The 72,089-nt window shown below is 45.4% G+C and overlaps 3 protein-coding genes across 13 annotated transcripts in view; 2 read left to right on the top strand and 1 right to left on the bottom strand.

Moving 5' to 3' along the window:
• Positions 1-18,652: 18,652 nt before the first annotated feature.
• Positions 18,653-26,530, top strand: LOC125518536 (TOM1-like protein 9). The gene is made up of 10 exons (XM_048683351.1): positions 18,653-18,898; positions 20,312-20,390; positions 21,038-21,136; positions 21,219-21,332; positions 21,521-21,684; positions 22,226-22,307; positions 22,585-22,670; positions 24,443-24,622; positions 24,799-25,295; positions 25,705-26,530. The coding sequence occupies exons 1-10, from the start codon at positions 18,795-18,797 to the stop codon at positions 26,343-26,345; spliced, it is 2,046 nt and encodes a 681-aa protein (XP_048539308.1). The 5' UTR covers positions 18,653-18,794; the 3' UTR covers positions 26,346-26,530.
• Positions 26,531-29,680: 3,150 nt separating this feature from the next.
• Positions 29,681-38,048, top strand: LOC125523694. 10 transcript variants are annotated; one of them, XM_048688760.1, is made up of 7 exons: positions 29,684-30,348; positions 30,480-30,791; positions 30,943-31,076; positions 31,152-31,344; positions 32,834-32,912; positions 33,014-33,066; positions 34,039-38,048. In XM_048688760.1, the coding sequence occupies exon 7, from the start codon at positions 34,289-34,291 to the stop codon at positions 35,192-35,194; it is 906 nt and encodes a 301-aa protein (XP_048544717.1). In that variant the 5' UTR covers positions 29,684-30,348; positions 30,480-30,791; positions 30,943-31,076; positions 31,152-31,344; positions 32,834-32,912; positions 33,014-33,066; positions 34,039-34,288; the 3' UTR covers positions 35,195-38,048. The 10 variants fall into 10 exon arrangements, with proteins under 10 accessions (XP_048544718.1, XP_048544717.1, XP_048544716.1 ...); XM_048688756.1 differs by lacking the exon at positions 33,014-33,066 and having other exon boundaries at positions 29,688-30,348; positions 30,480-30,563; positions 30,717-30,791; XM_048688761.1 differs by lacking the exon at positions 33,014-33,066 and having other exon boundaries at positions 29,681-30,348; positions 32,825-32,959.
• Positions 38,049-70,924: 32,876 nt separating this feature from the next.
• The window catches only part of LOC125518489, a 5,062-nt gene continuing 3,897 nt past the window's right edge, over positions 70,925-72,089 (bottom strand). Inside the window, exons 2-3 of one of the 2 annotated variants that reach the window (XR_007288020.1) lie at positions 71,154-72,089; positions 70,925-71,072 (exon numbers count right to left, since the gene is read on the bottom strand). The exon at positions 71,154-72,089 is cut by the window's right edge and continues 748 nt beyond it. Coding sequence is in view for 1 of the 2 variants with exons in the window: in XM_048683317.1 (XP_048539274.1) it covers positions 71,919-72,089 (171 nt within the window). In the remaining variant the exon portion in view is untranslated. The other variant, XM_048683317.1, reaches the window with a different exon arrangement.

Raw genomic sequence — 72,089 nt, 5'->3', positions numbered from 1 at the left:
TCTGACAAAAGACCCCATATTGCCTTGTCTTCTCCTGTTTATTGAATGCTTGCAGATTCCAGCTTAGTCCAATGCACGTGCACTATTATTATTATCCACATCATTCGGTCGTGCAAGTGAAAGGCAATTATGATGATATATGATGGACTAACTGAGATGAGAAAAGCTGGTATGAACTCGACCTCTTTTGTTTTTGTAAATATGATTAGTTCATCGTTCCTGATTCAGCCTATTATGAACAAACATGATTGCAATGACAACTAGAGATCATAGTTTCTTGTGTCGTGCTTGATTAGCTATGAGTTATAATGGTTTACCTTGCGTGCCAACATGCTATTAAAATGGTTATGATGTGGTATGATAGGGTGCTATCCTCCTCTGAATGATTTAAGTGACTTGACTTGGCACATGTTTACGCATGTAGTTGAAACAAAATCAACATAGCCTTCATGATATTTATGTTCATGGTGGATTATATCCTACTCATGCTTGCATTCGGTGTTGATTAATTTTAATGCATGTTCATGACTGTTGTCGCTCTCTAGCTGGTCGCTTCCTAGTCTTTTACTAGCCTTCACTTGTACTAAGCGGGAATACTGCTTGTGCATCCAACTCCATAAACCCCAAAGTTATTCCAAATGAGTCCACTATACCTACCTACATACGGTATCTACCTGCCGTTCCAAGTAAATTTGTATGTGCCAAACTCTAAACCTTCAAATAAATATCTTGTTTTGTATGCTCGACTAGCTCATGTATCAACTAGGGTTGTCCGTATCTTCCATGTTAGGCGGGTTATTCTCAAGAGGAGTGGACTCCGCTCCTCACTCACGAGATAAATGGCTGGTCACCGGGATGCCCAGTCCCATGCTTTATGCAAACTAAATCAAAATAATTGCAAACAAAACTCCCCCTGGGACTCTTGTTAGTTGGAGGCACTTGTCATTTCGAGCAAGCCATGGATTGATGCTTGTTGGTGGAAGGGGGAGTATAAACTTTACCATTCTGTTTGGGAACCGCCTATAATGTGTGTATCATGGAAGATATTGCCATCTCTTGGTTGTTATGTTGACAATGAAAGTATACCGCTCAAAATATTATTCACCTCTGTTTCAAAATCAAGCTCTGGCACCTCTACAAATACCTGCTCCCCTCTGCGAAGGGCCTATCTATTTACTTTTATGATGAGTCATCATCCTCTTATTAAAAAGCACCGGTTGGAGAGCACCGCTGTCATTTGCATTCATTACTGTTAGTTTACATTGAGTATGACTTGACTGGATCTCTTTTACCATGAATTACAATGTCTAGCCAGTCCTTGATCTTTAAAGGTGCTCTGCATTTATGTTTTGCGGTCTCAGAAAGGGCTAGCGAGATACCATCTTGTTATATCATATTATGATTGTTTTGAGAAAGTTTTGTCATCCAAGATTTATTATTATGGCTCGCTAGTTGATTATGCCATTGATATGAGTAAACTTGAGACCTATGTGTTATTGTGAATGTGGTTAGTTATAATCTTTGCTGAAAACCTGAATGCTGGCTTTACATATTTACAACAACAAGAGCAAACAGAGTTTGTAAAAGTTTTTCTTTATCACTTTCAGTTTGTCAACTGAATTGCTTGAGGACAAGCAAGGGTTTAAGCTTGGGGGAGTTGATACGTCTCCGTCGTATCTACTTTTCCAAACACTTTTGCCCTTGTTTTGGACTCTAACTTGCATGATTTGAATGGAACTAATCCGGACTGACGTTGTTTTCAACAGAATTACCATGGTGTTATTTATGTGCAGAAACAAACGTTCTCGGAATGACCTGAAACTTCACGGAGCAACTTTTTGGAAAATATAAAAAATACCTGCAAAAGATGAAGGCCAAGGGGCCCATCACCTGTCCACGAGGGTGGGGGGCGCGCCCCCCTACCTCGTGGCCCCCCTAGTGCTCCTCAGACTCCAACTCCAACTCTATATATTGTGTTTCGGGGAGAAAAAAATTAGAAAGAATGATTCATCGCGTTTTACGATACGGAGCCGCCGCCAAGCCCTAAAACCTCTCGGGAGGGCTGATCTGGAGTCCGTTCGGGGCTCCGGAGAGGGGAATCCATCACCATCGTCATCATCAACCATCTTCCATCACTAATTTCATGATGCTCACCGCCGTGCGTGAGTAATTCCATCGTAGGCTTGCTGGACGGTGATGGGTTGGATGAGATTTATCATGTAATCGAGTTAGTTTTGTTAGGGTTTGATCCCTAGTATCCACTTGAAGGAAATATGCCCTAGAGGCAATAATAATGTTATTATTTTATTTCCTTATATCATGATAAATGTTTATTATTCATGCTAGAATTGTATTATCCGGAAACATAATACTTGTGTGAATACATAGACAAACCAAACGTCACTAGTATGCCTCTACTTGACTAGCTCGTTAATCGAAGATGGTTATGTTTCCTAACCATAGACATGTGTTGTCATTTGATTAATGGGATCACATCATTAGGAGAATGATGTGATTGACATGACCAATTCCATTAGCTTAGCACCCGATCGTTTAGTATGTTGCTATTGCTTTCTTCATGACTTATACATGTTCCTATGACTATGAGATTATGCAACTCCCGTTTACCGGAGGAACACTTTGTGTGCTACCAAACTTCACAACGTAATTGGGTGATTATAAAGGAGCTCTACAGGTGTCTCCAAAGGTGAATGTTGGGTTGGCGTATTTCGAGATTAGGATTTGTCTCTCCGATTGTCGGAGAGGTATCTCTAGGCCCTCTCGGTAATGCACATCACATAAGCCTTGCAAGCATTACAACTAATGAGTTAGTTGCGAGATGATGTATTACTAAACGAGTAAAGAGACTTTCCGGGTAACGAGATTGAACTAGGTATTGAGATACTGACGATCGAATCTCGGGCAAGTAACATACCGATGACAAAGGGAACAACGTATGTTGTTATGCGGTCTGACCAATAAAGATCTTCGTAGAATATGTAGGAGCCAATATGAGCATCCAGGTTCCGCTATTGGTTATTGACCGGAGACGTGTCTCGGTCATGTCTACATTGTTCTCGAACCCGTAGGGTCCGCACGCTTAAGGTTTCGATGACAGTTATATTATGAGTTTATGAGTTTTGATGTACCAAAGTTAGTTCGGAGTCCCAGATGTGATCACGGACATGACGAGGAGTCTCGAAATGGTCGAGACATAAAGATTGATATATTGGACGGCTATATTCGGACACCAGAAGTGTTCTGGGTGGTTTCGGAGAAAACTGGAGAGCCGAAGGGTTACCGGAACCCCCCCGAGAGAAGTAATGGGCCATATGGGCCTTAGTGGAGAGAGAGAGAGGGGCAGCCAAAGGTGGGCCGCGCGCCTCCTCCCCCCTGGTCCGAATTGGACTAGGAGAGGGGGGGTGGCGCCCCCCTTTCCTTCTCCCTCCCCACTTCTTTCCCCCTCCTAGTAGGAGTCCTACTCCTACTAGGAGGAGGACTCCTCCTTGGCGCGCCATAGAGGCCGGCCGGCCTCCTCCCCTTGATCCTTTATATACGGGGGCAGGGGGCACCCCTAGACACACAAGTTGATCCACGTGATCATATTCTTAGCCGTGTGCGGTGCCCCCTTCCACCATAATCCTCGATAATATTGTAGCGGTGCTTAGGCGAAGCCCTGCGACGGTAGTACATCAAGATCGTCACCACGCCATCGTGCTAACGGAACTCTTCCCCGACACTTTGTTGGATCGGAGTCCGGGGATCGTCATCGAGCTGAACGTGTGCTAGAACTCGGAGGTGCCGTAGTTTCGGTGCTTGATCGGTCGGGCCGTGAAGACGTACGACTACATCAACCGCGTTATGCTAACGCTTCCGCTGTCGGTCTACAAGGGTACGTAGATCACACTCTCCCCTCTCATTGCTATGCATCACCATGATCTTGCGTGTGCGTAGGATTTTTTTTGAAATTACTACGTTCCCCAACAGTGGCATCCGAGCCTAGGTTTTATGTGTTGATGTTATATGCACGAGTAGAACACAAGTGAGTTGTGGGCGATATAAGTCATACTGCTTACCAGCATGTCATACTTTGGTTCGACGGTATTGTTGGACGAAGCGGCCCGGACCGACATTACGCGTACGCTTACGCGAGACCGGTTCTCCCGATGTGCTTTGCACAAAGGTGGCTAGCGGGTGACAGTTTCTCCAACTTTAGTTGAACCGAGTGTGGCTACGCCCGGTCCTTGCGAAGGTTAAAACAGCACCAACTTGACAAACTATCGTTGTGGTTTTGATGCGTAGGTAAGATTGGTTCTTGCTTAAGCCCGTAGCAGCCATGTAAAACTTGCAACAACAAAGTAGAGGACGTCTAACTTGTTTTTGCAGGGCATGTTGTGATGTGATATGGTCAAGACATGATGCTAAATTTTATTGTATGAGATGATCATGTTTTGTAACCAAGTTATCGGCAACTGGCAGGAGCCATATGGTTGTCGCTTTATTGTATGCAATGCAATTGCGCTGTAATGCTTTACTTTATCACTAAGCGGTAGCGATAGTCGTGGAAGCATAAGATTGGCGAGACGACAACGATGCTACGATGGTGATCAAGGTGTCGCGCCGGTGATGATGGTGATCACGACGGTGCTTCGAAGATGGAGATCACAAGCACAAGATGATGATGACCATATCATATCACTTATATTGATTGCATGTGATGTCTATCTTTTATGCATCTTATCTTGCTTTGATTGGCGGTAGCATTTTAAGATGATCTCTCACTAATTATCAAGAAGTGTTCTCCCTGAGTATGCACCATTGCGAAAGTTCTTCGTGCTGAGACACCACGTGATGATCGGGTGTGATAGGCTCTACGTTCAAATACAACGGGTGCAAAACAGTTGCACATGCAGAATACTCAGGTTATACTTGACGAGCCAAGCATATACAGATATGTCCTCGGAACACAGAGACCGAAAGGTTGAGCGTGAACCATATAGTAGATATGATCAACATAACGATGTTCACCAATGAAACTACCCCATCTCACGTGATGATCGGACATGGTTTAGTTGATTTGGATCACGTAATCACTTAGAGGATTAGAGGGATGTCTATCTAAGTGGGAGTTCTTTAGTAATGTGATTAATTGAACCTAAATTTATCATGAACTTAGTACATGATAGTATCTTGCTTGTTTATGTTTGATTGTAGATAGATGGCCCGTGCTGTTGTTTCTTTGATTTTTAATGCGTTCCTTGAGAAAGCAAAGTTGAAAGATGATGGTAGCAATTACACGGACTGGGTCCGTAACTTGAGGATTATCCTCATTGCTGCATAGAGAATTACGTCCTGGAAGCACCGCTGGGTGCCAGGCCTGCTGCTGGAGCAACACCAGATGTTATGAATGTCTGGCAGAGCAAAGCTGATGACTACTCGATAGTTCAGTGCGCCATGCTTTACGGCTTAGAATCGGGACTTCAACGACGTTTTGAACGTCATGGAGCATATGAGATGTTCCAGGAGTTGAAGTTAATATTTCAAGCAAATGCCCGGATTGAGAGATATGAAGTCTCTAATAAATTCTATAGCTGCAAGATGGAGGAGAACAGTTCTGTCAGTGAGCATATACTCAAAATGTCTGGGTATAATAATCACTTGATTCAATTGGGAGTTAATCTTCCAGATGATTGTGTCATTGACAGAATTCTCCAATCACTGCCACCAAGCTACAAGAGCTTCGTGATGAACTATAATATGCAAGGGATGAATAAGACTATTCCCGAGCTCTTCGCAATGCTGAAAGCTGCGGAGGTAGAAATCAAGAAGGAGCATCAAGTGTTGATGGTCAACAAGACCACTAGTTTTAAGAAAAAGGGCAAAGGGAAGAAGAAGGGGAACTTCAAAAAGAACAGCAAGCAAGTTGCTACTCAAGAGAAGAAACCCAAACCTGGACCTAAGCCTGAAACTGAGTGCTTCTACTGCAAGCAGACTGGTCACTGGAAGCGGAACTGCCCCAAGTATTTGGCGGATAAGAAGGATGGCAAGGTGAACAAAGGTATATGTGATATACATGTTATTGATGTGTACCTTACTAATGCTCACAGTAGCACCTGGGTATTTGATACTGGTTCTGTTGCTAATATTTGCAACTCGAAACAGGGACTACGGATGAAGCGAAGATTGGCTAAGGACGAGGTGACGATGCGCGTGGGAAATGGTTCCAAAGTCGATGTGATCGCAGTCGGCACGCTACCTCTACATCTACCTTCGGGATTAGTATTAGACCTAAATAATAGTTATTTGGTGCTAGCGTTAAGCATGAACATTATATCTGGATCTTGTTTGATGCGAGACGGTTATTCATTTAAATCAGAGAATAATGGTTGTTCTATTTATATGAGTAATATCTTTTATGGTCATGCACCCTTAAATAGTGGTCTATTCTTATGAAATCTCGATAGTAGTGACACACATATTCATAATGTTGAAGCCAAAAGATGCAGAGTTGATAATGATAGTGCAACTTATTTGTGGCACTGCCGTTTGGGTCATATCGGTATAAAGCGCATGAAGAAACTCCATACTGATGGGCTTTTGGAACCACTTGATTATGAATCACTTGGTACTTGCGAACCGTGCCTTATGGGTAAGATGACAAAAACACCGTTCTTCGGTACTATGGAGAGAGCAACAGATTTGTTGGAAATCATACATACGGATGTATGTGGTCCGATGGATGTTGAGGCTCGTGGCGGATATCGTTATTTTCTCACCTTCACAGATGACTTAAGCAGATATGGGTATATCTACTTAATGAAACATAAGTCTGAAACGTTTGAAAAGTTCAAAGAATTTCAGAGTGAAGTTGAAAATCATCGTAACAAGAAAATAAAATTCCTACGATCTGATCGTGGAGGAGAATATTTGAGTTACGAGTTTGGTGTACATTTGAAACAATGTGGAATAGTTTCGCAACTCACGCCACCCGGAACACCACAGCGTAATGGTGTGTCCGAACGTCGTAATCGTACTTTACTAGATATGGTGCGATCTATGATGTCTCTTACCGATTTACCACTATCGTTTTGGGGATATGCTCTAGAGACGGCCGCATTCACATTAAATAGGGCACCATCAAAATCCATTGAGACGACGCCTTATGAACAATGGTTTGGCAAGAAACCAAAGTTGTCATTTCTGAAAGTTTGGGGCTGCGATGCTTATGTGAAAAAGCTTCAACCTGATAAGCTCGAACCCAAATCGGAGAAATGTGTCTTCATAGGATATCCAAAGGAAACTATTGGATACACCTTCTATCACAGATCCGAAGGCAAGACTTTTATTGCTAAATTCGAAAACTTTCTAGAGAAGGAGTTTCTCTCGAAAGAAGTGAGTGGGAGGAAAGTAGAACTTGACGAGGTAACTGTACCTGCTCCCTTATTGGAAAGTAGTACATCATAGAAACCAGTTTCTGTGACACCTACACCAATTAGTGAGGAAGCTAATGATAATGATCATGAAACTTCAGAACAAGATACTACTGAACCTCGTAGATCAACCAGAGTAAGATCCGCGCCAGAGTGGTACGCTAATCCTGTTTTGGAAGTCATGCTACTAGATCATGATGAACCTACGAACTATGAAGAAGCGATGGTGAGCCCAGATTCCGCAAAATGGCTTGAAGCCATGAAATCTGAGATGGGATCCATGTATGAGAACAAAGTATGGACTTTGCTTGACTTGCCCAATGATCGGCAAGCAATTGAGAATAAATGGATCTTCAAGAAGAAGACTGACGCTGACGATAATGTTACTGTCTACAAAGCTCGACTTGTCGCAAAAGGTTTTCGGCAAGTTCAAGGGATTGACTACGATGAGACCTTCTCACCCGTAGCGATGCTTAAGTCTGTCCGAATCATGTTAGCAATTGCCGCATTTTATGATTATGAAATTTGGCAAATGGATGTCAAAATTGCATTCCTGAATGGATTTCTGCAAGAAGAGTTGTATATGATGCAGCCGGAAGGTTTTGTCAATCCAAAGGGAGCTAACAAAGTGTGCAAGCTCCAACGATCCATTTATGGACTGGTGCAAGCCTCTCGGAGTTGGAATAAACGCTTTGATAGTGTGATCAAAGCATTTGGTTTTATACAGACTTTTGGAGAAGCCTGTATTTACAAGAAAGTGAGTGGGAGCTCTGTAGCATTTCTGATATTATATGTAGATGACATATTACTAATCGGAAATGATATAGAATTTCTGGATAGCATAAAGGGATACTTGAATAAGAGTTTTTCAATGAAAGACCTCGGTGAAGCTGCTTACATATTGGGCATTAAGATCTATAGAGACAGATCAAGACGCTTAATTGGACTTTCACAAAGCACATACCTTGACAAAGTTTTGAAAAAGTTCAAAATGGATCAAGCAAAGAAAGGATTCTTGCCTGTGTTACAAGGTGTGAAATTGAGTAAGACTCAAAGTCCGACCAATGCAGAAGATAGAGAGAAAATGAAAGATGTTCCCTATGCTTCAGCCATAGACTCTATCATGTATGCAATGCTGTGTACCAGACCTGATGTGTGTCTTGCTATAAGTCTAGCAGGGAGGTACCAAAGTAATCCAGGAGTGGATCACTGGACAGCGGTCAAGAACATCCTGAAATACCTGAAAAGGACTAAGAATATGTTTCTCATATATGGAGGTGACAAAGAGCTCATCGTAAATGGTTACGTTGATGCAAGCTTTGACACTGATCCGGACGATTCTAAATCGCAAACCGAATACGTGTTTACATTAAACGGTGGAGATGTTAGTTGGTGCAGTTCTAAAGCGTTGTGGTGGGATCTACATGTGAAGCGGGGTACATAGCTGCTTCGGAAGCAGCAAACGAAGGAGTTTGGATGAAGGAGTTCATATCCGATCTAGGTGTCATACCTAGTGCATCGGGTCCAATGAAAATCTTTTGTGACAATACTGGTGCAATTGCATTGGCAAAGGAATCCAGATTTCACAAGAGAACCAAGCACATCAAGAGACGCTTCAATTCCATCCGGGATCTAGTCCAGGTGGGAGACATAGAGATTTGCAAGATACATACGGATCTGAATGTAGCAGACCCGTTGACTAAGCCTTTTCCACGAGCAAAACATGATCAGCACCAAAGCTCCATGGGTGTTAGAATCATTACTGTGTAATCTAGATTATTGACTCTAGTGCAAGTGGGAGACTGAAGGAAATATGCCCTAGAGGCAATAATAATGTTATTATTTTATTTCCTTATATCATGATAAATGTTTATTATTCATGCTACAATTGTATTATCCGGAAACATAATACTTGTGTGAATACATAGACAAACCAAACGTCACTAGTATGCCTCTACTTGACTAGCTCGTTAATCGAAGATGGTTATGTTTCCTAACCATAGACATGTGTTGTCATTTGATTAATGGGATGACATCATTAGGAGAATGATGTGATTGACATGACCCATTCCATTAGCTTAGCACCCGATCGTTTAGTATGTTGCTATTGCTTTCTTCATGACTTATACATGTTCCTATGACTATGAGATTATGCAACTCCCGTTTACCGGAGGAACACTTTGTGTGCTACCAAACGTCACAACGTAACTGGGTGATTATAAAGGAGCTCTACAGGTGTCTCCAAGGGTGAATGTTGGGTTGGCGTATTTCGAGATTAGGATTTGTCACTCCGATTGTCGGAGAGGTATCTCTGGGCCCTCTCGGTAATGCACATCACATAAGCCTTGCAAGCATTACAACTAATGAGTTAGTTGCGAGATGATGTATTACTAAACGAGTAAAGAGACTTTCCGGTAACGAGATTGAACTAGGTATTGAGATACTGACGATCGAATCTCGGGCAAGTAACATACCGATGACAAAGGGAACAACGTATGTTGTTATGCGGTCTGACCAATAAAGATCTTCGTAGAATATGTAGGAGCCAATATGAGCATCCAGGTTCCGCTATTGGTTATTGACCGGAGACGTGTCTCGGTCATGTCTACATTGTTCTCGAACCCATAGGGTCCGCACGCTTAAGGTTTCGATGACAGTTATATTATGAGTTTATGAGTTTTGATGTACCAAAGTTAGTTCGGAGTCCCAGATGTGATCACGGACATGACGAGGAGTCTCGAAATGGTCGAGACATAAAGATTGAAATATTGGACGGCTATATTCGGACACCAGAAGTGTTCTGGGTGGTTTCGGAGAAAACTGGAGAGCCGAAGGGTTACCGGAACCCCCCCGAGAGAAGTAATGGGCCATATGGGCCTTAGTGGAGAGAGAGAGAGGGGCAGCCAAAGGTGGGCCGCGCGCCTCCTCCCCCCTGGTCCGAATTGGACTAGGAGAGGGGGGGTGGCGCCCCCCTTTCCTTCTCCCTCCCCACTTCTTTCCCCCTCCTAGTAGGAGTCCTACTCCTACTAGGAGGAGGACTCCTCCTTGGCGCGCCATAGAGGCCGGCCGGCCTCCTCCCCTTGATCCTTTATATACGGGGGCAGGGGGCACCCCTAGACACACAAGTTGATCCACGTGATCATATTCTTAGCCGTGTGCGGTGCCCCCTTCCACCATAATCCTCGATAATATTGTAGCGGTGCTTAGGCGAAGCCCTGCGACGGTAGTACATCAAGATCGTCACCACGCCATCGTGCTGGCGGAACTCTTCCCCGACACTTTGTTGGATCGGAGTCCGGGGATCGTCATCGAGCTGAACGTGTGCTAGAACTCGGAGGTGCCGTAGTTTCGGTGCTTGATCGGTCGGGCCGTGAAGACGTACGACTACATCAACCGCGTTATGCTAACGCTTCCGCTGTCGGTCTACAAGGGTACGTAGATCGCACTCTCCCCTCTCATTGCTATGCATCACCATGATCTTGCGTGTGCGTAGGAATTTTTTTGAAATTACTACGTTCCCCAACAGTGGCATCCGAGCCTAGGTTTTATGTGTTGATGTTATATGCACGAGTAGAACACAAGTGAGTTGTGCACGAGTAGAACACAGTAGGGTCCGCACGCTTAAGGTTTCAATGACAGTTATATTATGAGTTTATGAGTTTTGATGTACCGAAGTCAGTTCGGAGTCCCGGATGTGATCACGGACATGACGAGGAGTCTCGAAATGGTCGAGACATAAAGATTGATATATTGGACGGCTATATTCAGACACCGGAAGTGTTCCGGGTGGTTTCGGAGAAAATTGGAGAGCCGAAGGGTTACCGGACCCCCCCCCCCCCGAGAGAAGTAATGGGCCATATGGGCCATAGTGGAGAGAGAGAGAGGGGCAGCCAAAGGTGGGCCGCGCGCCTCCTCCCCCCTGGTCCGAATTGGACGAGGAGAGGGGGGGGGCGGCGCCCCCCTTTCCTTCTCCCTCCCCACTTCTTTCCCCCTCCTAGTAGGAGTCCTACTCCTAGTAGGAGTCCTACTCCTACTAGGAGGAGGACTCCTCCTTGGCGCGCCATAGAGGTCGGCCGGCCTCCTCCCCTTGATCCTTTATATACGGGGGCAGGGGGCATGCCTAGACACACAAGTTGATCCACGTGATCATATTCTTAGCCGTGTGCGGTGCCCCCTTCCACCATAATCCTCGATAATATTGTAGCGGTGCTTAGGCGAAGCCCTGCGACGGTAGTACATCAAGATCGTCACCACGCCGTCGTGCTGACAGAACTCTTCCCCGACACTTTGCTGGATCGGAGTCCGGGGATCGTCATCGAGCTGAACGTGTGCTAGAACTCAGAGGTGTCGTAGTTTCGGTGCTTGATCGGTCGGACCGTGAAGACGTACGACTACATCAACCGCGTTGTGCTAACGCTTCCGCTGTCGGTCTACAAGGGTACGTAGATCACACTCTCCCCTCTCGTTGCTATGAATCACCATGATCTTGCGTGTGCGTAGGATTTTTTTTGAAATCACTACGTTCCCCAACACCACTATGTTCTGAGATTGATGTTGCTATGACTTTGCTATGCTTAATGCTTGTCACTAGGGCCCGAGTGCCATGATTTCAGATCTGAACCTATTATGTTTTCATCAATATATGAGAGTTCTTGATCCTATCTTGCAAGTCTATAGTCACCTATTATGTGTTATGATCCGTTTAACCCCGAAGTGACAATAATCGGGATACTTATCGGTCATGACCGTAGTTTGAGGAGTTCATGTATTCACTATGTGTTACTGCTTTGTTCCGGTACTCTATTAAAAGGAGGCCTTAATATCCCTTAGTTTCCGTAAGGACCCCGCTGCCACGAGAGGGTAGGACAAAAGATGTCATGCAAGTTCTTTTCCATAAGCACGTATGACTATATTCGGAATACATGCCTACATTACATTGATGAACTGGAGCTAGTTCTGTGTCACCCTAGGTTATGACTGTTACATGATGAACCGCATCCGGCATAATTCTCTATCACCGATCCATTGCCTACGAGCTTTCCATATATTGTTCTTCGCTTATTTACTTTTTCGTTACTATTGCTATCATCACTACAAAATACCAAAAACATTACTTTTACTACTGAGACCTTTTGCTACCGTTACCACTACTATCATATTACTTTGCTACAGATATTAAGTTTCCAGGTGTGGTTGAATTGACAACTCAGCTGCTAATACTTGAGAATATTCTTTGGCTCCCCTTGTGTCGAATCAATAAATTTGGGTTGAATACTATACCCTCGAAAACTGTTGCGATCCCCTATACTTGTGGGTTATCAGTGATTTGATCGACCTGACTTCGGACCGCCAGATGGGAGCGGTGGTTTGACTTTTCGTTGACCGCCCTTCACATATGGAAGCAATTGCCATCGTCATCGTCGAGATTTCTTTTTTCCATCAGCTTACAACTTGACGGATCGCCAAAGGCTGCCACAACCAAAATTTTTGTCTCGGACTCGGCGGATCTCCATGGCGCTCGCAGCGACCGCTTAGCCCGCAACCCTAAAATCTTCTGAATCTAATTTTCGTATGCGCTATTCCGACTGCTGGTTGACAATGTATATCCTTCTGAAACCGACTTTCTTCATCCGGAAAATCATGAACTTCTCAATCCTAAGAAAAGATCCCTCCAAGAACTCATCACCACCGTGCGCAGGCCTCACGGTGGGCGCCAACTGTCGTGGAATTGTCACGGCAGATGTCCTAGTGTGAGGACTTAGTCGTGAGGCCAACGCATCTTTGTAGTAGCTTGAGAAGGGTTGAGCGGAATCGAGAGACGCAACACAAGACAAGGATTTAGACAGCTTCGGGCCCCGGGAAACCTCATCCGGTAATAGCCCTATATGTTGTTTGTGGCTAGATCTCATTATGCTCGTGAGAGAGCCGCCGCATAAGCCGGCTCCCCCTTTGTGTCTAGCCCTAGAGATTGTTTCTTCTTGCTTCCCCCTCTTGGGGAGCCCTGCCCCTCCTTATATATGTTAGAGGGGCGGGTTACATGTGGAGCCCTATTAGGATTAGGACTAGTCTACCTTCTAATACAAACCGGATACAAGTCCGGGTCTTGACTCCTTGTAAGGGAAATATTCCTCACGCCTTTTCTCTTAACCGGCCCACCATTAACATAAATCGGCCTTCTGGGCCTTGGGCCTAGTCCTTTACCTGACCCACCGTTGGGGTCATTCGTGAGTCGCCAGGCTCGTGAATCGTCAGATCAGTGAACCGCCAAACCCATAAGTCGTCGGCGGGTTATGATGAAGCGCCAAGTCCGGCCGGGTCATACCGCGGGGTATATCCCCGACAGTGTTGTTCTTACTTGAACAAACGTCCTACTTATGATTAACCCTCCCACAAGCATCCGCAACTACGAGAAAAGTATTAAGAATAAATTCTAACCATATCATTAAACTTTTGGATCCAATCGGCCCCTTACGGAATAGCGCATAAACTGGGGTTTAAGCTTTTGTCACTCTCGCAACCCATCATCTAATTGCTACTCCACAATGCATTCCCTTAGGCCCAAATATGGTGAAGCGTCATATAGTCGACGTTCACATGACACTACTAAGGGAATCACAGCATACATACTGTCAAAATATCGAACACATATCAATTTCAGATGATTACTTGCAACATGATTTCTCCCGTGACCTCAAGAACAAAAGTAACTACTCACAAATGATAATCATGCTCAAGATCAGAGGGCTATTAAATAGCATATTGGATCTAAACATATAATCTTCCACCAAATAAACCATACAGTAATCAACTACAACATAATCAACACTCTTAGTCACCCACAAGCACCAATCTATAGTTCCGGTAACAAGATTGAACACAAGAGTGAACTAGGGTTTGAGATGAGATGGTGCTATTGAAGATGTTGATGGAGATTGCCCTTCCCAAGATGGGAGAGTTGTTGGTGATGATAATGACGATGATTTCCCCCTCCGGGAGGGAAGTTCTCCTGGCGGAATCGCTCCGTCAGAGGGCAAAAGTGCTCCTGCCCAAGTTCTGCCTCGAGACGGCGGCGCTCCGTCCCGAAAGTCCTCTCCTTATTTTTTCTAGGTTAAAATGACTTATATACCAGAAGATGGGCACCGGAGGTGGGCCTGGGTGAGCACATCCCACCAGGGAGCGCCTGGGCTCCCTGGTGCGCCCTGGTGGGTTGTGCCCACCTGGTGGGCCCCCTCTGGTAGTTATTTGCTCCAATATTCCTCATATATTTGATACGTCTCCAACGTATCTATATTTTTTGATTGCTCCATGCTATATTATCTATTGTTTTGGACATTATTGGGCTTTATTATCCACTTTTATTTTATTTTTGGGACTAACCAATTAACCGGAGGCCCAGCCCAGAATTGTTGTTTTTTGCCTGTTTTAGGGTTTCGAAGAAAAGGAATATCAAACGGAGTCCAAACGGAATGAAACCTTCGGGAACGTGATTTTCTCAACGAACGAGACCCGGGAGACTTGGACCCTACGTCAAGAAAGAAAAGAGGAGGCCACGAGGTAGGGGGTGCGCCTACCCCCCCGGGCGCGCCCTCCACCCTCGTGGGCCCCCTGTTGCTCCACTGACATACTCCTTCCTCCTATATATACGTACGTACCCCCAAACGATCAGATACGGAGCCAAAACCCTAATTCCACCGCCGCAACTTTCTGTATCCACGAGATCCCATCTTGGGGCCTGTTCCGGAGCTCCGCCGGAGGGGGCATCGATCACGGAGGGCTTTTACATCAACACCATAGCCCCTCCAATGAAGTGTGAGTAGTTTACCTCAGACCTAGGGGTCCATAGTTAATAGCTATATGGCTTCTTCTCTCTTTTTGGATCTCAATACAATGTTCTCCCCCTCTCTTGTGGAGATTTATTCGATGTAATCTTCTTTTTGCGGTGTGTTTGTTGAGACCGATGAATTGTGGGTTTATGATCAAGTCTATCTATGAATAATATTTGAATCTTCTCTGAATTCTTTTATGTATGATTGGTTATCTTTGCAAGTCTCTTCGAATTATCAGTTTGGTTTGGCCTACTAGATTGATCTTTCTTGCAACGGGAGAAGTGCTTAGCTTTGGGTTCAATCTTGCGGTGTCCTTTCCCAGTGACAGTAGGGGCAGCAAGGCACGTATTGTATTGTTGCCATCGAGGATAACAAGATGGGGTTTTCTTCATATTGCATGAGTCTATCCCTCTACATCATGTCATCTTGCTTAAGGCGTTACTCTATTTTTAACTTAATACTCTAGATGCATGCTGGATAGCGGTCGATGAGTGGAGTAATAGTAGTAGATGCAGGCAGGAGTCGGTCTACTTGTCTCGGACGTGATGCCTATATACATGATCATACCTAGATATTCTCATAACTATGCTCAATTCTGTCAATTGCTCAACAGTAATTTGTTCACCCACCATAGAATACTTATGCTCTCGAGAGAAGCCACTAGTGAAACCTATGGCCCCCGGGTCTATCTTCATCATATTAATCTCCTACTACTTAGTTATTTCCTTTGCTATTTACTTTGCCTTTATTTTACTTTGCATCTTTATCACAAAAATACCAAAAATATTATCTTATCATATCTATCAAATCTCACTCTCGTAAGTGGCCTTATAGGGATTGACAACCCCTATTTGCGTTGGTTGCGAGGATTTATTTATTTTGTGCAGGTACGAGGGACTCGCGCATAGCCTCCTACTGGATTGATACCTTGGTTCTCAAAAACTGAGGGAAATACTTACGCTACTTTGCTGCATCATCCCTTCCTCTTCGGGGAAAACCAACGCAATGCTCAAGAGGTAGCAATATTTGATAAAAAATCTCCGTGAAGTTTCAGCTTGTTTGGAGTTGTGCAGAATAGGTGGCCTGACGAAGCTTTTCCAGGTCCAGATTTCCAGCTGCCGAAGTTTTCCCTCTTTGTGTGTACCTTGCATATTATGAGAGAAAAGGCATTAGAATTACTCCAAAAACATTATTATGGATAAAAACATCATAAATAACAGTAAGGAAACATGATGCAAAATGGACGTATCATTTACCTTAATTCTTTTTTCGTAGTTGCAGATGCTTGCGAGAGGGGTTAATCATAAGTGGGAGGCTTGTCCAAGGAAGTACAACACCCAAGCACCGGTCCACCCACATATCAAATTATCAAAGTAACGAACGCGAATCATATGAGCATGATGAAAACTAACTAGACAACAATTCCCATGAGTCCTCAGGAGCGCTTTACTTTATATAAGAGTTCGTCCAGGCTTGTCCTTTGCTACAAAAAGGATTGGGCCACCTTACTGCACCTTAGTTATTTTGTTTACTTGTGACCCGTTACGATATTTCTTATCATAAAACTATCTGTTACTGATAATTTCAGTGCTTGCAGAGAATACCTTGCTGAAAACCACTTGTCATTTTCTTCTGCTCCTGTTGGGTTCGACACTCTTACTTATCGAAAGGACTATGATAAATCCCCTATACTTGTGGGTCATCAGGCGGCCGCAATACCGGAAAGCTCTGTTCACCGGAGAGGGCGTCTCGTAGGGCTTTGGAGTTCGAGGCCATGGCGGGTGTGGTGCACAGTGGAGGAGATCGAGATCGGTAGCGAAGGTGTTGATGCGTTTGTTGCCAAGCGGTGAGATGTTTAATGCTGGTGGGTAGGCGGACGGACGTGTGGCTTGCATGCAGACGTGGGAGTAGGTTCCTCAACAAACACACTAGTTCAATGGTGGGGCGATGCTCTCGGCCGCCACACATCTTCAATGTCGACTCTAGTGAGAGGTCGCGTCCACTCTGGCCGGCATGAATGCGGCGCTGACCGCTTCGAGCAGAAAATGGCGCGAGTGAGGGAAAGGGTTTTGGGTGGGTCAGGGTTGTCGGACACGTGGGTGGCAGCAGTATGTACGCCCGCAAAGCCCCCCTCCCCCCTAGTTCATGGGAAAAAGGACGTCTGGACCGATCAACTGACGGATGCAGGACTACATGTCCAGACTGCGCAGTCCGAACGGATGCGGGCGGTTCGAGGGTCCGTATTGTAGTGAGTCAATGACACTCGTTGGACGCCCCTTTTAAGAGCATCTAAAGTCAGACTTAGCAAATCCCCCCCTATACGTCTGCAGACGCGCCCGTGCCCATCGCGGACAGTGACTGGTCACACATGAAATTTTCCTTCACACAACCGGACACCTCAATTAGCAAACTTCAAATCCATACAAAACACATGCAACGTATGTAAACAATGCAACACACATCGCCTGACTACTACATGAGGACATGCCATCAGACTACCAAAATATGGCATGTTCTACCTACATATTAGCTATGGAGAAGCTCATCCACAGCTACCCTTGCCCTTCCCGGCACCTTTGCCACCTTTCTCGCGGAAGTAGCGCTCGAAAACGCAAAATGGATCCAGCCGGACATGCTCATCTCCGAAGCCGTTCGACCCGTCGATGTCCTCCTTCTCCTCTTTGAGGGGCAGTCTAACCATGGCACGAACAACCCAATTTTGCTATCGGGCGAGGGCACGCGTGCTCCTCTGTCGTTGCTTCTTTATGATGCGGGCACGGATGGCTTCCTCCTCTGCAGCAGCGCGTGTCGCCGCATCCATCGCCTCCGCCGCCATGTCGGCAGTGAGGCGGGCCTCGACCACCCTTGTCGTCTCCTTCCCATGGTGGATGCGCCACTCCATGTAGCACTCTATATACTACGGCGTGAGGCTACTGGATCGTGATGATCCAGCCTGGCGGATTCGAGCGCCCTTTGCGCCAACGCAATGGATTCACATCGGACATATCCCCATGTTGGTCAGGAGCAATCCTCCCGGGAGTGACGGAGGGCAATGCGGCGCTGCTCCCCATGCCAAAGAAGGCCGGAGATCGCCAGACGGAGCTTTGGTGGCAGAGTGGACTAAAGGGGAGTGGCTAGGATTTGGTCCGAGAAGCGGACGAGAATGGATATATGTGGGCCCGATCGTGCCCGGTCCACTCCGGTTGTAGATACTCTAGGTATGTTCCAAATTACTCCTACTAGTTTAGAAAAAAAAAGTACCACTACTAGTATGTTCCAAGTTTACAAGTCCAAAAAATCTCGTGAGAAAATAATAAGGCTGACAATGTACTGGCCGAACCAGATCAAAATCAAATTCCGATTCCCAATAGGGAATTTAATTAAAGAGAGAGAATTTTTCTTCCTTTCGTCGTCCGACCGACGGGACATAGAGGGGCCAAGCAAACGCGAAGATACGGAAACAGCGAGGCTCGCCGACTAGGGTTTGCGCCGCTCCTCTCTCCCGTCCCCGTCGACGCCGACCAGGCGCCCCGCCTCGATGCCGCAGTCCGTCCTGGTCGATCGCGCGACCAGCGAGTCGCTCATCGGGCCCGACTGGTCCCTCAATCTCGAGATCTGCGACATCCTCAACCACGACCCCTCGTGAGCCCTTCTTCGCCCTCCCCTTTGCTATCCACATGTTTGTCTTGATCGTTAACGGCGTCGTCGGAGTGGAGTGGTGCTCGTGGTCGTGGCGAGGGGCACCGTGCTTAATTGGGACGGGGTCTGGTCTGTCCCGCTGCTATTCTGTGGCAGTCTCCCCATGATTTTGTAGGATGGAGGTCGGGGTGACGCTTGTGGTAAACATGGGGTGATGGCTCGGACTGGAATGATTGATCGATCCTTGTTGTCCTGCGAAATTCAACTGAGGTTCAATCTATTTTTGTGGTACAAAGTAGACATGGAGTGCATGCGATTTTTTTCACTAATCACTATTCACTAATATAAGTAAAGAAACTGAAATTAAGGAATCCATGCCCTGTCCTGGTCAATTAAATCTACAGTTGAGATGCCAGTTTAGTGTGAATTTTGTTTGGAGATGCAATACACCCGAGTTATCTGCACTCCTGGCTTGCGTGCTGGTGCCAGAAGATCTCCCATCTTCTTGCCACAGGATAGCATATACCATGCCTAGACAAGCAATGACGAAGATTGGGGTCGTGATGGGAAAATGTGACATGGTCAGCTCTTTCCAATCATCACTATACCAATGTTATAGCTGATATATTGTCCTGTGACCTGTAAAAGTGAATATGAACAAGCTGTTCAGTAGCAGCTAGTAATGGTACTGGAAAAGGATAAGAAAACTAGCATGGAGTGGTACAAACAAATATTCGATAACCGGGATTTTAGTGGAGCCCATGCCCGCGAATTTTGAGGACTCCTTGTTACTTTTTGACTTCGTATAAACGATGAATGTAGGGCCCGTTTGGTTTACAGCCTAAGGTTGCCACGCCTAACCTTAGTCATGCCACAACATCTTAGGCATGTGTTTGGTTTGTTGCCACACTTTTCTAGCAACATGGTCCACATGTCATAGGCTCAAATTTTTGCCAAATCTTGCCACACTTGTGGTGGCCATTTTGTTAGCCACACTTTGCCTAAGCTTAGTTGTGGCAAAGTTAGTCATGAACCAAACAGGCCTGTAATAATCTTGACCTGTTGAGCTGTTCATGAAGCTTGTGCAGTAAGTGCATGTTCCATCAAAATAGATAATCACCAGGTACGAGTAGTATCGATGTTTCGAAGCCATAGGGGCTTTGAAGAAACCACGAGGATTTTGGTCTGAGGCTTAAATCCCTCCATCCCAAAATAAGTGTCTCAACTTTGTACTAACTCTAGTACAAAGTTGTACTAAAGTTGAGACACTTATTTTGGGACGGAGGGAGTATTAGACAGTCTCGGACCAAATGTTATTTTAGCTCGTGCGCTAGTTATTTGCTATATTATTGCATGGTATGCTGTATTTAACATTTTCACTACTAGTATATTCTCTCATACTTTATTTGCACGTAGGCAAGCTAAAGATGTAGTCAAGTCTATCAAGAAGCGGATTGGACACAAGAACTCAAAGATCCAGCTCCTTGCACTAACAGTAAGCATCATTTTGTGCACCCGTATCTTTATCTCCATGATAATGCAAAGTTCTGTACATCTTTCAGTATTACTTGCATATGAAGTGATTAGTGACTATATATTTGGTGCGTCATGTTATGGCTTGGTGGTAATTTCGGAATGATAAGTTGGCTAGAAGCTAAACTAGGATGAAACTAGCGTGATGAGCTACTGATTGCTTGTTCGAAAGTTGATGGTAGCCATAATAATGTGAAGCGGAGAATCTCATGTAATGATCAATGATTGACAGTTAGCCAGAGCCAAAAAGACATTGAAGAGGCTCCAGTCAGCACTTCAACATCATTGTATGGTAAATGATTCATGGTTGAATAGCATCTTAAAGATGGGTTGATGGTGAATACAAGTTTGTTTGGATTGCGGATATTAGGAGTGGTGTGACAGATTCACAAGAATTTATGAGGGAGAACATAATAGGCTATGTAACGTAGCCTTGTCACTTGTTAGTTTCCTTAACCTATGCTGAGCAGTATCTTGTATCTCTGTATATCTGCTGTGCATAGTGCTAGTTGGAAGTCATACTTTGTGGTTTATTTGTTCTGTAATCTAATTTCAAGTAAGCTAAGCAAGCCTGTACTGAAGTACTTCATTTTATTTCCCCCTTTTTAGCTGCTGGAGACGCTGATTAAAAATTGTGGAGATTTTGTTCACATGCATGTTGCTGAGAGAGATATACTCCATGAAATGGTGAAGATTGTTAAGAAAAAGGTCTGCCTGCAAATTAGTGTTCTGTCTCACAATATAATATTAAGAACAAGATTTCAGTTTTGATTTCCCTTTTGTTTTGTAGCCTGATTATCATGTAAAAGAGAAGATACTCATTTTGATTGACACCTGGCAAGAAGCTTTTGGAGGTGCTCGTGCAAGATATCCACAATATTATGCGGCATATCAAGAACTGCTGGTATTATTCACTTTAAGTATGCTGACATTTGGTTCATCTTCCTTTACTAGATCAGATTAAATCAGTTGTACAATTTTTTTGAGCATTTCTTAAGCCAACATTCAGTGCTCTAGTGTACATCATACATTTGCTCTTTGATATATGAAACTTCCTTCAACTTATCATAATGTCGCACTCTGATATACCAGCGTGCTGGAGCCGTATTTCCTCAAAGGTCAGAGAGTTCTGTGCCAATCTATACTCCACCACAAACTCAACCTCTACAGAACTACCCTCCTCCTGCTTTACGTAATACTGATTATCGGCAAGAGGCACCCGAATCATCTTCAGTGCCAGAAGTATCTACACTAAGGTACATTATCTTCAAGAACCTAGTGACCATGCAGGCACGGATAAATGATGCTCAGAAACTAATGTGAACTATGTCCATTATCTCGTGTGCATTTAATTATGACAGAATTGATTGCTGACATACAGCTAATCCCTTGCCCATTAATATACTATGCAATTTGCCTCCAAAATTTATGTAATTGATATGATGACAGTATGTGTACATTATTATTTCCGATAAGATCATTTTCTAGAGAAGTGTTAAGGCATAACCTAACCAGAACCCTAAGATATTACTATGTATGTATTAATTTAAGATGAGGCACAAATATATGAGACCTTAAATACTGAAATGCTTCCTCTTTCCAGAGCTTGAATGTGTGCCTTTTACTGTACAGTAATTTTCTAGTTATATCCGCTATTTGGATCTGTAATTGCTTTTAGTTTCCTTTCCAATTCTGTAACCACAGTGTCATCATCACTATGGTTAGCAGTGTACTACTTTGAAGCCTTCAAGTTCCCTTTTATAATAATGTTTCAAATTTGCAAAACTTTTTCTCCAGTGTGACAGAAATTCAGAATGCAAGTGGCATCATGGATGTTCTCTCAGAGATGTTAAATGCTATCGATCCTGGTAACAGAGAGGTATTTCACTGCTCATTGCCTACTCACATGCTGTAACAATATGTGGTTCATAAAATGATCCAACGACCAGTTTTGTTGCGGAAAGTTAATGCAGGAAAAAATAACACCATCCTACATGGCTGTGTTGAATTTTCTTAAAGTTGGATATGTATACTGCCATGTTTCAGAGTCTAAAAATTCTTAACACCGGACTCTATAAACCATAGTATTTCTAGTTATATGATTTAGATGTCAGGTCAGTATATTGCTTAACTGTAAATCTGTAATGAACATGCAGGGTCTAAGGCAGGAGGTCATTGTGGACCTTGTGGACCAATGTCGTTCTTACAAGCAGAGAGTGGTTCAGCTCGTTAACACGACCTCGTAAGTTTCTTCTGTGGTGTCCGGCTATTTAAGCAGCATATGAATGGAATCGGGTAGTGGAAATGTAGGATATGCATTTTTCTGACCTAATTAATAGTTGTGATAACCCACTAACTGCCTCTGCTACCAAATTCATTTTGATGTCCTCTTGATAAAACTGAGGGAAAGAAGGACGCACAATGCTGTGAATACCTATGCCAAATGCTATCCAATTATACACCTTTGAAGTTTCTTGACAAAATTTCTGGAATCTCTCAAGTTCTCTATTCTTCTTTGCTACATAGAAGTTAGAACACCATGTACAAGGACCTTTGGCCAACTACTACTAACACACGCAGCTCAATATACAACACCACCACCCCTCAAGATGGGACTTCAAGGTTGTTCCCTTATAAATCCGCTCTTTGGTGAGAAAATATATATCACCGTCCAGTCATGAACTGGATTATTTGCAATATTCATCGTTGTTGTTGCCACACAAAAGCTTCAACTGCCATTTGGCCACCAGCCTGAACTCTGGTAGAAGACCCCTCATCCATAATATCTTGAAACACACTGGCATGACTCCATATTCTGCTCTGGAGGTAGATCAGGACACCACCAAGATAGTGAGTAACCTCGAACAAAGACACACAATACTGATGTTGATCTCCTATCTGGCCCAATCAGCATCAAAATAGCAAGCGATGTCCAGGTGATAATTTCTTCCTTCCACTTTGAGTGATCCAAGCCCCACATACTCTTCTTCTCAAGGACTGCCAACTCTTCCAACATAGCCTGATACAACTAGGAATCTGCTTTGCTGTTCTCCAATCAGTTGGGACTACTATAGACTTAGTAAAGCGATGAAAGCTTTGTACTCTGGTGACAGTGATTCATATGACACATAGTCGGCTACATCATTCTCAAAGCCATATCTGGAACCCTAGCCACTGTCCTTGTACTGTGGCTCATCACTCTCGCCACACTGACCACTGCAAGCTCACTTCCCCAGGAACTCTTTCCAGCTGCTGATCCATGTGCAGCTGGCGTCAGCAGACAAATCACTGCCTGGAGTTTGGTTGACAAGGCTGCTGCATTCAACTGGAGTCACCGCTTTCCTATTGGACTCTCTTGGTCCTAACTTGTACCGTGGCGGCGAGACACATGCCTCCTCGGTTGGTTCAAGTGCCGCTGGCACAGTGAGCTCTGATACTCTTCTCCGCTACTACTAACACACAGTGCTCAATATACGCCAGTTTTGATGCAGTAATTTAAATAAGCTTGCATTCACTCCCTAAGTACTCCTAAAACTGCTATTTATTCTAATTAATTCCTGAATATATTATTGGTGTGTTCAGATCAGTAATATATAGAGAAATTGTGGTGGTAGTACCACCAATCCACCATTTGTCTAATTAAACAGAAATACACAACAGAAAGAAAATGTATTAGCTAGTTCAGCCCTGTAGGTAGTCATATTACTAGTTTACTATATACATCTTTTATGCGGGGATACTATATGCATACTTCAGTTATGTTCTAGTCCAAAATTTATGTCTGATACTGTATTACTGTGTTATGTTTGAGATACATCCATTTATGTACATGACTGTATTATTTGCTGAAAATTGGGCGACTGAACTCATGTTTGCTGGTTGCTTTTTCTGTAATTAGATTTCACAATGTGGCTTTGTATTACTGATTGAATTTCTGTAGAGTCTGTTGTGTTCGTATGAGTACGTATTATGATATGGTTCTCTTAACTATTTCCATGCATTAAATTGTCACAGCGATGAAGAGCTGCTAAGCCAGGGCCTTTCATTGAATGATGATTTGCAGCGTGTTCTAGCAAAACATGATGCAATTGCTGCAGGCATAGCTGTTCGGGTAGAAAAGCCAAAACCACCACAGGCCCCTGCGAATAGTTCCCCACCAGCAAAGCCAGAGGGGCCAAAAGAGCCAACTCAAAGGTTGTGTTATCTTATACCAAACATCCTGTTTTAATCAACTCATGTTACTCTCTTGAAATGATGCATGCGTAATGCGGGTTCAGAACTCTCGAAACAGTATTGGAATAATTAAAATAGTAGAGTACTGCATTATGCTCTGACTGACTTCTTCATTATATATCATCTGAACTTGTCAGGTCTTCTGAAGCTGCCGGTAAGGTTTCTCCATTTGAGCAATTAGCACTTCCTGCTCCTCCATCATCCAGCACCTCAAAGCCCCCTGGAGAAGCATCTGTTGGCCCTAGTATTGACCTACTCAGTGGAGATGATTATTTCAAGCCAGAACCTGTGAATTCCCAAGCCCTTGTTCCTGTTGGCAATTCCCCTGCAGCTTCTGCTTCAGGCCACAATACCTTAGATCTTGTAGACATGTTTTCGCAAAGCGATGCTAGCAATAACAATCACAACCCTGTTATATCGTCCCCAATATTGAACTCAAATCCTAATCTCTCGGCACCACAAGCATATCCTGCTCCACAGCATCCTGTTCCACCACAGCTGTCTTCATTTTCCAATGGGTTGACTTCCAATACAATCCCAACTTATGGTCAAGGTTCTGACCTGAACTCAGCAAGTTCGTGGAATGGGCAGCTTGCTCAAGGAATGAATCAACCACAGCAGGCACCAAATTATGGTAAATAACACTATCTTCTATAGTTACAATATGACCTTCTAATATGTTATTTAGTACTCCCTCTGTCCCACAATATGTTATTACAACCAGTACGCGAGTATATCGGTTGTAATAACATCTTATATTATGGGATGGAGGGAGCAGTATACATGTTTGGTATCTACTCCATCCGTATCAAAATATAAGACATTTTTGACACCATGGCTGTAAAAAAACGTCTTATATTTTGATACAGAGGGAGTAGTTCTTACTAGATTTGTTTTGTAAATGCTATTTATGCACTACAAGATTTTTGAGAGAGTAGTGTAGACTCTTGTTTTTGTTTGTCCGCCGAATATTTCTGTAGCTTTGCCTCTGTTTACGGCATGTACAAGGTTGTCCTCAGCTGTAGGCACTTTGTGATTGACAGGTCAAGATGATCAAAGCAGCGACCTCCCACCACCACCCTGGGAAACTCAGCCTGCAGAAAGCGATCAGTTCCAAGGTGGTCAACCTGACAGGTTGGCAATGCCACCAGGACAATTTGGAGGCGTTCCACCCCAATCTGTTCAAGTTGGTCAGCCTGGGCAAGTTTCACTGTCGCAACCATTGCTGACTGGGCAACCAGGCAGGATGCAGTTTCCACCAGGATATGTGGAGCAGCCTGGGGCTCAACATCCGCAATCAATGCCAAACACGCAATATGGGGGCATGTATCCTTCAATGCAAGGCAACCAAGCAGGCGGCATGTATCCCCAACAGATGGCAGGAGATATCTACCAACAACAGATGTATGGTGGGCAGATGGCGGCCGGCTATGGCTACGGTCAGCAGCCTGGAGGCTACTATGTCCCAAATGCTGGTTATGGGTATCCCAGTGCGAACGAGCTTTCTCAGAGAATGAACGGACTTGCCATGCAAAACAACGGCTTGTATGGCACACCCGCGTCTTCTTCCCTTCAGCAAGCTAATAGGCCAGCAAGACCCGAAGATTCACTCTTTGGTGATCTGGTCAGCATTGCCAAAACAAAGCCCAGCAAAACTGCAGCTAATAAGGCTGGTGGCTTGTAAAGATGAATGGAATCCTTGTTAGTACCATTTCTGTCACAGCGATAGCTTCTGCTCATAGTACATAAGTTCTTTGGAAAGTCCCCCTATTGGGGAGTAGTAGGCGAGTTATAGATTTTGAAATTCATAGCAAGTGTGGTTCAGTATAATTCTATTTTGTTTACTCGGAAGCAATTATATTTTGTTCACTTGTTGCAAGCGCAGAGTTCGGAAGCAATTATATTTTGTTCACTTGTTGCAAAAACGCAGAGTTCTCCTGAATCATCAGAAGTTCTTTTGTACATACAGTCGGCTTCTTTTGTGTACCTTCTTTTGGTCTTTGGCAGCATTTGTGGAGTAATTATTGTGTTTGTGATGCAAGATGAGTAGCTTACAGTTGTGGAATTATGCTAACTGTGGGTACTTGGTAAGCTGGCCAAAAGGCCTTCAACTGTTAGTAGTTCAGTCTTCAGTACTAGTGCTCATTCTCTGACGATTGAGTTGCCCAGCCTAGACATATATTAATGGGCTCATCCAATTTTGTATTTCGTAACCGATTACAACAGAGGTTTGGCATTGGAGGAAAGCCCCAGAGAGCATTGGTTTATCATGGCTGGAACTTTACAAATTTGAGTGTAGATGTTCCTATGTTAAGTTTGGAGCCTTCGGCTTACGACATTTAAGTTATGATTTTTATTACAAAAACATGTTTTGACATTAGTTTCCCAGTCTCACATGTTTCGACACTCTGTTGTTCCTTGGGTTTACCAGTTAGCTCTGTTGAGCTGCCTTTTCCCTAAAAGAAGTTGCCACCAAACTTCCAAGTATTAAGCATTATGGTTGACTTTGCATCGAGGAAGTTTGATGATGAAGCCACTTTATGCAGCAAGGTTCCATGAGTTAGGCATAAACTCAATATCATCAATTCTGTACACATGGGCTCGACTAGGGTAAATGCTTGGCTGCTCTAGGCGGAAGTACACGCAGGACAAGAATTTCTCAGGTTCAGGTCATCGCGGTGAGGTGGAGGATGCCCAAATTTGCTTTATTTATTCTTTTGTTCAGAAGCCGCAAATCAGATGATAACATTTGAAACAAGTGATCTCTAGTGGTGAAAGAAACCTTAGCAATGGTTGTCCCAGGCAGTGATCTGGGAAGGTGTATGATCACCACGTACTAACTGTAGCCATCTTATGACATTCATTAAATTTACTTGTCTAAGGTATATTTTCATTTCCGTCGCGAGAGCTGCGACTTGGTTGTGCGACCCTTGTTTGTATCAGGTTGTTAAACTGTACTCGTTTCAGAGCTGTTTTATATATAAGTTGTAGTTTCTATCTTAGAGTTACGTTGTGTTACCTGTTGTTCCACACACACACGTATGTTGCATGTATGGATGTAACATGCACGTTGTGTGCAGGGGCTTAAAATCTTTGTTGTGTTACCTGTTGTTCCACACACACATATGTATGTTGCATGTAGGGATATAACATGCACGTGGTGTATAGAGGCTTCAAATCTTTGTTGTATTACCTGTTGTTCCACACACACACGCGCGCACACACACATGTTGCATGTATGGATATAACATGCACCTTGTGTGCAGGGGCTCAAAATCTTTCTTGTGTTACCTGTTGTTCCACACACTACATGTATGAATATAACATGCACGTTGTGTGTAGAGGCTTAAAATCTTTGATATGCATTGTTAGTGGAACGCCAGATTTGCATATCTCTAATCCCGAGCCCTGGCAAAGGGAGTGTTGGCTTCCTCTAGAGTGGGGTTGGGTCAATGCAACACAGATGGCACCGACTCGAAGACTAGAGGATGTGGTGTATGCGGGGCAGATCATCATGGCAGGTTCTAGGTTGGGACATGTTGATTTTTCCCGAACACCACGGACCTGGAACATGCATAGACAGTGCCACGGTGCTTAGCAAGCTCATTAACAAGTAAAGATACTTTATCCATCTTCAGACAATTAGTTGAGGAAGTTAAATGACTTCTTCAATTCTAAGATGGATTTCTTCACTACTGGAGTATTAAACAAGCGAGTTCCGATGGCGTACATTACTCCAATGACGTTGTATCAATTAAAGCAGCATAATTAGCATTCCACAAAATAAACATGGTATCAATCAATCGAATCACCAATTAGCATTCCAGATAATAAACATGGTATCAACAATCAAATCACCGTAATTAGCATTCCAAAAAATAAACACCATATCAATCAATCAAAGCACTGTAATTAAAATGTTCTTGATCTGTAGGCTTTACTTCTAAAATTTTGAGGCAAGTATAAAAAGATATCTCAATTATGCATCATTGTTTTTCTCCCCTTCATTTTTTAATACTTTTTTCTATATTGTGCACAACGCTAGCATCATGCACTTATCGATTTATATACCTTTGCGAGTAATACATTTTTGTTGTTTTCAGCTCATTTCTTAGTGACTCATGGCATTTGAATTTTGCATTTTTATGTTGTAGGAAACTTATGCATAAATCCGAACAATGATCAAGAGGAACATAAAGGGGATAGCTGAATAAATGAAGTGTTGATATATTGATATTCACCGCCACTATTCACTACTACATTGCACGTACATAATTGGTAGTAGGGTTAAATAGGTGAGTTGAACAATGTTTGGCTAAGAAGAAGGGGTATATGGGACCGATCTTTCTAAAAGTCCCCCACCCCCCAAAAAACACCCACATCCATACACATTGCTGATTGTATTTCGAAAGCTGTAAGCTCCGAGTTAGCCCATGAACTTGAATAAAGATGCATAAAATTCAACTCATTTTTATTATTTCTGGTGTTCGTTGTACTGCCATGATTGAGAATGAATAGACTGGGAGTCTTCTCGCAAAAAAAAAAGATACACAAAATTCAAGTCATTTTTGAAGAAAAAAAATCCAAGTTCTTGGATCAATTAAATTTTCGTTGGTTCCCGGTTGGCTGTGGTTTCGTGTTAGTATTCATGCAGGGGAGCTTGCCGGGATATGTTCCGTTGAGATTCTTTTTACGCTACACTCGCGTTCTTTCTCTGAGTTGTGAATTCCTTTTATTTTCTCGAATATGCAGAAGTGTGCATATATCATACGGAGTAGTATAGTATTAGAAGGAAGCGGGGAAGACACCCGTCAACCACCGAGTTGTGAATCCTCATGGACTCCCTGTCCGAGTAGTACACTGCGTTTAATCAACAATCTAGTATGTTCTCTTAGTAATATTCTTCTGTAAATATACGACAGAAGAAAAAACATTTTTTTTACAATGGCAGATTAAAACCATTCAGCTGTGCATAAGGGCGAGCGCTTGCGATGTCCACGTCGGCAAGCTGTCCTGTTCAGTCGCGCGCACGCGTATTGGCTTCGTTCTCGGATACGGCCGCCCCCTCTCTGTCTCCTCACCTTTCATCTTCCTCTCCTCGCACACGCAACCTTTGCCTCCTCTCCTCTCCCTTTCCTCTTCCCCTTCTTCTCCTCGACACGAAAGCAAGCTTGGCGATTGGGATTCAAGCGCCAGCGCTCCAAATCCGGCGGAGGGGTGGCGCGCGCCGGCGGCGGCGATTTCGATTTGTGGTAGTCCTCACTGCTGGAGGCGGCTGCCCGATCCAGCCACCGGTGAACAAACTCCCGACCATCCCTCCTTGCCCGCGTCTCTAGCCCGTACTCGTTTTCGCCACCATCCTCGACGCGTCTGGCGTAGGAGGCTGGGGGTGGTCGTGGTGGCGGCACAGATCCGAGGAAGGAGCGAGTGGGAGGAGAAGGCAGCGGTGGAGGTTTTGATCTATCGACATGGGAGGCGGAGCGATCTGGACGAGATGACTGGTGCAGGTTTCCTCACCATGCTGCGACCAGCACCTACGCAGGTGATTGGTGTTGTTGTCCTTTTCGACAGCGGCAGCGGACGGCGCTGGGCGGCAAGCCCATCAGTGCCCGTGTGCCCCGACCGGTGCGGACTGCTTGCGTAGGGCCACAACAGCTGCTTGCTCAAGCCTGCGTGTGGACTGCCCGGTAAGCTCTATGAATCCACTCTGAATCTGTTTGTTCTTGCAATCTTGCTCCATCCAGTTTGGGGCTCGCTATCAGGGTCGCGTCCAACCCACTGCCAGTGAAATTTATTCTTCTGAATTGATGTGTTGCAGTGATCGGCTGCCCCGCTGCCTAAAATATACGTGCCCTTAAGGCTTGGTGTCCATGGGGATAGAAAACTGAGTTGATTTCAAGTGGTACCTGAACGTCTACACAAGATTTGACTAAAACTTCCTCCTACTAGATTTCACAAGAGAGCCTTCTATTCTCCTTTTTAGAACTGAATATATTTGATGTGCCGTTCAATAGCAATGTAGATACACTGACTCTGCTTTTTCACTATCAAACAGTCCCAACAATAGGACTCTCTGCAAAATCAATTCTGGTGTCTTGTACTCTTGTTTAATTGTTTTATTTGATGCGAGGTAATATTTTATTTTAGTGTTTAGCATGTTTTGCCTTTTCATTTTTGTTTGACGAAAGATGTTTTTCTTTCTGAAGAAAATATTATTTCGTAAATAGAACAATAGTCACCATACAAGATCTTCCACCAAAACGAAATTTGTGTGTGTGCAGCTAAGATTGATTTCCAGCTCATCTCCATGGGTTCCCCGAGGTGAGCGCGATGCTGAGGAGAGATGGCGTCGAGGACGACATCCGAGGACATCATCACGCTCATGGCTTCGCCGCCATCGTCATCGAGTTTTTTGGTACGCACGTGCTACCGTCCGATCACCCTTCCCCTCCACCACTCTCTTGTGTTTGATCGAGTGATTCGGTGGCAGGTTTCACAGCAAACAGGTGTGCGATGGGCCGGCAACCAGTGGCGCCATCTCTATCCCCGACACTAGATAATAGCGTGGCTAATGGCCTGCACGCGGTGCGCCTGTCTGTGCCCGTGCGCTCAGGCCGGTGCGGACTGCGACTACGCGTAGGGCCGCCGCAGCTGCTTGCTCAAGGCGGCGTGCGGACTGCCTGGTAAGCTCCATCAATCCACTCCGAATCTCCTTGTTTTGCAGTCTTGCTCTATCTAGGTTGGGGCCTTGTACAACACTGCTTCAAATATATGTGCCCTTAAGGCATAGTGTTCATGGGGATAAAAAAACTATGTTGGGTTTCAAGTGGTACCTGAACGTCTATACCTTGAATAAAGTTTCCCTTAAGATTCCACAAGAGAGTCTTCTATTCTCATTTTAGAACAGAATATATTTGATATATTGTTCAATACCAATGTGGACACATGGACAATGCTTTTTCACTATCAAACTATGGTGTAATCTTTATTTTGTTTCGTCCCACATGAATGAAACGGCTCGCTACTTATTTCCTTTGTTTATTACCACATGCATGTTAAGCACACCAACCATTCACCAAAAAAAAGCACACCAACCATTAGACATGTATTTCCATTACTAATAGTAAGATCCAAAAGAATAATATCTGCACTCAGTTATTCAGTGAATTGCTCTGCGATTAAATTGTGCCTCACCAACATTTCTATGAGTATACTATTTATACGCCCATACACAGAGTAATTGCTATTTATTTTTTAATTTATTACCACATTCCTGCTAACGAGTACCAACTTTCAAAAGCACAAATACATGAACTATTTGATTTCATTGTCGCTGAGTTGGAAAGATTTGTTGAGACGGAAGGAGATGATGTCCACTTGCCTGTGGGCAGGCATAGGGAACTGGGTTTCACCTTTCCTTTCGTACTACACCAAACCTTGATATCGTTAGGCACCCTCGTTAAGTGGAAAAAGGGATTTTGCATCAATGGAATGGTAAAAATCAAATGATCGCAGTACATACTTGGCTGACAGAATGATATACTAATAACAGTAAATTTAGGATTCTTTTAGTATCCAAAAAATGGTGGTTCTTATCCTTTCTTGTCACTTCACGTGTCATTGATTTATTCTCCCATTGTCCAGAGAAACACTGACTTTGTTATCCAATACCAGTGGTTATGCTCTTGGGTCAATATTCAGGATAATCACCATTTATTTAGCAACTACACCTACAATAATGTCATCCGGTGGAATCACGTGTTGTTGCTAATCAGGTCTTCTCCTTGCTTTCTTTTGCGGAAACTCTGTATTGACAACACTGCCTTACATTTGGCAGTCTGTGATTAGTGCCTATGTTAATCCATGAGCAATTTTCTAAGATCAGTCTTGCTGTTTTTTTATGAAAACCATTGGGGGCATGTGAGATCTCTTGGAGCATTTTTTGTATCATTCTTACTGTGAGTATTTAATCTTCTGGTCTGTTGCTTTTTAATAGATGATGGACATTTAAGGCATGCTGAGATAATTTCTCTTTGTATTGTTCTAGCCCGTGAGTGTATCTAACGTTGTAGTTTATTGCTTCTAAGTTTTTGACTGGTTGTTTTGACGATGTCTTCGACCTATGTGTCCAGATTAAATTTCAGCCCCTCACAACGCAGTTAGTATTTGCAGGATCTAAGACGACACATATCCCACTTCTGCCCGTCATGCTAATTTGGGTGCTTTTTTGGAGGTGTGGGATTGGGCAGTGGTGAGCTTGGCTCTCATATCATTTTTCTCGTCTACATTTATCTTGATGTATGCAAGAATTTTTTATCTTAGTGATATCAATCTATTACTATGTCCATGCAGCTATAGCTCTGTTATTTTCCTTATCTATGTGGTTTCTTTGTACTATTTCATAGGTGAGTTAACTATCTTGCTGAAAGGGCAGTAAGTCAGTGACAGTTTCTCGCAGTTTCCTTCTCTACATTAGGAGTTTCAGTTCTGCAATCGTTTCTCTCTGTTTTCATAAAGTTGTGTATTTTCTAAATATATGATTGCTGGTTTCAGCAATATATCATGTCTCTACCACAACCCAGCATGCAAGGGCTTATCTCTTTTATTTGTTGCATCATAAACATCATCTATGTTTAGTTGGCACATATTATGCTGGTACCTTCAACGACGTGGTATATCTCCTACCCCATCAGCTCTTTCCTATAAGGATCCCAAAACATGGATCAGTGGTATGCAGCTGAAGGAGTTACTCCCAGATCAGCTGTTGAAGGAAAACCATACATTATTGTTACGCATTTCACCTGTGTTCATGAATAGAAACTAAAATGTGCATATAATGTAGTCTTATAATTGTTTTCCTGCCATCTAGATTGTACCAAATATAGTAATAACCAAATATGCAATTTTGGGTAAGGTCTAAATGCTATTAGAAAATACTCCCTCTGTAAACTAATATAAGAGCGTTTAGATTACTAAAATAGTGACCTAAACGCTCTTATATTAGTTTACGGAGGGAGTAGAAATGGTATGATGCATACTATTTAAACTTATAAATGAAGTAGCAGATCTGCTTCATTTTCATTTATTTTCCTTCTCCAGTTCTGCCATTGTTCTGCACTTGTAGCCAGAAATTGATGATGTTACATGAAATAACCTTGAAATTTTTAGACTACCTGCTTCAATACAGAACTTCGGGTCAACGCTCGGATAGTTCTTTTATTTATGCAGGGAAAATTACAATGCATGTCAGTTTTTTTGTTGCCTGGAATTGTTTTGTTTTATGATGTGGATTTCTGTGTATTTTATCTCATCCAATATCAAACTCATATTGGTGAACATCTTATCTAAACTCGTCGTACTTCTCTTTCTTGCTTCAGGTTGGGAAGCAGTCAATGGGTGATTATCGAATGTGTCGGAACTTCCAAGCAAATGTCTCTCTGTGGCTAAAATAAATCTTATTTCCCCTCAAGTCACTAAACTGCAATGGGTAGTTGGTCGGTCGCTGTCAATTGAATGTGGGAATTGAAATGTCTTGCCGTTTTACAATTCTTGTTTTGCTTCACAATATTCTCTGTTAAATAGACCTGTTAGTATCTATGAAACTACTACGCTTGCTTTGCTTTATGAATGAACACTTGTCTCCTGCAGTTTTTACCGTGTCTTATATTCGAACCACTACGCTCATCTGGTCTGCCTCTTTTTTCTTTTGCTGAATTATACATGTTGTCATGCAAAGACATTAACAAATATGAAAGCTTCGAGAGTGCGCGCAATTTTGCCTCTCAAGAGGCGCCACCTGGTGGCGCCCCAGCCACTAGTAATTTTGCAAGTAGCGGCGGCTGGACGGACCTCCCAAGCGATCTCCTTGGCCGCATCTTGCAACTCCTTGAGCTCCTCGAAGCTCTCGCTGCCGCAGCCGTTTGCACTTCATGGTGCTCAGCCGCAGCGGCCGCCGGCGTCCCTCGTGGCCTCACGCCGTGGCTCATTAGCTGGAAACCCGACAACTGCCGGAGCAGCGAGTTCCGGAACCTCATCGGCACCCGCGAGACCCACAAGGTTAGCTTGCCCACCGGGCGGCGCAACCCCGAGTTGTGTGGAGCCTCGCATGGATGGCTCGTCGCGTCGGACGAGCTCTCCAAGAGTGAATTGCAAAAAACATTGACACTTCAGGCTGGTTTGCAGAAACCACACATATACAAAATTATGCCAAAAAGCATTAATTTTTTTCATAATTTTTTGCAAAAAACACTAGTTGCTCATTTGGACCGTTTTAAGTGCGTTTATGACAGGGGGCCGCATCCGTCGACGTGGCATCACTGTTCACACGGCAACGCCGTTAGGCGGCGTTACACGCCGTCGGCGCACCGGTTCGAGCCGGGCGGGTCAAACACCCCGAAGCGGTGCAGGCCCACCCCCAGCCCTCACTCTCTCCTGTCCTTCTCCCTCTCTTTGCTCCCGCTCGTTCGCCGCTGCTGTCCCCTCCCACATCTCCGACCGCCGTCGCCGTCGCGTCGCCATGGTGTCCTGGTCTGATGACGACAGCAGCGAGAACTCTCACAAGTACGCCGACTCAGCTTCAGACGAGGGCATCATCAAGGTGAGTTGCTTGAGCTCAAGCTAGGGTTAGGGCTGCGATTTGGGGATTTTTCTGTTGAGCTTGATCTGAAGTTTTGTTGTCTTTCCTTTGCACCTCCAAATCCCTAAGACCATGGATGACTCCGATTTCGAGGGCACTAAACCTGATGCTTTGTGCAATGAACTCCCTGCCAGCAGAGAGGCGTGTTGCTTTCCAGGGCATCCATACTGGCAGGAGGTTCCTTGCTTGTGCTGTGAAGGTATATGCCAAATCTATGCTAATCTGGTCACTGTTTAGTGCTGATTTTATAGTTAGCAGATCTGGTGTGCTAGTTGCTCAGTGAGGTCATTGTTTATATGTGAGCATGTGCAGAGTATTGTTAGCAGATCTGGCATGTTAGTTAGGTTGCTAATTAGTTATGTATTTTTTGTGATAGTGGTGGGTTAGTGAGGTCATTGTTTATATGCCAGTATGTGCATAGGGTTGGGAGCACTGATTGAGACTTCTTACTTTATAGCATATGGATTAGTGAGCACTGTAATTGTTTAACTCATTGTGTCATATAGCTAGCTCATACCTGTTTGTTTAACTCATTCTGTTACTTTATACCTGTTTGTTACTTTATAGCATGTGGATTAGTGGGCACTTTACACCATTTGTTACTTTATAGCATTGTGTTACTTTATACCTGTTTAACACTAATATTATAGGAGGGAAGAAACCGTGGGCTAGTTGAATGGGTTGATCCATTTTGGCCAGCTACAATGGAGAATGCATTGACCAAGTTGTGGGATAAGTATGAAGAGTGCAGGAGGAGCAAGATTGAGGACAATATGGAAAGCTCATTTGCTGTTCACAATCTGACACAACAGAAGATCAAGCTGCAGGCAAGTTATGAGAGGTTGGTTGAAGATGTCAACGGTCTTTTGGATGCACAGGAGCAGAGGGCTCAGATGGAGAGAGGTAAGATGCAAAACAACCTTAAGAGAGCAAGCTGCAGGAGAAGTATGACATGCTCAAGAACCTGACAGTTGCTCAAGCCAATGTCATCAGGAACATGAAGTTGAAGCTTGCTGAAGAGAAGATTAAGTTGCAGGCCCACATTGATGAGCTTGAGAAGGTTGTGGAGCAGACCAAGCTAAAGCTGAATGGGATCAAGGCCATCTTAGATGAATGTGCAGTATAATGTAATATGCTGCTTATTAGTACCACCAGCATGGTTATGGGATGATGAGTACTATAATTATGGTTATGTAATGACTACTATTAGATGAATGATCTAGTAATATCTGAATTATGGTTATGTAATGTACCTATTCAGCATTAAGCAGTATCGTGTAATATGGTACTCATTAGTTATGATTATGTATGAATCTTCCAGTTATGCTGAATCTCATGATGTTGGTTGGTTTTGTCAATGCCGAGAGACCCTAGACTCACTTGCTAGTTTAGTCGACGCCGAGTGACCCTAGACTCACTTGGTTGGTTTTGTCGATGACGAGAGACCCTAGACTCACTTGCTAGTTTTGTCGACGCCGAGTGACCCTAGACTCACTTGGTTGGTTTTGTCGATGACGAGAGACCCTAGACTCACTTTGGTGGGTTTCTCGACGCCGATAGACCCTAGACTCACTTTGGTGGGTTTTTCGACGCAGAGTGACCCTAGACACACTTTGGTGGGTTTTTCGACACCGAGTGACCCTAGACTCACTTTGGTAGGTTTTTCGATGCCGAGTGACCCTAGACCCACTTTGGTGGGTTTTTCGACGCCGAGTGACCCTAGACTCACTTTGGTGGGTTTTTCGACGCCGAGTGACCCTAGACTCACTTTGGTGGGTTTTTCGACGCCGATAGACCCTAGACCCATTTTGGTGGGTTTTTTGACGGCGAGTGACCCTAGACTCACTTTGGTGGGTTTTTCAACGCCGAGTGACCCTAGACCCACTTTGGTGGGTTTTTCCACGCCGAGTGACCCTAAACTCACTTTGGTGGGGTTTTCGATGCCGAGTGACCCTAGACTCACTTTGGTGGGTTTTTCGACGCCGAGTGACCTTAGACTCACTTTGGTGGGTTTTTCGACGCCGAGTGACCCTAGACTCACTTTGGTGGGTTCTTCGATGCCGAGTGACCCTAGACTCACTTTGATGGGTTTTTGACGCCGAGTGACCCTAGACTCACTTTGGTGGGTTTTTCGACGCCGAGTGACCCTAGAATCATAGTAAGCATCATCGCCACCAGAATCACCAGCATCACAACCAACAAACTCAGCATCTAGTCTATCCAAAGGCAACATATAACATAAACATCCAAGACAACCAACATTGCCAGGTTCTCACATCCATCCAAGCCAACATTTAAGATAAACATCCAAGTTCTCACAACCAACAATGGTTCAAAGCCAACATAGGCATCATATGTTCTGAAAGCCAACAAAGGCATAATCTAGTTGAAAGCCAACAATGACATCGTAGGTTCTGAAAGCCAACAAAGGCATAATCTAGTTCACAGCCAACACAAAGCCATCACATGCCAACAAAGACAAAGGCATCTAGTTCCCAGAAGCATAGAAGTACTCTTTCAACTTGTATGAAGAAGTCCTTTTTCTTCCACTCTGTCTTGGAGCTTGAAAAGTTGACATGTTTCCTGCAGTAGAGGTAGAGGCTATGCCAGCATTGGTAGCTTTCTTCCTGGGAGACCTCCTTGGAGGAGTAGCAGGTGTAGTGGCAGCAGGTGTAGCTTTCTTCCCAGGAGACCTCCTTGGAGGAGCAACATGTGTAGTGGCAGCAGGTGTAGGAGCAGCAGTTGATGGAGATGGCCTCTTCCTTGGTGGTGCAACAGCTGTAGGGGCAGTAGTAGATGAAGATGGCCTCTTCCTTGGTGGTGCAGCAGCTGTAGATGCATTTGTTGTTGAAGTACAAGCCTGTGACCTGTTTGGCTGCATTTCAAAAACAGTTAAGGCTTGTGAGTTACAATGGAGACAAAATAAAGAGAATTGAGATGCTACTATAACCAACTTGATGCTGGTTCATTCTCATAGCAAGAGCTGGCTTGAGGGGCTTGGAGCAAACATTGTATCTATGCCCTACAAGTTTGCAGTTGCTGCAAGTAATAGATGCCATCCTAGATGTATCTCTTGGTGTTGGCTTCTCAAATTGGTTTTTCCTCCTCTTTGTTTGTTGCTTCCCAACCTTGTCTTTGAATACTGGAGGCTCTATGTCCTGAGTTCTTGTCCTTGGCCACAGGTTTGGACCAGGCACAGGAAATATGATATGTGCAAATGCTTTTTTATACATTTTCTTTTTGAAGAAATCAGCAACAAAGTCCTCTGGCTGCAACTTAGCTTTCACTATTGCAGAAACTGCATGATGGCAAGGCATAGAAGTCATATCCCATTTCCTACATCCACATGTTCTGTCCAGCAAGTTCACTGAGTAGGTGTTTTCTCCACTAGTCACTTGGTAGATGTTAGGACCAGCCATCAAAGTCTGGCACCACCTTGAGTTGTACTTTGTCTCCTCTAACATTTTAGCATAGGTAGGGAAAATCTCCCAATTTGCTGTCTCTGTCTTTGTTCTATTCTTGTTAAATTTGACCATCAATTTTGTCCTAATTCCTTCTATCATGGTCACTATTGGCTTGCCTCTAACATCTAATATCATTTTATTAAACACCTCACTACTGTTGTTCACTACTAGGTCAGTTTTGCAATTAAAATCCATAGCATGCCTAGCCCAAGTATGAACAGGTATTTTGTGAAGCCATGTCCAAGCAGCATTACACTCTCTTTTCAAAGCATTCATTGCATCAAGGTGTTCATTCTCAGTATAAGAGTAGCTAGCTGCATCCATGTGTTTCTTTAATTCATCACCTCTAAAACCGGCAGTTTGGAAATTCTGATAGATATGTCTAAGGCAGAATCTTTGTGGACAATTGGGGAAAACATGGTTTATTGCATTTAAAAACCCCTGTTTGAAACAATGGGAAATAAAGCTAAGCATTGGTCCTATAAACAATGAAATAATGAAGCTATAGCAATGTGCATATGAAACCATGAAACCTAGTGCAATATTGTATGAGAAGAGAAGTTTACCTTCTGCCTATCAGAGATGATGGTATAATAACCAAACTTCCCACTTTCTCCACCAAGTGCATCTTTAAGCTTGTTAAGAACCAGGTCCAGCTGTCTTTGTCCTCTTTGTCAACAACTCCAAATGCTATAGGGTAGATATTATTGTTCCCATCCCTTCCTGTTGCAGCAAGGATCTGTTGACCTATTGAGAGCTTGATAAAACAACCATCTTGTGACGCCCGGATAATTAGGCTACAGTGAACCTTTGCTAATGATGCCACGTCACCTCGATTACTATTGCTAATCTTGCGTTAGTTCGAAACCGATTCAAATTCAAATTCAAAATAAAGCAAACAATAAAAGTTTCAAACATTTAAAACTAAAGTGTTCAAAAATGTGGCAAATAATTCATAGTCAATATTGGTCGAGGAGCCAACTTTTTGCAAAAGTATTTAAGGGTCCTAAAATAAGTAAAACAATGGTAAAATAATTAATTAAATGCCTTTTTAAGAATTGTAAAAATGTAAACTATTTTGATTGTGTACCAAACACTTTGTGTCAGTAGGGTAAACTAAAGCATTAATTTAGGGACTAGGCTTATGTTTTATAAAACTAAAAATAAAACAGAAAAGAAAAAAAATAAGAAAAGTAAAAGAAAACAAAACACAAAAAAAGGGAAAGAGGAGACCCCCCTGGCCAACTGGGCCGAACGGCCCAGCTGGCCGCCGAACCAACCGGCCCAGGCCGGCCCCCCTCACTCCCTTAATTACCTCTACCGCGTGACCTAACCGAACCCCTTCCCCCCACGATCCCCACAACCCCCCCGTCTGGATCGGGATCGCGCCCCGGCGCGCCCGGACCCTGCCGCCTCGTCACAACGTCCCGTCGCCTCCTCGTCTCCTCCCCACGCCGGACCTCCTCGACCTCCTCCCCGACAGCCTCCCCAAGCCACGCTGCGCCCCGTCGCCGCTCGTCGTCTCTGGTGCCACCTCGCCGACGCCGCCCCACCGCCTCTTCCTCGCCGGACCTCCCCAAGCTCCGCTGCCAGTCCCCTACACCGCTGGTGAGGCCACGGCCTCCTCTTCTCATCCCTCCCCGTTGCACGCCGCCGACCCGCGTTGCCACGGCTCGCCTCGCCGCCGCGCATACGCGCCCCGGCCACTACCGTGGTCGCCCGCCGTGGCCAGCTCTTGCTGCTGTCGTGCGCTGGCCTCGCCCCGCTCCGGCGTCGTCCTTGCGCTGCCCCGCGCCCGCCGTTCCCGCACGCGCCCTCGTCCACGCGCTGCCCGACCACCGCGCTCCGCAGCCGCTCTCGCGCTCGGCTGCACCACTGCGTGCGCGCGCACACCCGCAGCCACACGCCACTGCGCAGCCCCCTGCATCCCGCTGCGCGTGCTCGCCCACCCGGCCGCGCCTCCAGCTGCGGCGCTCCCACCGCCGCACCGCCCCTGGCCTTCTCCCCGCTCACCCATGCGCCTCCTTGGCCCTGGCTCGCTGGCGCCGCTCGCCAAGCCCCGCCCCGCGGCTGGCCTGGGCAGGCGCCCGAACGGCCTCTGCCCTGTTAACCCGCGTCGTTAACCCGTTTTGGCCCAGTGCCAATGACACATGGGGCCCAGCCCCAGAACGTTAAAAAAAGGAATTAAAAAGTTAATAATTAATTAATTAACTAAATTAATTAACTTAATTAAACATAATTAGATTAACCTAATCACTAATTAACCTAATTAAATTACAGTTAGCTAAACAGTCCTTGACAGGTGGGACCCACCTGTCAGGTTGACCGGTCAACGGTCAGAGTTGACCGCTGACATCATGCTGACATCATGCTGGCGTCATAATTGTATTTCCTAAATTAATTAATTCTGTTAGTCCTAAAAATGATTTAAATTTTTAATAATTAATATAAAATAAACCGTAGCTCGGATGGAAAAACTTTCTACATGAAAGTTGCTCAAAACGACGAGACGAATCCGGATACGCAACCCGTTCATCCGCCACGCATCCCTAGCATAGCGAACACGGAACTGTCCCCCTTCGGAGCCTTTGTCCGAAAACGCAAAACACCGGGGATATTTTCCCGGATGTTTCCCCCCTTCACCGGTACCACCTCATATCGCGTTAGGGCACGCCCAACATCACGCTTTGTCATGTCATGCATCGTCATGCATTTGTTTGCATTATATTTATTGTTTCTTCCCCCTCTTCTCTCGCTAGACACCGAGACCGACGCCGCTGCTACCCAGTACGACTACGGTGTTGACGACCCCTCTCTCTTGCCAGAGCAACCAGGCAAGCCCCCCCCTTGATCACCAGATATCGCATATTCTTCTCTATACTGCTTGCATTAGAGTAGTGTAGCATGTTACTGCTTTCCGTTAATCCTATCCTGATGCATAGCCTGTCCTTGCTACTACTGTTGTTACCATTACCTGCTATCCTACTGCTTAGTATAGGATGCTAGTGTTCCATCAGTGGCCCTACACTCTTGTCCGTCTGACATGCTATACTATTGGGCCGTGATCACTTCGGGAGGTGATCACGGGCATATACTATATACTTTACACTGTTACATTACCTGTGGTACTGTTCGGAGTTGGGGGCTGAAGGGGCAGGTGGCTCCATCCCGGTAGAGGTGGGCCTGGGTTCCCGACGGCCCCCGACCGTTACTTTGTGGTGGAGCGACAGGGCAGGTTGAGACCACCTAGGAGAGAGGTGGGCCTGGCCCTGGTCGGCGTTCGCGGATACTTAACACATTTAACGAGATCTTGGTATTTGATCTGAGTCTGGCCACTGGCTTATACACACTAACCATCTACGCGGGGAAAGTTATGGGCACTCGACGTCATGGTATCAGCCGAAGCCTTCGTGACGTCAGCGACTGAGCGGCGCGCGCCGGATTGGACTGGAACGCCTGCTAGGCTAGGTCTGCTTCCGGCCGCGTTCGCAACGTGCAGGTGTGCAATGGGCGATGGGCCCAGACCCCTGCTGTAACACCCTCGATGCGACTATAGCTCCCACGTGTCGAGGCACGACTTAGAGACATAATCGCATTGAAGGCATATGTCGCAAGTTAGGCAATCTTCACAACATCCCATGTAATATAATAATAAAAGGGGAGATAACATAGTTGGCTTACACTCGCCACGTCAATCAAGTACATAAATAACATTACATCAACCAAACACTCATGGCCCGACTACGGCACCAAAATAAAAGGGAACCCAACAAGCGACACGGTCCCAATCACCTCCAACTGGGCACCACTACTGATCATCGAGAAAGGAAACGTAGTAACGTTGAGAGTCTTCATCGAACTCCCACTTGAGCTCATACGCGTCTGCTGGAGCGGAATCATCAGGCCCTGCATTTGGTGTAGTAGTAATCTGTGAGCCACAGGGACTCAGCAATCTCGCACCCTCGCGATCAAGACTATTTAAGCTTATAGGTAAGGCAAGGTAAATATGAGTGGAGCTGCAGCAAGCGACTAGCAAGTATGGTGGCTAACTTATCTGCAAAAGAGAGCGAGAAGAGGAGGCAAAGCGCGAGCGAGAAACTAGAGAGCAACCTGCGCAAACATTACTCCAACACCGTGTCCACTTCCCGGACTCCGCCGAGAAGAGGCCATCATGGTAACACACTCGGTTGACTCATTTTAATTAAGTTAAGGTTCAAGTTATCTACAATCGGACATTAACAAATTCCCATCTGCCCATAACCGCGGGCACGGCTTTCGAAAGTTCAAATCCCTGCAGGGGAGCCCCAACTTAGCCCATGACAAGCTCTCACGGTCAACGAAGGAATAGACCTCCTCCCAAGACGTTTCGATCAGACTCGGTATCTCGGTAATTCAAGACACTTCGACAGGTTAAAACAAGACCAGCAACACCCCCCGAATGTGCCGACAAATCCCGATAGGAGCTGCACATATCTCGTTCTCAGGGCACACTCAGATGAGCAAGACGTCGGGTAGGCCAGCCCAGAGTTACCCCTGATAGCCCCGGACATCGCTCGGTTGGACCAACACTCAGAGGAGCACTGGCCCGGGGGGGGGGGGTTAAAATAAGATGACCCTTGAGTCTGCAGAACCCAAGGGAAAGAAAAGGGCTAGGTGGCGAATGGTAAAACCAAGGTTGGGCATTGCTGGAAAAGCTTTAATCAAGGCGAAATATCAAGGGGTTCCCATTATAACCCAACCGCGTAAGGAACGCAAAATCCGGGAACATAACACCGATATGACGGAAACTAGGGCGGCAAGAGTGGAACAAAACACTAGGCGAGAGGCCGAGCCTTCCACCCTTTACCAAGTGTATAGATGCATTAAGATAACATAGCAATATAATGATATCCCAACAAGTAAATAAAATATGTTCCAACAAGAAACGACCTTCAATCTTCACCTGCAACTAGCAACGCTATAAGAGGGGCTGAGCAAAGCGGTAACATAGCCAATCAACGGTTTGCTAGGACATGGTGGGTTAGAGGTTTGACATGGCAATTTTTGGGAGGCTTGCAAGCAATTGGTAGGCATCGTAGCAATGGCATAGCAAAAGACCGAGCAAACTAGCATAGCAAAGATAGTAGTGATTTCGAGGGTATGATCATCTTGCCTGCACAGTTGTCAGAGTTGACTGGATCCCCGAAAGCAAACTCAACGGGCTCCTCGTTAGCGAACTCGTCTCCCGTCTCTACCCAAACAAGACAAACAAGCAACAAGGATACAATCAACCACGTGCAAACTCAAACAACGCAATGCAAAGATGATGTGCTATGCGGGATGCGATGCGGGATGCGAAATGCAAGATATGACAGGAAATGCATGAACCTGGCCTCAACTTGGAAAACCAAGTGTGCCACTGAAAAGATGAGATGAAATCGCTTGAAAACGATATAAAGAACGCCGGAATCGGAGTTACGGTTTGGAAATGGCAAGCGATTCAAATATGACACCGGTCTGCGATTTACAGCAAGTAGGCATCTAAATGCAACGAAATGAACATGTTACAGCACCCAAACATGACAAAAAAATACATGGCAGGGATGCACACAAGATGCTTAACAAAAGTCTAGCATTGAACTACGGCCAATTCATCCACTAACAGGTTCAAACAAGCATGGCAAAAATGCATATGACAAACAGATCTCAGACTTGGTGAAATAAACACTTGTCTGGAATTTCAGATCAGGTAGCCCTCTTCGGAGCAACAAAACTACATGCTACAGGATCTGATCATGAAAAAGTAAAGCATGGCATGGAACTACTCAAAGAGCTTAACAAAAGTCCCTTAGTGACCTTGAGCCAAAAGGGATCAGAAAATACAATTGCAAGCATGTGAACATAGCAAAACATAATCAGTTTTCATACTTAGTGAAAACTGGCACATGCTGAAATATAACTCAAGTAGGCATGTTTACGAGCTCGATGCACTCACTACGGTGCAAGTCATGACAAGACAAGCATACATCCATCAAGAAAGCACAAAATGCAAGCTAGACATGGCAAGAACAATAGCATAGCATGCACGGATCAACTACAACATCATCGGCAAAATTGCAAACAAGTTGACAATCTGCCCAGATTTACAAAGTAGCAAAAGTAGAGCTCGATTGACTCAAGCTAGGGTGCTCCATAATTGCAAACAAAGACATGGATGAATAGAGCACTACAATATTAACAAAACATCCTTACTGACCATCCTCAAAAGAGGCACGGATCACTAGAAAACAACATGAACATATGGCAACATGAGATAAACAACTCCAGGACTTAGTGAAATTACCAAGTCCCTGAAAACAGAATTAGCAAGTGCACCACTTTGCAAGCTTGCACACGTCTCCACACACATCACAAAAATATATGGGTTACACCTATGGAAAGATGACAAAACCCTTAACAAAACACATGTAGAACTCACGGGCATATCCTGCACACACTAATCATGGAAAAAATGACAAAAGCCTAAACGGAGTAGCAGATCTGACAATTAACTCAAGTAACCCTCTTCTAACAGCATTTCGGGCATCAAGATGAGCTCAAATGAAAATGATGCAATGGAATGAAATGATGTACTCTCTGAGATGAACATTTTGATATGCTATATGCATGAACCGGCGCTACGGATGCAAAGTTACGGAGCTACGAACAGGGGCACTTGGACTAAAAATATCAGGGACTTAGAAAAAAACAACCCTCAGATCTAGGGTTTGACCGGCGCGCAATCCGAGGCGGCGGCGGGCACTGTTCACGGCGGCGGATCCGGCGAAGACGAGGACGGCGGCCGGCGGGGGCGACGTCGCCGGTGGCCGGGGGCGGCGGCGCAGGGGCCCGCGGTGGCCGGAGCTGGGGCCGGCCGGAGCTAGGGGCGACGCCGGCGAGCTGCTGCGGCGGCTCGGGGCGGCGACGGCAGCTGCGGCGGCCCAGGCGACGAGGTGGCGACGGCGGCGGCGGGGCGGACCGCGGCGGCGCGGCGCCGGTGTGGAGGGCGACGGCGGCGGGCGAAGGGCGCGGGCGGCGGCGGCCTCAGGCTGGCGGGGGCCGGTTGTGGGCCGGCCGGGCCGCGGGCGGAGACGGCGGCGGCTTGCCACGTGGCGAGTGCGGGGTGGCTGGCGGCGGCGGAGCGGACGCGTCCGGCCTTGGCGGACGTGTCCGGCCGGCGCGGATCTTGGATTTAGGGTTTCGGGGAGAGGGGATCCGGAATTTTTGAGGAGGACCTATTTATAGGCATAGAGGGAGCTAGGAGAGTCCAAATGAGGTGCGGTTTTCGGCCAGGCGATCGTGATCGAACGCTCTAGATGATGGATCAGAGTTAGGTGGGTTTTGGGCCAAATTGGAGGGGTGTTGGGCTGCAACACATGAGGCCTTTTCGGTCCCTCGGTTAACCGTTGGAGTATCAAACGAAGTCCAAATGATACGAAACTTGACAAGCGGTCTACCGGTAGTAAACCAAGGCCGCTTGGCAAGTCTCGGTCCAATCCGGAAATGTTTAATTCCCACACACGAAAGAAAGCTAGAAATGACCACCGGAGGAGAACAAAGCGCCGGAATGCAAAACGGACAACGGGGAAAATGCTCGAATGCATGAGACGAACACGTATGCAGATGCAATGCACATGATGACATGATATGAGATGCATGACAACGACAACAACACACGGAGACAAAACCCGAACCCGAGATAATAAATATAACTTAACGCCGGAAACGGCAAGAGTTGGAGTACAAATTGGGAAAGTTACATCCGGGGTGTTACAACACTCCACCACTACGAAAGGATCTCGTCCCGAGATCTAGGACTGAAAGAACGCCGGGTACTCAGAACGGAGGTGATCCTCGCGTTCCCAGGTAGCTTCACGGTCGGAATGGTGTGACCACTTGACTTTGAGAAATTTGATTGACTTGTTGCGAGTCTTGCGTTCAGTCTCTTCAAGAATAGCAACTGGGTGCTCACGATAAGAGAGATTTTCTTGGAGCTCAATGTCCTCGAAGTTGACGGTGCGGTCAGGAGTCTGGAAGCACTTTCAAAGCTGAGAGACATGGAACACGTCATGAACATTTGCAAAGTTTGAAGGAAGCTCTAGTTGATAGGCGAGGTCGCCTCTCTTGCTGACGATCTTGAAAGGTCCCATGTATCTAGGGGCAAGCTTCCCTTTGATACCGAAGCGACGAGTACCTTTCATAGGAGAGACGCGGAGGTAAACATGATCTCCGATCTTGAAAGCCAAATCGCGGTGCTTACTATCATAGTAGCTCTTCTGACGGGATTGGGCTGCTTTGAGGTTATCTCGAATGACTTTGCACATTTCTTCTGCCTCTGTGATTAAGTCATTACCCAAAAGCTGACGTTCACCGGTTTCAGACCAGTTGAGAGGGGTATGACACTTCCTGCCATACAGAATTTCAAATGGGGCCTTGCCCGAACTTGCTTGAAAACTGTTATTGTAGGAGAATTCAGCATAAGGAAGACAATCCTCCCACTTCATGCCGAAGGAGATCACACAAGCCCTGAGCATATCTTCAAGAATCTGGTTGACATGCTCGACTTGATCGCTTGTTTGGGGATGGAAAGCTGTGCTGAAGCGGATGTTGGTGCCCATGGCCTTCTGAAAAGAATCCCAAAACTTTGAGGTAAAGATGCTAGCACGGTCTGAAGAGATCACTTGTGGAATACCGTGCAGAGAGACAATACGAGAGGTATAGAGTTCCGCCAATTGAGCTGCAGTGATCAACTCTTTGATAGGCAGAAAATGAGCCACTTTGGTGAGTTTGTCGATGACAACGAATATAGCATCATTGCCACGCTTGGACTTAGGAAACCCAGTCACGAAGTCCATTTCAATGTGGTCAAATTTCCATTCTGGAATGGCAAGAGGTTGGAGGAGACCAGCTGGCCTTTGGTGTTCTGCCTTCACTCTTCTGCAGACATCACATTCATTCACGAATTGAGCGATCTCGCGCTTCATTCGAGTCCACCAATAAGCTTGCTTGAGGTCTTGATACATCTCCGTGCTCCCAGGGTGGATGGAGAGGAGAGAATTGTGAGCCTCGTTCATGATCACTTTACGGAGGTCACCTTTGGGTACAACAATACGATCCTCGAAGAAAAGAGTGTCCTTGTCATCAAGGCGGTAGCACTTGTACTTGGACTGGCTCTTGGCAATCCCAATCTTCACCTTTTTCACCATAGCATCAAGAAGCTGGGCTTGGCGAATCTGGTCTTCCAAGGTAGGAGAGACTTGAAGGTTGGCGAGGAAACCTTGAGGAACAACTTGTAGGTTAAGTTTGCGGAAAGCTTCACAAAGCTCGGGTTGATAAGGCTTGAGAATCAGACTGTTGCAGTAAGCTTTCCTGCTCAAAGCGTCAGCAATCACATTGGCCTTGCCTGAAGTATACTCAATACTCGGATTATACTCTTGAATCATTTCGACTCATCGAGTTTGCCTGAGGTTGAGATTAGGCTGAGTGAAGATGTACTTGAGACTCTTGTGATCAGTGAAAATGTCCACTTTTCTTCCCAATAGAAGATGTCTCCAAGTCAAAAGAGCATGCACAACTGCCGCCAACTCGAGATCATGAGTGGGGTAGTTCTTCTCATTAGGCTTCAACTGGCGAGATGTATAAGCAACAACTTTCTTCTCTTGCATCAATACTGCGCCAAGACCTTGGAGAGAGGCATCACAAAAGACCTCGTACGGTTTGGATTCATCAGGCGGAGTCAGAACTGGAGCAGTGATCAATTTCTCTTTCAAAGTGTTGAAAGCAATATCACACTCCGGAGACCAAACGTACTTGACGTGCTTCTGGAGAAGATTAGTGAGAGGCTTCGCGATCTTAGAAAAGTTTTCAACGAATCTTCGGCAATAGCTTGCGAGACCGAGGAAGCTACGGAGTTGCTTCACGTTCTGAGGAGGTTCCCAATTCACAATTGCAGACACCTTCTCAGGATTCACGGCAATGCCCTTGGAAGAGATGATATGACCAAGATAAAGAACCTCATCGAGCCAAAATTCACACTTGGAGAGCTTGGCGTAGAACTGATGTTCCCTGAGCTTATCAAGAACCAAACACAAGTGCTTGGCATGATCTTCCTTATTCTTCGAGAAAACCAGAATGTCGTCGAGATAGACCAAAACGAAGTCATTGGTGTAGGCGTTGAAGATGAAGTTCATCATGCGAGAGAACGTCGGAGGAGCGTTGACGAGGCCAAAAGACATGACAGTGTATTCGTATGAACCAAAGCTTGTCCTGAAAGCCGTCTTGGGAATATCTTGCTCACGGATTCGAATCTGATGATAGCCCATACGGAGATCAAGCTTGGAGAATACTTGGGCACCTTTGAGTTGTTCGAACAGCTCATTGATGTTGGGAAGTGGGTATTTGTTCTTGATGGTCTTCTTGTTCACTGGACGGTAATCAACACAAAGTCGGTCCGTTCCATCCTTCTTCTTCACAAAAAGAACACCACAACGCCACGGAGAAGAACTAGGCCGGATGAGACCCATTTTCTCTTGAATATCGAGTTGCTTCTTCAGCTCCTTCAACTCTTCAGGTCCGAGCTTGTAAGGACGTTTGCACACAGGTTCCGTGCCAGGCTCAAGATCAATAACGAATTCAATTGGCCGGTGCGGAGGCATTCCTGGAAGCTCTTCTGGAAAGACGTCTTGATACTCGCAAACGACTGGAATTTGAGAGATAGCATCCAATTCACCCTTCTCATTGAGAGAAAATAGACGGATGGTATCATCACGAGCGACAAAGACAATTACATCCTCAGACGAATGAGTCAATTGAATCTGCCTGGCTGCACAATCAAGTTGAGCCTTGTGCTTAGAAAGCCAATCCATTCCGAGAATAAGATCAATATCCGAGTTACCAAGAACCATAGGGGAAGAAAGGAACTTGTAGTCCCCCAATGTGATGGTAACATCCGGAGCCATTATTTTGGTGTTCATGAACAAACCCGGAGAAAAAACCGCTATCGGCTTAGGCAAATCAATAGTATGCACATCATGCATGGATGCAAAAGGCTTCGATAAAAATGATAAAGATGCACCAGTGTCAAAAAGAACTCTTGCGGGAATGTCATTAACAGGAAGGTTACCCATGATCACATCTGGTGATTCCTCTGCCTGAGCTGCATTCAGCAAGTTGACCTTGGTGGACTTGGGGTTATGCTTGACCACAGCTGTACTTGCCGATCTGACAGGAGGAGGAGGAGGAAGACGCCTCTGGTTGAAACACTTGTTGGCATAGTGACCCTTCTGTTGGCACTTGTTGCACGTGACCTCTGAAAGCGGGCGGTGATATGGAGCACTCGATCTTGGAGTTTGAGACGAAGTCTTGTTCTGAAAACCGGGGTTGGGGGGGGGGGAAGAACCACTGCCACCTTTACTCTTCTGCTGATACGGCTGACGGAACGGAGGAGGAGGAAGCTAAAACTTCTACTGCTTGGCCACTTGAGTAGAGGAAGAAGGAGTAACATCTCTGACTCGCTTCTTGGAAGCATCACACCTCAACTGAGCAGCCTCTTGCTTCAGTGCCATGTTGTAGAACTCATCATATCTCAAGGGCTCAAAGAGGACAAGAGCAAGCTGAATTTCTTCTCTGAGACCACCCCTGAACTGATATATCATGCTCTTCTCATCAGGGACGTCCTGCTTCGCAAAGCGGGCGAGCTTATGGAACAACTTGTAGTAGTCATAGACAGATAAAGAGCCTTGCTTCAGGTTGCGGAATTCCTCACGCTTGCTTTCAACCACGCTTTGAGGAATATGATGAGCTCTAAAATCTCGACGGAAATCATCCCAAGTGATAACACGTCCACCTCTGGAATCCTTGTACTGCTGGAACCAATCTGCAGCTTGATCTTTGAGTTGGAAGGAAGCGAACTTGACAAAGTCCTCAGGCCTGACGTTACTGCACTCGAAATGCTTGCACAGATCCACAAGCCAATCGTCAACATCGGTTGCCTCAACACAATTGCTGAAAGTCTTTGGCCCGTTAGCAAGGAACTGGTTGAGTGTAGCAAAGTGATTCTGATTGCTGCCTTGATTCCCTTGGTTGCCTTGATTGCGCTCTTGAAGAATTTGCATGATCAACTGTGTGTTTGCATTGGTTGCGGCCATCACAGCTTGCCATGCCTCCGGAGGAGGTGGAGGTGGTGGCGGATCAGGATTCAGAGTCGTGCGCGTTGGAGGAGCCATCCTGGAGAGGTTGACCACCATTAGCACATTGACAGACAAATATTGAAGCTGAATCCAACGGAATGAAAATTGCAACATATAGTCTTCACATCCGAACAAAATGAACGAATGCATTCCTCTTGAAATGGTCACATATCCATAAATTGAGAAGCCACGTAGAATTAAGGTAGAGAAATAAATCAACAAGGTACGGATCAAGAACGAATAATCGGTAAGAAATCCCAATCTCAAACCAATATCCGTGGAAGAAGAACTAGAGTTACTAGAATTCCCACCTATGAAACTCCCGAACCTTTCCGGTTATGCAATCAGGTGTTGGGGATACAGGGGAAGCATAATATCTCACCCAAACTAGCAAATCCTACATCCAGCTGTATCCATCCTTCAACACATAACCAAGAAACCTTCGGAAACCATCTACCTCAACCTTCGAAAAGCATCCGTTATACAAGTTATGGCAATACTCCTGAACTCCCGCCCCAGTACTGGGTGGCGTCGAGGTTATCTCACCAACGAACTGCATAAAAGAGATTTTCGATGTCGGCGTACTAGACTCAGGTATTCCAGAACTGCAACGATAAAATTATGATGACAACACCTCAGAGCTCAACTCCCCGGGACACTTCCACTAAACCCCTGACAGGAGGCACCAAGACAATGATCTCATCATAAAACGACCGGAACGATTCCAAGATACCCGCGTGATCCTAATTTTTTTTTGTGAAATTTGAGAAGAGAAGAGTCAAAACTCTACGTCAGGATGCCTTACCAGAGCGATGAGGAGACTGGGAAGTAAAAGAATTCCTAAACTCTCTGATATATAGTTCCTAAAAGACTCAAAACATTTTTCTAGACACAACTCGGCCGCTAAAAAACGATCAAGCAATGGGGCTCCTAAGGTCGGGGAAGGCTCTGATTACCAACTTGTAACACCCTCGATGCGACTATAGCTCCCACGTGTCGAGGCACGACTTAGAGACATAATCGCATTGAAGGCATATGTCGCAAGTTAGGCAATCTTCAGAACATCCCATGTAATATAATAATAAAAGGGGAGATAACATAGTTGGCTTACACTCGCCACGTCAATCAAGTACATAAATAACATTACATCAACCAAACACTCATGGCCCGACTACGGCGCCAAAATAAAAGGGAACCCAACAAGCGACACTGTAAGTGCATCTAGTGCCACCCCTAGTTGGTTTTGGAGTATTGACGACAAACCTAGTTGAGGGACTAATGTGTTTGTGAGAATTGCAGAATAACACAGGTAGAAGTCCCTCATGATTCGGTTTTACTACCAGAGATGACCCCTAAAACTTTATGAAGGCATTGAAGTCAAAGGTGGTATATGAAGATATTCACATTATTGAAGACTATGACAAGAGAAGACACGATATGAAGCCTATGGAGCTCGAAGACTTAGATCTTTCGTAGTTCTTTTTCTTTTGTGTTGAGTCATAGGAACCACCGTACTGTTAAGTGGGGTCGAAGAGAACCAGTCAGAATGACTGAAGTGATGCCTAAACCAAAAACCTATGTCTTCGAGTGAAGACTATGAGAGCGAATCTTGTCCAGAGTCGGACAAGTCAGCTTTGCTTGTAGCCCAAGTAAAGTTGCCGTGTGAGTTTGAAATCTGACCGTTGGACATGTGTCAGTTCCTTAGTGACCCAGGGTCATTTCGGACAAATCAGGTCGGGTTGCCAAGTGGCTATAAATAGCCCACCCCCTACAACCATAACGGTTGGCTGCTCAGAGTTAGTGTACGGCTTTTGTCGTTTGAGAGCAACCCACCTCGAAGCCTTTGAGAGAGAATTCCTTGCGAGGATAAAGCCCTAAACACCAGAGCCAACAGAGAGAATTGGGCATCACTTAAGTCTTCTTGTCTGTGTGATCTGAAGACTTATTACACTTGAGGACTGTGCATCCTCCAGCCGGTTAGGCGTCGCGTTCTAAGCATCCAAGAGACATTGTGGATTGCCGGTGAACGAAGTCTATGAAGGTTTGGGACTCTACCTTGAAGACTTACCAGAGTAATTGGGCGAGGTCTATGTGACCTTAGCTCAAGGAGAATACGGTGAGGACTGGGTGTCCTGAGCTGCGTGTTCAGGACTGGGTGTCCGGGACTGTGTGTCCTAAGGTTTAAATACCTAGCCGCTCCAACCAGACGTACAGTTGTCACGGCAACTGGAACTGGTCCAACAAATCATTGTCTTCAACGAGTCACTGGTTTTATCTTCACTTCACTTTACTTACTGTTCCTCCTTGTGAAGTCATTGTATGTTTGCTCTATAATTTGTCTTCACGGAGTGACTGCGTGTTCTGTTTGGCTTCACAATATCTTCCTACCTGATCCTTACTACCTAGCTGCTATTAGTCTTTGTGCTTTCACTTCATTGAATACTTGACTATGGTTTGCCTAGTGTAGTCTACCTTCCGCTGCATGGTAATAGGTTTAATTTTATCGTTTGTCTTCAAAACTCCCATGTTCTGAAGACTTTCATAAAAATCGCCTATTCACCCCCCTCTAGTCGATATAACGCACTTTCAATTGGTATCAGAGCAAGGTGCTCCCTTGTTCTGCGTGGTTCGGTTTAACCACCTGGAGTTTTAGCTATGTCGACTGCAGGGATAATTAAAGTCTCCGCTGCGTGCCCCATTTTCGATGGAACTGAATATCCCTACTGGAAGAATAAGATGCGTATGCATCTTGAAGCCATTGACGTCGACCTATGGTATGTCATCGAGAACGGCGTTCCCAAGGCTGGAGAAGGTGTCACTACTGCTGATGTCAAAAAATTCGTTCAACTGGACTTTACTGCCAAGAATATCATCTGTGGTCATCTGACCAAAGGACAGTATGACCGTGTGAGTGTTTTGAAGACATCCAAGCTGGTCTGGGACTGGCTCTCCAAGGTCAATGAAGGCATCTCAACCCAGAGAGATCAGAGAATCAGTGTCCTTCGCAACCTCTTCAACCGCTTCAAGCGAAATGACAATGAGAATGTCCAGCACACATTTGACCGACTCACTGACATCACAAATGAGCTTCAAGCCCTCGGCGCCACTGAGATTACCAAACACGAAGTCGTCAAGACGCTGCTGAGATCACTTGATAGTTCGTTTGACATCCTGGCCCTGATGATTCAAGAACGTCCTGATTTCAAGACTCTCGATCCGTATGACATACTTGAGAGGCTCAACACACATGAGTTTCAGCTTTCGGTGAAAAGAGAGATCTACGGTCCAAACTATGGGCGAACTCGTGCCTTGAAGGCAAAAGTTGTCTCCTCATCTGAAGAAGAATCTGACAGCAGTTCTGATGACCCTGAAGACATTGGAGGGGAACCTGCTATGCTTGTCAAGAAGTTCCAAAAATTCACCAAGAAGAAAGGCTTCAGAAAGTCTTCCCGATCAAGTTCAAGGAATGATGAAGCTCCTGCTCATGACTACAAGAAGAAAACATGTCACAAGTGCAAGAAACTTGACCACTTCATCTCTGAGTGTCCACAGTGGGACAATGAGAACAAAAAGAAGAAGAAGAGCAAGGAATATGACTCTGACGATAAGAAGAAGAAGAAGAAATACTCAAAGTCTTCTTCCAAGTCTTCCTCAAAGTCTTCATCACACAAAAAGAGCTCATCTGGCAAGGCACGTGCGTTTGTTGGCAAGGAAATGGATTCAGAGGAGGAGTCTGCTTCTGAGGAGGCGGAGGTGGAGTCTGAGGAGGAATCCAACTCAGGCGTCGCAAGTCTGGCTACAGCATACGTTGCCAAGTCCATCTTCAACACTGAAGACAGTGACTTCATCACCGACACCGATGCAAATGACAAGGACTACTCCGCTTCTACCTACTGCTTCATGGCACGCGGTGCCAAGGTAAACACATGCACTACTCACTATCAAACATCTAGTGACGATGACTCTGATTGTGGTTCAAAACCTAGCTACAAAACACTTGCTAAAATTGCAACTGAACAACAGAAAGCTATGGAACATATTCAAAAACTGTTAGACAGAAGCGATGATCTGTTAGGTGCTGAAATGACTCGATCTGAATCCTTAATTGAAGACATAAAAAATCTTCACGTTAAGTATCAGGAACTTGAAAGTCGTCATGAAACTCTCTCAACAACTCATGAAAAGCTTTCCTATGATTATCTTCAAAGGAAGCAAGATCTTGAGAAATTGAGAGCGGTTCATGAAGATCTTCAAACGGAAAACGAGTCACTTCGCGCCAAACAGATCAGTCCCACTCAGGAAGGATTTGAACCACCATGTCTTAAATGCATTGAGCGTGATAATGCTACTTCTGTTGCTGAATGTTCTACTGCTACTGCTGTTGCAATATCTTCAACTGTTGATGCGGTAACTAACCCCTCTGCTGAGGATACCACCGCTATTGCTGATGAGAATGCTAGGTTGAAGACATTGCTTGAAACAGGGATGTACAAAAGTCTTCAAGGGCATCAGACACTATGTGATGTCCTCAAAAAGCAGATCCTGAACCGAAACCCTAGGAAAGAGGGTGTTGGGTTCGTAAGGAAAATGAATGCAGATGGCTCTTACTGGAAACCTGAGCAGTACCCCAAAACCATGTGGGTTGCTGCAAAGGAACCTTCACCAGATCCATCCAATCTAACTGGCTTCACTTGTGCTAACCCCATTATCATTGATGAATCCTTTGATGCAAACTATATACTGTTTAAGAATCAGAATGGTGAAGTGTTTGCCAGGTACATTGGTACTAACTGCAGGAATGGACCGCCTATGAAGAAGATCTGGGTTTCGAAAAGGTGTCTTGAAAATCTTCCTGTGAATGTCTTCATGACACCTCACTTGAAGAAGACAAACCTCAGACCAAAGGCTTCATACGGTCCAAAGGCTTCATACAAACAGAGGACTCACCTGAGTCACACTAACGCAAATGTTTTGCAGGGAAACCATACTCAGGCATATGAATATGAGAGCGGTTCATCAAACCGCCATGTTCATAAGACCAAGAACTATTTTGCTTATTCTTATGAGTACTATTGTCCGCCTGTAAGACTGTTTGCTAAGGCTTCAAAGCCAAAATTTTCAGATGCTGCACTTAGACTTATTGCTTCTAAGCCACCCTTGAAGATGTGGGTGGTTAAGAAGGCTTAACTCTCTTTTGCAGGGAAAGGTCTCCAGCAGAAAACCAAAATCGTCTGACGCTATTGCTGGGGACCTTAAACATCTTGTAGGGCGCAAGATCAAATGCCCAAATGGTCTTACTATGTACTTCGTACCTGAATCGCTTGCTACTCTCCCTATTAGTCCTAACCTGGATCTAAGCTTTCATAACCCACTGGTTCGTCAAATGTTTTTGCTTCACAATGCTCTTGGTGAAGCCTATCCCCCTAACTGCACTGTAGGGTACGACACCAACGTCTTCAGAATGGATTATTGACAGTGGGTGTACAAATCACATGACTGGCAAAAGAAGTCTTCTTATGGACTCAACCTTACGTCCATCCGACAAGAGCCACATCACATTTGCTGACACTGGTAAAAGTAAGGTATTGGGTCTAGGTAGAGTTGCAATCTCAAGGGATCAACACATGGATAAAGTCATGCTTGTTGAATCCCTTGGCTTCAACTTAATGTCTGTCTCAATGCTTTGCGATTTGAACATGATCGTAATGTTTGGAAAATATCGTTGCCTTGTACTAATGGAATCTGACAAGTCTCTAGTGTTTGAAGGGTATCGAAAAGATGATTTGTACATGGTAGATTTCTCAGCAGGGCCACAGCTTGCAGTATGTCTTCTAGCAAAGGCTTCAGAATGCTGGCTCTGGCATCGGAGGCTTGGACATGCTGGCATGAGGAACCTCCACACCCATGCGAAGAAGAAGCATGTCATAGGCATCGAGGGCATCAAGTTCAAGAAAGACCACTTATGCGGTGCCTGTGAAGCAAGGAAGATGACGAGGGCCAAACATCCCTCGAAGACAATCATGACCACTACTCGACCCTTCGAACTGCTTCACATGGATCTTTTCGGTCCCACTCATTACTCAACTCTAACTACTACTACTTGCCTCTATGGCTTCGTTATTGTTGATGATTATTCTAGATATACTTGGGTGCACATAATCCTTTACAAGACTGAAGTGCAGGATGTCTTCAGACGCTTCGCCAATCGAGCTATGAACAATTTTGGCGCCAAGATAAAGCACATCAGAAGTGACAATGGCACTGAATTCAAGAACACTGGCCTTGATACATATCTTGATACCTTGGGCATCACACATGAATTCTCAGCCCCATACACGCCACAGCAGAATGGCGTCGTCGAACGCAAGAACAGAACACTAATTGAGATGGCCAGAACGATGCTAGATGAATACAAGACCCCAAGAAAATTCTGGCCCGAAGCCATTGATACGGCATGCCATACAATCAATCGTGTTTATCTTCACAACCTACTGAACAAGACATCTTATGAGCTCCTTACTGGCAAGAAGCCAAATGTCAGTTACTTCAGAGTATTTGGCGCAAGGTGCTAGATCAAGGACCCACATCACACCTCAAAATTTGCACCAAAAGCACATGAGGGTTTTATGCTTGGATATGGAAAGGATTCGCACTCCTACAGAGTCTTCAATCTCTTTCATTACAAAGTGGTTGAAACAGTGGATCTGTGGTTCGATGAGACCAACGGCTCACAAAGAGAGCAGCTGCCAAATGTGCTAGATGAAGTTCCATCTAGTGAATCAATCAAGCTAATGGGAACTAGAGAAATTATACCTTCTGAAGCTCATCCTGAAGAAGAACTTATCATTTCAGCACCTGATCAACATGAAGACAATGCTCAGCCTGAAGATATTCCTTCCAACAACGACAATGAACAGCAAGAGCAAAGTCTTCGCCCTGTACATCCTCGCGTTGCCAATGAAGTGCAGATTGAAAGAATAATTGATAGCATCAATGCACCTGGTCCACTCACTCGTTCAAGGGCAACTCAGCTAGCAAATTTCTGTGGGCACTTCGTGAATAGCAGAACCCAAGAAAGTTGAAGAAGCCTTCATGGAACCTGAATGGATTCAAGCTATGCAAGAAGAGCTTCAACAGTTTGAGCTGAATAATGTATGGGAACTGGTTAAGCGTCCTGATCCACGGAAGCACAATATAATAGGCACCAAATAGATATACCGCAACAAGCAAGATGAGCATGGTCAAGTTGTCAGAAACAAAGCTCGTCTCGTTGCTCAAGGATATACTCAAGTGGAAGGCATTGACTTCGATGAAACATTTGCTCCTGTGGCTAGACTTGAAGCCATACGCATACTGCTAGCCTATGCAAATCATCATAACATACTTCTATATCAAATGGATGTGAAGAGTGCCTTTCTCAATGGCAAGATTGAAGAAGAAGTGTATGTTGCACAACCGCCTGGCTTTGAAAATCCAAAACATCCTGACATGGTATACAAGCTCAACAAGGCACTGTATGGCCTCAAACAAGCCCCTAGGGCCTGGTATGACACACTCAAATACTTCCTGAAGAGCAAAGGCTTCATACCTGGTTCCCTAGATCCCACTCTTTTCACGAAGACATATGATGGTGAACTGTTTGTGTGCCAAATATATGTGGATGACATTATCTTCGGCTGCACCAATCAAAAGTACAGTGAAGAGTTTGGATATATGATGCAAGAGCAATATCAGATGTCCATGATGGGGGAGCTGAAGTTCTTCCTTGGTCTTCAAATACGACAACAACGCAATGACATCTTCATATCTCAAGAGAAGTATCTCAAAGATTGCCTGAAGAAGTTCGGTATGCAGGACTGCAAAGGCTTCACAACACCAATGCCAGCCAAACATCATCTGGGTCCTGACGACAATGGTAAAGAGTTCGATCAAAAGGTATACCGCTCCATAATTGGTTCTTTACTTTATCTATGTGCATCTAGGCCAGATATTATGCTTAGTGTTTGCATGTGTGCTCGATTTCAAGCGGCACCAAAGGAGTCGCATCACTTAGCTGTGAAGCGAATTCTTCGATATTTGGCTCACACCCCAACTCTAGGATTATGGTATCCAAAGGGCTCAGAGTTTGATCTGGTTGGATTCTCAGATGCTGATTATGCTGGTGACAAAGTTGATCGCAAGTCTACATCAGGCACATGTCACTTTCTGGGACGATCACTTGTATGTTGGTCTTCAAAGAAGCAGAACTGTGTATCTCTCTCCACTGCTGAATCTGAATACATTGCTGCTGGATCTTGCTGCGCTCAGCTTCTGTGGATGAAGCAAACACTCAAGGACTATGGCATTCATCTGAAGCAAGTGCCACTTTACTGCAACAACGAAAGCGCCATCAAGATTGCTAACAACCCAGTTCAGCACTCGAAGACAAAGCACATTGAAATTCGTCATCACTTTCTCAGAGATCATGTTGTAAAGGAAGACATTGATATCATACACGTCAACACTGAAGAGCAATTAGCAGATATCTTCACCAAGCCCTTGGATGAGAAGAGGTTTTGCAAGTTACGGTGTGAGCTAAATATCCTGGAATCCTCAAATGTTCTGTGATCAGGCACACATCCTAACCCTTATGCATATTGATGACTTAGATGTGCAACACACGAAGTGAAGTATATCTTCAATCAATGAAGACATACATTCTAAGTGTGAATACATTAATGTGGAATTTGACTTCGGAGCGCCACGATAATTGTGCGCCGTGTCTGGGTCTAATACTTCCTATACGGTGGGTAACGCCACCACCAAACGTTCTATTTTGAAGTGTTTCACTCATGGCGTTACCTTGCAATGTCTTCACATTTGGTTTGGCTTCGAACTCAACATATTTTCATGATTATCTTCACTATGTTGATTATATATATATATATATATGCTAGTGTTCTGTCCTCTACAGCATTCACTTATAGCTATGTCTTCGTGTTGAATCTTTTGAACTAAGTGAATGTGATTGGACCCCAACTTCTCTATGCTTTCTATCTCAAACTCTATCTCTCCAAGTCATATGCATTCTATTGAAACTGTCGAATGTCTTCTCTGCGTCCTTGTCAGCAGAAGATACAGAGACAACCATTAAGTCCGTTTTCAATGCTCATTCCTCCACATGAAATCCGGAGAAGTAGGAACGACCACCCAACAATCCAGGCGTGCGTGGGACGTGGAACAAACCCCGAAATTCCGCATACTGGCCACGTGTTCCTCAGATGCGAATCGCCAGGGGCACCTATGTAATAGCACAGTGCCGCCCCTGTGCCTATAAATACACACTCACAGCGCATCACATAAATTCTCCTGAAGCTAGTTCTTGTTGGTCCAGCAAGAGAAAGCCTTTGAAGCCTTTGAACGTCTTGAAGCCTTTCAAGTTAAAGTTTATGGCTTCAGAGAAAGCAGCAAGGAAGGGGGGCAGACAACGTCGTGGCGGAACATCCAGAGATCTGCCTGATGAACTCGCAGAAATGTATAAGACAGATCCTGAAGAGGATTATAGTCAGCGCAAGACCCGAATCCAATGGATTCGACGCTATTGGGCAGAACAATGGTTCAAATACCGCTTCACAACCCAAGAGTATGCTGAGAAAAGTGCCATCAAAAGACCGTGGGGAGACATCTTATACAAGAACCTTCTACCCAGGTCCGGAGATGAAGCTATTGCCCAAAGCTTCTATCCATGCATGGTCCGTGGGCCACAGCCTGATGATGCACATCCGTCGTCACTACTCTGGTGTCGTGACGACAATCTGTTCAAGCGCAACTTCCAGTTTGCCCAAAACTCAGCGAAGCAGAACAAGAAGAAATTTGGGTTAGACTTCAACCCTGGTCCCTCAGCACCAAGGGAAGATGGCACACGAGAAGCAGAACCCAATGTTATCGGTCCGTATGCCAACCTTGAAGGCCTCATCACCTACATCTTGGTTCAAGGGACTGCAGTGAATGAGCCTGCGGCTGACACTGAGTCTGATGACGCGCCTGCAGTGCCGAAGCCAAAGCAGTTGAAGAAGCCAAAAGCTTCAAAGCCAGCCCCTTCACCAAAAATCTCAAGGGCGAAGCCATTGGCAACTGCACCTCCTGAAGACAGTGTGCAGTCTGAAGATTTATCACGCGTCTCCAAGCCCCAGAAGGCCAAGATGCCTCTGTCTCACACTGGCAAAGAGCTAACAGCTGCTGCCATTCTGCGCAACAACGACATTGATCTGTCAAGTGATGAAGATCTTGCAGATGGCGCTCTTGAGCAACTCATCAAGAGCAAAGCAGAAGCATAAATCTTCAATGATCTGCCTCTCTTTGATGTCACCATCATCCACAACTTCATTGACGAGTGGTTTGACACGCCAAACATCAGCTTTGAAGATCTGCAGCTACCCATTGGCCTCAGTGTCGCCTTCCAAGGCGCCATTGCTTCAGAACTTGCTATTGCCCAGCGCATTGTTGAGCTGAAGCAGAAAATTGACTATGAAAAGGCTCAGTTCAAGAAGCATATGGCCAAGCTCAGCGTGCAAGAAGTGAAGAACTTCAAGACAATGATGCACGAGCTCAAGGAAGCCTTTGTGAAGAAGCATGCAGAAGCTCAGGGTTCGCGTGAGCGCATGAAGACTCTGGTTAACAGATGTGTGCAAGCCTATAATGAGGCTGAGAAGCGCAAGGCACTTGGGCGTCCTGGCATCGACCCCAGGATGGCCGCAAAGAAGAAGAAGAAGCCTGCTATGGCTGAATCTGATGCACCAAGGCAAGAAGCAGTTCCGATTGTCTTCCCAACAAGAATGACTGGCTCGAAGCCAAAGAGCCGGTCAACAGCTTCAGAGCTCAAGAAGACAAGAACTGCTGAGGCTGAAGCCAGGAAGAGGAAACACTCTGAAGCCTCTCCTACTGCCCCACCAAGAAAAGGAGAAAGACCAAGAAAGCTCGGGCTACTCCCATAGAGCCCTTAATAGTTGAACCCATTTCTATGGTTCATCCTGACGCAGAACGTCAACTGACAGTTCATGAGCCTGCTTCCACAGAGTCTCCTAAAGCTGAAGACATTCCAGCAGCTGATCCCATCGCTGCTGAAGACATTGGTCATCATGACAATGTAGAAGATGATGCAGTCCTTCCTCAGTTAGAAAACAGCGAACTCATCAGCATTGGACGTCCACTGACGCCAATTGCACAGGATGCTTCATGGGCAGATCGCCCACAAGAGGAAGAAGACTATGAGTCCCAGCCCACTCCAACTCCACAGACGTCGACTGCGTTCCGCAGGCTTCGCAAAGGTCCAAGGCCTCAAGTCTCTGCTGAAGACATTCCGGCTGCATTAGCCGCAGAAGAAGTACCACAAGATCCCACTCCCCTGCTCCACCAAGAAGCAGTTCTCCAGGAGAACGTGCCTGTGACCGACCCTCCAGCTAGTCAAGTGGAGGATGCAAATCTTGAGGCTGCCACAACCACCAATGAAGCTAATGTGGAGCCCTCCCCAGCAAAAGCTTCAGAAGACAGCGAAGCCACTGATCCCGCCACTTCTGTTCCTGAGTCTGCTGCCGGTCCCTAATTCAACTATCATGTTGAGCACAGGCCTCAGGTCCAGAAGCCAATCCCAAGACTGCCAAGGTTTTCAGGTCCTGCGTCAGCACCTGGCTCCTTCAACATCAATGGCTTCAGGGCAGACAACACGTTCTTCGGTAGCTCCAGGAACCCCTACTCAAGGGAAAGGATATCATCTGATCGGTTCTGGAGCTATCCTCAGCGAAGCTATTACTCTTGCATTCTTTACAACCAAGGTCGCATTTTCCCACACAAGCGCCTTGACGTTGAAGTTATAGCTGGTCTGCCCTGTCTAGAAGAAGCGTTGGATTGCTTCAAGCAAGTGGGTCTGCTGCAATTTGTTACTGCTGAAGAGCATTGGAATGAAGAGCTGCTGCTACAATTCTATGCCACACTTCACATCAAAGGATACAGCAGAGATCCAAAGACTTGGGTTCTGAAGTGGATGACTGGCAATGTTCATCACGAAGCCAATGCATTTGACATCATTGAGCTCACTGGCTTGCCCACTCCTGGCGATCTCTTCGAGCAAGGCTGTCAGCTACATGCTGAAGCTATTGAGAGCATCTTTCAGCGGCCAGAACCTAATATGAGTCAAATGCTCAGTATGATGAAACCATTGCCTCAAGATGCTGCGTATCCCACAGAGTTCTTCGTTGAAGACCTTGAGTACCTGCCCAGAACCATCTATCACATCATCAGGCGAACTCTCTGGCCTATCAAAGGGCACTCTCCAAATGCCAAACTTCAGGGTGCAATGAAGACTTTGGTCTTCTATATACTTCATGGCAAATGCTTCAGTGCACAGGACTTCTTCATACGCCAACTTGCTGCATCAGGCATTGATCTGTTTGGTTTGAAGTTCTACGCCCCTTGGGTCATGCGGCTGATCAAGCTACACTCCGCCATCTCGTATCAGCCCTCAGCCCGCAACCATCGGATCTTCTTGCCTGACGTGGACATGTCTACTGAAGCCATATATTCGGAGCCTGCCAAGCAACCTCTAAGTCTTCAGAATGCAGAACATCAGAGTTTTACTCAGAACGTTGAAGGCGTTGAAGCAGTTTCTCGGGTGTATCCTTTGGCTGGCACTACACGTGCACCACACCCTGCTTCAACTGAAGCCACTGACAGTGCCACTGCTCCAAGACCCAAGAAGCGCACTCGTGTTCTCAACGACCGAGAGCTTCTTGTGGCTCTACATCAGAAACAAGATAGGCATCATGACTGGCTGAAGCGTCAGATGAAAAGCCTCTTGGTGGATGTTAATCGCACTCGAAATCTTGCCACCAAGAATGCGTTCGTTGCCCATGAAACCTGTCGCCGCACATGGAAAGGGTTAATGATGATGCTTTCTGAAGCTGATCTTCAAGAGGATGGCTTCACTGAGAGATTCAAGTTTGACTCCACACCTCCTCGAAGGGCTGTGCTGCTAGGAACTCCATCCCTTGAAGACTCTGAGTTCTCTTCCTCTGCTGCCACAGTGACTGCCAGAATTATTGAGGAAGAAGACGATGCTACTTCACCGCCACCTCCTTCAGCACCTCCGAGCTCTTCTGCACCGCCAAACAACACCAACAACCCTGCTACTTCACCTACTCCTCATGGGAACGAGTAGAGGCTCTATATCTTCAAACCTTTTTGTTCATTACTGACAAAAGGGGGAGAAGCATATGAGATTGATAGTCTTCAAGCGGGTTCATATGGATGGGTGCCTTATATTTTGCTTCGTGCTTACAACTCTTGTTTTTTTGCTACATTTGGTTCTTATGAGTTGTAACACTTAAATTAGATGGTCGTCTGCTACTTATTCGCCACCTTGTTTTGCGAAGATAAATTCCGCATGTGCGACGATAAATTCCGCACTTAGCTCATTCTGCAGACGTCCATTTTCCATTATGCATGGCATTATCTTCATATACTTTCACATGCATAGTGGATTGTCATCATAAGTTGAAGTGAATCTCCACAAGTACCACCTGCCATGTGCATTTGCATTCCAAAAGCAAATTAACTTATATGCACATCTTCAGGGGGAGCCCTTGCAACTTATGAAGACAATTCCTTATTCTTTATAGTTTCACAGATTATATTCCCCGTTGAAAACTTCAACTAGTTTGTCATCAATCACCAAAAAGGGGGAGATTGTAAGTGCATCTAGTGCCACCCCTAGTTGGTTTTGGAGTATTGACGACAAACCTAGTTGAGGGACTAATGTGTTTGTGAGAATTGCAGAATAACACAGGTAGAAGTCCCTCATGATTCGGTTTTACTACCAGAGATGACCCCTAAAACTTTATGAAGGCATTGAAGTCAAAGGTGGTATATGAAGATATTCATATTGAAGACTATGACAAGAGAAGACACGATATGAAGCCTATGGAGCTCGAAGACTTAGATCTTTCGTAGTTCTTTTTCTTTTGTGTTGAGTCATAGGAACCACCGTACTGTTAAGTGGGGTCGAAGAGAACCAGTCAGAATGACTGAAGTGATGCCTAAACCAAAAACCTATGTCTTCGAGTGAAGACTATGAGAGCAAATCTTGTCCAGAGTCGGACAAGTCAGCTTTGCTTGTAGCCCAAGTAAAGTTGCCGTGTGAGTTTGAAATCTGACTGTTGGGACACGTGTCAGTTCCTTAGTGACCCAGGGTCATTTCGGACAAATCAGGTCGGGTTGCCAAGTGGCTATAAATAGCCCACCCCCTACAACCATAAACGGTTGGCTGCTCAGATTGAGAGTACGGCTTTTGTCGTTTGAGAGCAACCCACCTCGGAGCCTTTGAGAGAGAATTCCTTGCGAGGATAAAGCCCTAACCACCTAGAGCCAGAGAGAATTGGGCATCACTTAAGTCTTCTTGTCTGTGTGATCTGAAGACTTATTACACTTGAGGACTGTGCATCCTCCAGCCGGTTAGGCGTCGCGTTCTAAGCATCCAAGAGACATTGTGGATTGCCGGTGAACGAAGTCTGTGAAGGTTTGGGACTCTACCTTGAAGACTTACCAGAGTAATTGGGCGAGGTCTATGTGACCTTAGCTCAAGGAGAATACGGTGAGGACTGGGTGTCCTGAGCTGCGTGTTCAGGACTGGGTGTCCGGGACTGTGTGTCCTAAGGTTTAAATACCTAGCCGCTCCAACCAGACGTACAGTTGTCACAGCAACTGGAACTGGTCCAACAAATCATTGTCTTCAACGAGTCACTGGTTTTATCTTCACTTCACTTTACTTACTGTTCCTCCTTGTGAAGTCATTGGATGTTTGCTCTATAATTTGTCTTCACGGAGTGACTGCGTGTTCTGTTTGGCTTCACAATATCTTCCTACCTGATCCTTACTACCTAGCTGCTATTAGTCTTTGTGCTTTCACTTCATTGAATACTTGACTATGGTTTGCCTAGTGTAGTCTACCTTCCGCTGCATGGTAATAGGTTTAATTTTATCGTTTGTCTTCAAAACTCCCATGTTCTGAAGACTTTCATAAAAATCGCCTATTCACCCCCCTCTAGTCGATATAACGCACTTTCAGACACGGTCCCAATCACCCCCAACTGGGCACCACTACTGATCATCAAGAAAGGAAACGTAGTAACGTTGAAAGTCTTCGTCGAACTCACACTTGAGCTCATACGCGTCTGCTAGAGCGGAATCATCAGGCCCTGCATCTGGTGTAATAGTAATCTGTGAGCCACAGGGACTCAGCAATCTCGCACCCTCGCGATCAAGACTATTTAAGCTTATAGGTAAGGCAAGGTAAATATGAGTGGAGCTGCAGCAAGCGACTAGCAAGTATGGTGGCTAACTTATTCGCAAAAGAGAGCGAGAAGAGGAGGCAAAGCGCGAGCGAGAAACTAGAGAGCAACCTGGCAAACATTACTCCAACACCGTGTCCACTTCCCGGACTCCGCCGAGAAGAGGCCATCATGGTAACACACTCGGTTGACTCATTTTAATTAAGTTAAGGTTCAAGTTATCTACAATCGGACATTAACAAATTCCCATCTGCCCATAACCGCGGGCACGGCTTTCGAAAGTTCAAATCCCTGCAGGGGAGCCCCAACTTAGCCCATGACAAGCTCTCACGGTCAACGAAGGAATAGACCTCCTCCCAAGACGTTTCGATCAGACTCGGTATCTCGGTAATTCAAGACACTTCGACAGGTTAAAACAAGACCAGCAACACCCCCCGAATGTGCCGACAAATCCCGATAGGAGCTGCACATATCTCGTTCTCAGGGCACACTCAGATGAGCAAGACGTCGGGTAGGCCAGCCCAGAGTTACCCCTGATAGCCCCGGACATCGCTCGGTTGGACCAACACTCAGAGGAGCACTGGCCCGGGGGGGGGGGTTAAAATAAGATGACCCTTGAGTCTGCAGAACCCAAGGGAAAGAAAAGGGCTAGGTGGCGAATGGTAAAACCAAGGTTGGGCATTGCTGGAAAAGCTTTAATCAAGGCGAAATATCAAGGGGTTCCCATTATAACCCAACCGCGTAAGGAACGCAAAATCCGGGAACATAACACCGATATGACGGAAACTAGGGCGGCAAGAGTGGAACAAAACACTAGGCGAGAGGCCGAGCCTTCCACCCTTTACCAAGTGTATAGATGCATTAAGATAACATAGCAATATAATGATATCCCAACAAGTAAATAAAATATGTTCCAACAAGAAACGACCTTCAATCTTCACCTGCAACTAGCAACGCTATAAGAGGGGCTGAGCAAAGCGGTAACATAGCCAATCAACGGTTTGCTAGGACATGGTGGGTTAGAGGTTTGACATGGCAATTTTTGGGAGGCTTGCAAGCAATTGGTAGGCATCGTAGCAATGGCATAGCAAAAGACCGAGCAAACTAGCATAGCAAAGATAGTAGTGATTTCGAGGGTATGATCATCTTGCCTGCACAGTTGTCAGAGTTGACTGGATCCCCGAAAGCAAACTCAACGGGCTCCTCGTTAGCGAACTCGTCTCCCGTCTCTACCCAAACAAGACAAACAAGCAACAAGGATACAATCAACCACGTGCAAACTCAAACAACGCAATGCAAAGATGATGTGCTATGCGGGATGCGATGCGGGATGCGAAATGCAAGATATGACAGGAAATGCATGAACCTGGCCTCAACTTGGAAAACCAAGTGTGCCACTGAAAAGATGAGATGAAATCGCTTGAAAACGATATAAAGAACGCCGGAATCGGAGTTACGGTTTGGAAATGGCAAGCGATTCAAATATGACACCGGTCTGCGATTTACAGCAAGTAGGCATCTAAATGCAACGAAATGAACATGTTACAGCACCCAAACATGACAAAAAAATACATGGCAGGGATGCACACAAGATGCTTAACAAAAGTCTAGCATTGAACTACGGCCAATTCATCCACTAACAGGTTCAAACAAGCATGGCAAAAATGCATATGACAAACAGATCTCAGACTTGGTGAAATAAACACTTGTCTGGAATTTCAGATCAGGTAGCCCTCTTCGGAGCAACAAAACTACATGCTACAGGATCTGATCATGAAAAAGTAAAGCATGGCATGGAACTACTCAAAGAGCTTAACAAAAGTCCCTTAGTGACCTTGAGCCAAAAGGGATCAGAAAATACAATTGCAAGCATGTGAACATAGCAAAACATAATCAGTTTTCATACTTAGTGAAAACTGGCACATGCTGAAATATAACTCAAGTAGGCATGTTTACGAGCTCGATGCACTCACTACGGTGCAAGTCATGACAAGACAAGCATACATCCATCAAGAAAGCACAAAATGCAAGCTAGACATGGCAAGAACAATAGCATAGCATGCACGGATCAACTACAACATCATCGGCAAAATTGCAAACAAGTTGACAATCTGCCCAGATTTACAAAGTAGCAAAAGTAGAGCTCGATTGACTCAAGCTAGGGTGCTCCATAATTGCAAACAAAGACATGGATGAATAGAGCACTACAATATTAACAAAACATCCTTACTGACCATCCTCAAAAGAGGCACGGATCACTAGAAAACAACATGAACATATGGCAACATGAGATAAACAACTCCAGGACTTAGTGAAATTACCAAGTCCCTGAAAACAGAATTAGCAAGTGCACCACTTTGCAAGCTTGCACACGTCTCCACACACATCACAAAAATATATGGGTTACACCTATGGAAAGATGACAAAACCCTTAACAAAACACATGTAGAACTCACGGGCATATCATGCACACACTAATCATGGCAAAAATGACAAAAGCCTAAACGGAGTAGCAGATCTGACAATTAACTCAAGTAACCCTCTTCTAACAGCATTTCGGGCACCAAGATGAGCTCAAATGAAAATGATGCAATGGAATGAAATGATTTACTCTCTGAGATGAACATTTTGATATGCTATATGCATGAATCGGAGCTGCGGATGCAAAGTTACGGAGCTACGAACAGGGGCACTTGGACTGAAAATATCAGGGACTTAGAAAAAAACAACCCTCATATCTAGGGTTTGACCGGCGCGCAATCCGAGGCGGCGGCGGGCACTGTTCACGGCGGAGGATTCGACGGAGACGAGGACGGCGGCCGGCGGGGGCGGTGGCGCAGGGGCCCGCGGTGGCCGGAGTTGGGGCCGGCCGGAGCTAGGGGCGACGCCGGCGAGCTCCTGCGGCGGCTCGGGGCGGCGACGGCAGCTGCGGCGGCCCAGGCGACGAGGTGGCGACGGCGGCGGCGGGGCGGACCGCGGCGGCGCGGCGCCGGTGTGGAGGGCGACGGCGGCGGGCGAAGGGCGCGGGCGGCGGCGGCCTCAGGCTGGCGGGGGCCGGTTGTGGGCCGGCCGGGCCGCGGGCGGAGACGGCGGCGGCTTGCCACGTGGCGAGTGCGGGGTGGCTGGCGGCGGCGGAGCGGACGCGTCCGGCCGGGGCGGACGTGTCCGGCCGGCGCGGATCTGGGATTTAGGGTTTTGGGAAGAGGGGGATCCGGAATTTTCGAGGAGGACCTATTTATAGGCATAGAGGGAGCTAGGAGAGTCCAAATGAGGTGCGGTTTTCGGCCACGTGATCGTGATCGAACGCTCTAGATGATGGAGCAGAGTTAGGTGGGTTTTGGGCCAAATTGGAGGGGTGTTGGGCTGCAACACACACGAGGCCTTTTCGGTCGGTCCCTCGGTTAACCGTTGGAGTATCAAACGAAGTCCAAATGATACGAAACTTGACAGGCGGTCTACCGGTAGTAAACCAAGGCCGCTTGGCAAGTCTCGGTCCAATCCGGAAATGTTTAATCCCCACACACGAAAGAAAGCTAGAAATGACCACCGGAGGAGAACGAAGCGCCGGAATGCAAAACGGACAACGGGGAAAATGCTCGAATGCATGAGACGAACACGTATGCAAATGCAATGCACATGATGACATGATATGAGATGCATGACAAACAACAACACACGGAGACAAAACCCGAACCCGAGAAATAAATATAACTTAACGCCGGAAACGGCAAGAGTTGGAGTACAAATTGGGAAATTACATCCGGGCGGGGTGTTACACCTGCGCCATAGGATTTAGACCGGCGTGCTGACCTCTCTATTGTGCCTAGGTAGGACTGCGACGTGTTGATCTTCCGAGGTCGGGCATGACCCAGAAAAGTGTGTCCGACCAAATGGGATCGAGCATATTGGGTTATGTGGTGCACCCCTGCAGGGAAGTTAATCTATTCGAATAGCCGTGATCTTCGGTAACATGACGACTTGAAGTTGTACCTTGACCTTATGACAATAGAACCGGATACTTAATAAAACACACCCTTCCAAGTGCTAGATACAACCGGTGGTCGCTCTCTCACAGGGCGACGAGGGGAGGATCATTGGTTAGGGTTATGCTACACGATGCTACTTGGTGAACTTACCATCTACTCTTTTCTCCTGCTGCAAGATGAAGGTTACCAGAAGCATAGTCTTCGATAGGACTAGCTATCCCCCTCTTATTCCGGCATTCTGCAGTTCAGTCCACATATGATACCCTTAATCCATTTGATACCAATGCATACATATGTAGTGTAGCTCATTGCTTGCGAGTACTTTGGATGAGTACTCATAGTTGCTTTTCTCCCCCTTTCCCCTTTCCTATATCCGATTGCTGCGACCAGACGTTGGAGTTCAGGAGCCAGACGCCACCGTTGATGATGACTACTACTACTCGGGAGGTGCCTACTATTACGTGCAGCCCGCTGACGATGACCAGGAGTAGTTTAGGAGGATCCCAGGCAGGAGGCCTGCGCCTCTTTCGATCTGTATCCCAGTTTGTGCTAGCCTTCTTAAGGCAAACTTGTTTAACTTATGTCTGTACTCAGATTTTGTTGCTTCCGCTGACTCGTCTATGATCGAGCTCTTGTATTCGAGCCCTCGAGGCCCCTGGCTTGTAATATGATGCTTGTATGACTTATTTTATTTGTAGAGTTGTGTTGTGATATCTTCCCGTGAGTCCCTGATCTTGATCGTACATGTTTGCATGTATGATTAGTGTACGGTCAAACTGGGGGCGTCACACATCTACCCCTGCAAAGCTGACAATTGTGAGAACATGGTGTATGTAATGTGAGCACATACACAATTCACAACTTAGTAAATGAAATGTACCTATGAATGGTCTGCATCCATTCAAAAACCCTTCTCTGCAAGCACCTAGACAGAAAAAGAGGCCACGAAACCTAGGGTTTTTGCTTGGGTGCTCTGGTACATGCCTAGTAGTAACAATACATCTAGAGCCCGGGTTTGTATCCAACACAGCCTGCAAATAATCTCTTATTCTAGTGTATTGTCCTCTCTAATCTCCTTGGACAACCTTCAATGCTTGCTTCCTAGCCCTGTAGGCCATATGGGTGGACATCTATATTCCATATTTCTTCTTCAGTGTCTGCATTATTGTGGTGACTGGTGTGCCAATATCAACTCTCATCATTGCCTCACACTGGTGTGCAACCCATTTTGCAGTGACCTTGGTGCTCTCTCCTACTGCTGGGCATGTGTGCACAAAATTTGCCTTCCTTATGCAAAAAGTAGTCTCATTTGCAACAACAGAAGCTACAATAAAGAAAGGGCATTTTGCATTTGTGCACACAATTATGATGTTGTCATTGCAGTTTCTGTGGAACTCATAATTCCTATTCTGAGTTATGTGCAATGTCTGAATTGCTCTCCTAAACTAATACACATTGAGGAAACAAAGTTTTCTGCAAAAATGCTCCTCTGGTTCTCTCTCTCCTCACTGTACCAGATCCTTGGCAAAGATCTAACTGGTCTGCTCTTCCTTCCATTGGGCATAATAAATTGTACTTCCCCAGCTCCATCATCATATTCCTGCTTCAAAACACCAAGATCTGGCTCCTCATCTGATGATGGTGCCTAAACATCCTCAAATCTCTGTTCCAAACTAGAATGTGACCTCTCTGTTGGCCCTTTTCTAGCTTTCTTCTTCTTTGTAGGCACCTCTTGCTGCTCCACCTGCTCATCTTGCTCCACCTGCTCCTCTTTCTCCACCTCCACATGTTGCCCTTCCTCATCTTCCTCATACAC

This window comes from Triticum urartu, chromosome 7, assembly GCF_003073215.2.
Source record: "Triticum urartu cultivar G1812 chromosome 7, Tu2.1, whole genome shotgun sequence".
NCBI lineage: Eukaryota > Viridiplantae > Streptophyta > Magnoliopsida > Poales > Poaceae > Triticum > Triticum urartu.
The sequence above is the reverse complement of the archived record's forward strand: the minus strand, read 5'-3'. Positions and strand labels throughout refer to the sequence as shown.

What these genes read in the sequence shown, in the direction of transcription:
- LOC125523694 (XM_048688761.1), top strand. Translation starts at nt 34,289, where the DNA reads ATGAACACTTGTCTCCTGCAGTTTTTACCGTGTCTTATATTCGAACCA.
- LOC125518536 (XM_048683351.1), top strand. Translation starts at nt 18,795, where the DNA reads ATGCCGCAGTCCGTCCTGGTCGATCGCGCGACCAGCGAGTCGCTCATC. An exon ending in CGGCATATCAAGAACTGCTG is followed by an intron (nt 21,333 to 21,520) that starts GTATTATTCACT and finishes CTGATATACCAG; the next exon opens with CGTGCTGGAGCCGTATTTCC. An exon ending in CCAAAAGAGCCAACTCAAAG is followed by an intron (nt 24,623 to 24,798) that starts GTTGTGTTATCT and finishes TGAACTTGTCAG; the next exon opens with GTCTTCTGAAGCTGCCGGTA.